General features: G+C 37.9%; 1 protein-coding gene across 1 annotated transcript; it reads right to left on the bottom strand.

The window, feature by feature from the left end:
* Window positions 1-40,592: 40,592 nt before the first annotated feature.
* On the bottom strand, window positions 40,593-70,157 carry LOC149842429 (auxin response factor 12-like). Its single transcript, XM_089999151.1, is given in 17 exon segments — window positions 40,593-41,140; window positions 42,012-42,192; window positions 42,478-42,668; window positions 42,751-43,008; window positions 43,011-43,130; window positions 43,132-43,745; window positions 62,876-63,023; window positions 64,890-64,965; window positions 65,157-65,279; window positions 65,367-65,531; window positions 65,601-65,691; window positions 65,943-66,027; window positions 66,135-66,290; window positions 66,396-66,452; window positions 66,531-66,629; window positions 66,800-66,912; window positions 69,185-70,157. Coding segments are annotated over 16 exon segments (2,466 nt in total). The 5' UTR covers window positions 69,228-70,157; the 3' UTR covers window positions 40,593-41,140; window positions 42,012-42,065.
* Window positions 70,158-72,089: the final 1,932 nt, after the last annotated feature.

Genomic DNA, 72,089 nt, shown 5'->3' with positions numbered 1-72,089 from the left:
AAGTAACAACCTATCCATCCATGGTGTTTTGGCTGCCGTTCATCGCATGGATGCGCTCTCTTAATTTGTTGGCTGCCCAGTATTCTTATCATCAGAAGGTCAAAAGGTTAGGAATGTCAATGCGTTTCAAGATTGGCAAGAAGGTCTCCATCATTTCCATCCATCACAACCATGATCTGACCTGCCAACCTTTTAACTGATTGCCTAGTTAGTTGCACAATCCTTAAGGCAAACCATCAACCTCAAATTTGGAGATCACATATTGTGGCTTGTCAAAAGTTTCTCACATTCCTGCAGGCCTTAGGGCTCCTTTTCTTCATGGGAGTCCTACCATATGAAAGTCACAACACGTGAGAAACCAGGGCCTGCAAGGGATCCCCCTTTTCCTACAAGAAAACGCTTCCTTAAAGGCAGTGGGAGTGTGATGGGTAGGGCTGTAACTAACCGAACAAAGGGTGTTTAAGCTCAGCTCATTTCTTGTGTCAAACCGAGCCGATCAATCGCTAGCTCGTTTATAAAAAAAATATATATTTTCAGTTGAAAATAATAGAATTTGGAGCCTAAACTTACTAAGCCAAGCTCAACTCACTCATTTACAAAAAACAAAATTCAAACTTGTAAGCAATAGGATTTGAACTCCAACTTATTGCTTGCAAGCCAAACACTTCAACCATATTCATTCTATGATATAAAATACATATGAAACATATTTATTATTAATTATAAACCTATACGATCCGAGCAGAGCCAAGCATTGGTTGTTCATGTTCGAGCATTCCGACCCTACATGAACCGAGGCATGAGCGGCTCATCTCAATTCCTGGACGGCTATAAATAGATTTTCATACAAAAACTTTGCAGTGGGTGTAAACACGTGTGGTCCCCATAATCCGTTACATGGGCAAAAAGTTTTCTCACTCTCCGTGCTTGTTACATGTCATCCCCAAGTAACCCACTTTCTATGGAAAGGGCGCCCTAGATGGAAAATGATTCCCAAGGAGTAAGCGTGTGACCCAATTTTTCTTTGAAGACGGGGGAACCCACATTTAATATGTGGGCACCACGCCCCCTTTTCACTTGTTGCCCAACTCTCCTCTGCAAAGATGATATATCAAGCTGAAGGCCCAGGATCGAATCCCTATGCCACATGGAGCGGCTGTTGTTCTGGTAGGGGTCCGCCTAACCCCAACTTGCCTTTCCATCCGTAGGCCTGCTCACTGCATGCGAAGCAGAAACCAGGCTCACTTTCACCCAAAAGAGGCTCACTTTCACCCCAAAGTGGGTCTCCTTCCTATGAGGGTGAAAGAAATGCCCAAAAGAAATTTCTTTACTCCTACTCACTTAAGCATGGGCCTCTTTTTTTAAGAAATTAAAGCATTGGATTTAGAAGTTAGAATTTGTTTTTTTTTTTGCACGAGTATGTCTGGTTTCACTTTGATGGTTGGACCTTTTTTTATGTAGAAGTTCTCTTGTTACTTCAAATAACTATGAGTGAGTTCAAAAGTTTTTTGTTTGTTTGTTTGTAATGTATTAGATGTGGAATTGTGTATCTATGTTTTCCAGCTTCGCGCTTAGGTCTATTTCCTTGTCTCATGTCATGTGTAGATTTAGTTTGAGTTGTTGAAGCTTGCAATGAAACACTAGGCAATTAGGCATTATAGTGCATCTATATGTTTTATTGATAAATTTAACGAAAAATAACCGTATTGTATGACAAAAATGATGCATTTTAAAAAAATGCCCCACAATTTACCAAATCCATCAAATGGACAATTATGCAGGTTCTCAATTTTTCCACGACCTTTTTATCTTACTCATGTATGAACCTCACAAATTTTGCAACCCCATGCAGATTTCCTCAATAATATGCAGAATAACCTTTGTTCTCAGATTTATATTTCAGTTATCTAGCATTGAAAACCCATATTTTTATAGTCGTTGGAAAGCTAAGACACAAATATCAAGTTTTTTGGTTTTGAGTCATAACTGAAAACTCCTCTAAGGTTATCATCTTTGATATCCAAAACAAAAACAAAAAACTATTCTGAAGAATGTTATAATCGAACAATCTATGTTTCAGAAGGCATTTCTTTCCAACCGTTTGTCAGATCAATGTGATCTTAATGACATTTGAAAGTTAATATCTTGATCCTCCTCTGTTATTTTTTTGGTTTCTCTGAATTCTCGACACAGGTAGCTAGAAAATAACATATAATCACCAGGATAGGCACAACCATGCCCTTTTATCTCTTGTTTTAGGAACATTCATGAGGGTGTATGTTAGTGCCTTTATGTCATTTTCTAGTGAATAAAATATAATTGTTTTTTTTTTGTCTAAAATTTTTATTTCTTTTTTTGTTTTTTAGGATTCTTCCATATTCTAAGTTAAAAATCAGAGACAAGATGAAGTACCATCGATGAAGTGTCATCCATGTGTGTTTCACCAAAAATGAAATGTCACACTTAATGCGGTAGTAATTTTACACACAAAAGAAATTTTGCATCACTGCATGCGAAACTTTATGAATTTTCGAAAACATTTCAAAAATTTTACAAACTTTCCAAGAATTTTGCAACCAATAATGCGAAACTCTTAATGAACTTCACAAGTAGTATCACAATTTTTGTACTATAGATGCAAAAATCATGAGAAATTTCACAATCGTCGTGATAAATTCAAAATTTCGCATGGAGGTTGCAAAATTTCCCATGAATTTTGCATAGGGGTTGCAAAATTTTATTTTCTTGCGAAATTTCTTATTCGCCTTCACTATTAACAGAAGATTCATCGAAAAAAAAATCGTTGGGGGGGGGGGGGTCGGGGTTTGCAAAAATAGGTCATCCAGATGCAAAAAAATGGTTGAAAAATAAAGCATCATTCTTTCACAAAGAGAAGTCGCTCATATACTGCATTCATTCTAATCAGTCACAAAATGAAGATTCTCATACATTGCATTCATTCTATTCTTTCGCAAAGTGAAGTCGCTCATAAATTGCATTTGTTCCATTCTTTGACAAAATGAAGTCACTCATATATTGCATTCATTCTATTCTTTTACATGAATGTTGTTTCTCATTGCCTCTTTGATGGGGGAGAAAAGAAAGTATATGCAGAGACACCTCCATCTCTTGGGCCTTAAGAATGTATATCATTGCATATTTGATAGAAAAAAATATAGTATATCATCGTTGATTCTACATTCTGTGTTGTTCTCATGATTTTTACTACCTCACCCATACCATGTGATCGAACAAACGTTGACTGTGAGATACATCAACTCTAAATCATCATCGTATAATACATCATTTTGGCTATCACAGTTTGTTAGAGTGAATGCCTTCTGCATCATCATCCTTCACGTCTCTTCGTCGATGAAATCTTGTTGATCTTCTCACCACCAATGCTTTTACCAGAAAAATTCACTGTCGATGAATTGTTGCCCATGATTTTACTGAAAAAACTCATTGCCGATAAAGTGCTACCTATGTATTTACTAGAAAAACTCATCGTCGATGAAGTGCTATCATGATTTCAGGGTTTACCAGTGTCAGTGAACTACTGCCGATGGGGAATTTTTGCAAAACCTGAATGTCGCCGAAAGATCGTTAGAAGGATAATGAACCATTGGTTGGGGACCATAAAAAACCTTAGGGTTGCAAAAATAGGACATCCATTTGCAAATAGGTGGTTGAAAAATGAAGCGTCATTTATATAAACATGAATTTCACAATACCAATGCCATACTCCTTGGGAATTTCATAATATAGGACTTTCTCAAGTTTTTAATAATTTTCTAATATATCATACGATAGTCCTTGGGAATTTCGCAAGGTAAAGGATTTTATTGGAATTTCACAATTTTAGAATCTGACTTGAAATGGTATCTATCAAGTCCAACATGATCTATATTAAAATTGATCTCCATACAAGCTTGAATAAAACCAGTATTTTGACCATAATCCAAATCTATATCCAAAATCATATATTTCAAATGCAAATAGATTCATATTACACATCTAGCATTTTACTTATCTGGATATAATCGTGTCGAATATAGACCCATACAAAACTATATGTCATTATTAGGTCCAAATATCTGGCTTGATACTATCCAGATTCAACATAAAACTTGGATCAAATCTAGAACTATATAATATATTTGACAATATATATATAGTTTTGTCTCTAGATCAAATCTGGAGTCATATCCTATATCTAAACATTATACTTATCTAGATCCAATCATAAATCTTGGATCAACTCTAGATCCATATCCCATATATAGTAATTTATACTTATTCGGATACATCATAAAATTGGATCACAACTAGACCCATATCCTATATCCGGGCATACAGACCCAACACTAGATCCGTTCAATAAGAGAATCCAATAGCATAACCTGGATCTAAACTCATTCAATTTGATATATACTCAATCAATTTGATCTTATTCTTGTTTTGATATATCCAAATCCATATAAATTTAACCATATCCATAATATTTTACTGGATCAAATCAAGGTTTGTGTCACCTTACTAGATTCGAATATCTAATCTAATACCGATCATATTCAATCTTGACCCAAACATTATATTTAATATATCTTACAATTAAACTTAATCTATATAAAAAAATTGGATCAATACAATCTATACTGGATCCAGACATTAACATGAACAAAATATTAATGCATATATAAAAATATATGCAGATACAATATTTTTGGATCCAAAAATATCAGGGTAGAGATATAAAGCAAATCATAACTGGTCCAAAAAATGTTACCGGATCCAACCAAGTTTATAAGAAGTTGCCTGAATAGCTTAACCCAATCCATATCCAAACCTGTTTGGATAACGCTATAGGAGGTATTTTGCTAATCAGAAGCACTTTTATGTAAAATTAGAAAAAGTCAAAAACAGTTTTAGGTAAAATCAATAATCTAGAACATAATATCCAGAAATCTTTGAGTTAAACAGAAAACTCTAGTGGTTTTCTGTAATTTCAAAAAAAATCAAGGTTGTTTTGAACAAACCAGAAAACACTTCCCTGTCTAAGGTATCAACCAGAAGACAGGCCTATTTCTGAAAATTCCAGAAATAGAGCCTCTATTCAGAAAAAATAATAAAGGCCTCAAAATGTAGAAAACATTTTATGAATCCACTAAATAAAGAATAACTGAACTAGTTCCTTAAAAGGAAATTAACGCAGATTTTTTTATTTACTTACTCCCGTAAAAAAGAGGAGCCTTAGGGTTTCCCCCTCTTACGAAAAACAAAGATCGGATGAACAAGAAAGGGGGCGGAAGTCGTGCCACCTTCGACGCAACCATCCCACGATAGAGGGGCCACCACCTCCCGACAGTCAGCCAGCCAGAGCTCTGTTGTGGTCCCCTGGTGTTGCCTTGCTCGTCTCCCAGGATGAGGCCTTCCTCCTCGGCCTCTTCGGCACTGAGAAGCTCAAGGACCTCATGATCAGTGCCACTGTCACAGGCGGCACTGCCTCTGTAATGTCTTCGGTCGACAAGAAGCCTCTAACAGGTCAGCATGATCTGCCTTGCCATCTCGGGAGCCACCAAAGATCCTCGCTCCATCGTTGCCCTCTTTTTTGAGGACCTCACCCTCTACTCCATTGTGCGATTCTAGGGTTTTCTTGGCGTCTCGGGGTGCTGAGTCATCATCTTGCTTTATGAGTGCTCTCTCACAAGCAAAAGCCCCCTCTTTTCTGGTGGTCTCCTGATTATCTAGGGTTTCTTCCACGAGATCAATGTTTGATCATTGCAAATCTTCGCGATCACATGCTAATTCGATGGGATCACGTTCCGCTAAGGTTTCTATGGCAGAATCGTACCCGATATAACTTCGATCTTGATCTTCTAGGGTTTGCTCGATCATGCCTTTGACACCGCATCTATCTCCATCCTCTGGCTCATCTAGGGTTTTACCGATGACATCTCGACGGGTACATGATTTCCCGTCAGCTCTGTCACCGTGAATCGCATAAGGTATCTCCTCCATGTCCACCTCTCATGACAAAATGACGTCCACCAACTTCTGCAACAAGATGACCTTCCAGATCATGGCTTTTCGGAGATCCCTCACTCTGGAGTCGACCCCGCAAACCGAGTCGAGTTGGAAGAGCAGAGACATCAGCAACTCCTTTATCCTTCGTCGCTCTTGGGATCTCGGAGGAGCCTCGTCGTCTCTGCCGTCAAGATGGTCTGCGTTAGCCAGTCCACCTTGGTCGCGACTCGAGCGATCTTCTTAATGTTCTTCCTCACTAAGAACCCCTTGAACACGCTCTATTTCCACGGTCGCGGTCGACCTCTCTCTCTCAGTGGCGATGAAGCAGACAAGGATGGAGACGACCTTCAACGACTTAGTTTTCGTGGAGCGTACCAAAACACCACAGGTCATCGATGAATAGTATTGAGGTGGCTGATGAACCGAAGATGGTGGCATAGCATGTCGATGATGGCGTTTGCTACCGTAAACTCGGCTATGAACCATGCGAGCTACGCATCCAAGGCCAGGTTTCAGCCAGCTCCAGCAAACTCCATCTTGTGGTGGTGGCAGCCGCAAGGGGTTTTCTTCTGATTTTTTTCTTTTTTGTGACCTCCTATCCAGAACCATCTGTTCGGTGGCTCTGTCAACACTGCCTCCTATAGCAAGCAAACTTGCTGCAGGGGTCTCCTCCTCCTCTGTCCCTGTCAGTAGGGATTGTCGGAGACCGACAACTATCTGACGGAGGGGTGCTCTGCTACCCTTATGCCGACAACAATGCCGACCTCTGGCAACTCCACCTTTCTCTACATCGATTGGCGACTCTAAGCGATGATTGACGAAGATGATTTATGCACACGAAACCTGGTTTTGATACCACTATAGGAATTAGGATAGTAGTGTGTACAATGAAGGTTAGGGGAGAAGAGAAAATTGTTGATATTAACGACCTGCTTCAGGGAGATCCTCGATATGATTATCAAATTCTTTGTATCGAGTTCTCTGTTATCCAGCTATAACTGACTCATTCAATTCTCAAACATGCTGAGAATTCAATGTGAAGTGGGCCCACCACTATTCTGAAGTGGGCCCACCACTATTCTGGTGGTTCATATCTCAGTGGCCCACTACTCAAGTTGGTCATTGGATTCTATGTGAGACTCATTGGGTACACTAGATCCGTACCGGGATCCAACACAAGTATAGATCTTAAACTTCAAGCTAAAAATGATGTACCCCTCTGCCGAGTGCTAGACCTGTGATGTGTTTGATAGAATCACTGCGTTACTTCAAGGAACTCTGCTATTGGTGGGCTGTCTCACTAAATCCATGGAGCCGTGCAAAAAATTGAGTATTAGTCCCTATAATTTTTGTGCCAAAAGCACAAATAGAGATTGCTATTTTATCCATGAATCCCATCACCACCATCTCCTACCCAACAATGGGGCCCACCATAAAGTATGGATGATGTCATCATTTTGGTGGCCATGATTGTGGCTGGCTGTTGGTCGAAAAAGCTAGAAATTGAGAATACCCGATCACCACGATGAATGGTGGAGATGTTAGAGCATTTCCCAATGTGATTTGGGAGATCACCTGATTTGCACTATGCTTAAATTGGTGGCCCAAACTGCTCATTAGGCTAAACTCTTATTCAGGTATCAAGAGTTTGGCACCTCTTTTGATGTCAAGTTGACATGCGCTGTTTGTTGCCAATACAGTTCTGTCCCCAACGTTCATGAAATTGGCATACATAGATCCCAAATTGGACAAATTTTTGGTATCAACAAATACAAATCCGGCCCAAATCTTAAATGCTTGCATCCTTAATGATTTCAGAGATCCAGGATTTTCATTGCCATCCAAACGCTTTTACAACTTATGAACGACAAAAACGCTTTTATAGAGATCTCTACCTTTTCCTCCTTAATAGTATACCTTTCTTTAGCTGGAAGACAGTAATTTGATCTTAAATCATGGATATGTTTTAACCCTTACTCGGAGGTTAGGAATAAGGCCTTGAAATGTAAACTTGACTAATGGCATTGTTTTTCTCAAAAAAAAAAAAGTAGTGGCATTTTGGAAGAATGGAACCTTGTTTTAATGTTGTGTAAATTACAAAAGGCTGCCCAAGGAGTACTCTTGCAAGAAGATAACAATTTGATACCAACGGGGTGTAGGTACGGCAATTTGATACCAACGGGTGCGAGGGACAAGCTCTCCATCCCCGCCCCTATCTCAAAATTTTGCCCTTCATCCCCACCTCTATCTCCGCATAGGTTTTGATTTTCACCTCCATCCCAAATTCATTTTCCGTTTCATGTCCTCCATCCTCGCCTCAAATGGAGCAGGTTGGGATGGATCCTTGTTTGTCCTTAATCCACTGCCATCCTTAGGCCACTGGGTTAGACTTGTTAGAAGAAGAGAAGAAGAAAAAAAAAATGATTCTTTAGAACTTAAAGCTAGAAAATGAATATATATAAAGGATTTAAATGTTATTTTGTAAAACATTAAGGGTATATTAGTAATTTTAATAATACATAGAAAGGAGATGCGTCTTTTAAGAGTCCCAAGTTTTTTTTCTCATTTTTGCAATATAGCAATCGGTGGGCCCCACGAGGCCTATTTTGGTTTCTCAGCCAAACCTACTCTGGCTTCAACTTCAATAAACAGAATACCAAGTGAAGTGGAAGCGAAGAAATGAGAGCACATTATTTTTGCATTAAAGAAACGCCTCCGTGAGCAAACATTCCCTCTCCTGCGATAGAAAAGCACATCACTCAACCACTCTTCTAGCTAAACTCTCATCTCTCTCAATTCCTTCATCCACTTGAGAAAACAAAAGGCTATTGCCCATTATGGAAAACAGAGTGGAGATTGACACACGAGCCCCCTTCCAATCGGTGAGGGAAGCCATAGTTCTCTTTGGAGAGAGAGTCTTAGTAGGAGAGATCTATGCCAACAAGATGGAGGTAAACTCTCTCTTTCTCTTTCTCTCTCTCTCTCTCTCTATATATATATATATATATATATATATATATATAAAATATAGTCAGAACCACGATTTTCATGAATTTTTTGTTCTTTTCTCTTGAATCTAATTTTACTGATGTCATCTGCAAGAACTGGCTCTTGAATCATCTAATTTTGATGTATAAACAAGATTTTTTTAAAGCTTTCATAAAAAATACACAATCCAATGGTTAGCAAATTTACCATGTCAATCACATCCACAAGGTTTTGCAAAAAAAAGTGTTAAAATATCCATATTTCTTGTTCTCATATTCTAGTGACTCTCTATCTATATGCATATGACCACATTATATACAGTGCCTCGCCACCCCCTCTTGGCATTTCTCCTTATGGGTGCATGGGTGTGGTGTCCATCTTGAGAAATATTGAGATGAATGGCAGAAGCATAGCTGCATGCTAAACATAACAAAAGCAATATATATATATATAAGTGTGGGTGTGCGTGGATTAATTTTGCACTTAAATCAGCAACCTCTCCCTCACTCAATCTGAAACCATAGATGTGTTCAAAATAGTTTGTGTATGGGAGCATATTTTTGTGAAGGAAATTCACAATCTTTTGAGTTGTAAAATTTTAGTACATTGTAAGCCAGTGCCTTCTTTTGCCCTAACACTTCATAATCACATGATCTAACATGCATGCTTACACACCCACACACACATATTTTGTGTGTAATTGCAAAATGTCGATAAATACAAGCGATCCTTAAAAAAGAATTATTTGGAGCCTGTTCAGTTGATCAGCCGTACCCAACTTCAGGCCAGCCAAAGTCACAAATATATCGTTAAGTACTCCTAAAAACAAAATATTTTCAATTTATCTTGAGATTTTGCTTGACGAAAAAAGCATGAGAAGGAAAGAGTATGATTTGACAGGATACTTTCAAAAACTACAGAAAGGAAGAAAATCAATGCAACTGCAGTAATATAAGGCCTATAATCTGTAGAGCGCGTGCGTAGACAGCCAGGCTCATGGTTTAATTTGACGGAAAATTCGTCCAGGTCCTGTTTGGTTTAAACCGTTGCTTGAATTTTTTTTAGCTATCCATTTTAAGAAGAATTTATTTTCTTTTTTCTTTTTAAATAATCCAAGGGAAAAACACCCCATCACAATTTCAATTCCACTCATCCTAGGGGTGGCAATCGGGTCGGGTTGGCGGGTTGGCGTGTCAGCATACCTCAACCCGAACCCGACCCGTTTATTAAACGGGTCGGCTGTGACAAACACGAACCCGACCCGTTTAATAAACGGGTAACCCGACACGACCCGCCAACCCATTTAATAAATGGGTTGGGTCGGGTAAACGGGTTTTCAGGTTGGCGGGTCGGGTTGGCGGGTTGACCCACCCGCCTAACCCGTTTATTAAACGGGTCAGCCGGGTTGGCGGGTTGGCATACCCCCAACCCGAACCCGACTTGTTTAATAAACAGGTTACGAGGGTCGACCCGTTTATTAAACGGGTTGGCTTAAGCCCAACCCGAACCCGCCTAAGAGGCGGGTTGGCGGGTCGTGTCAGAAATTGCCACCCCTAACTCATCCCCTATGCCATCACTAGAGGTGGGCACTGGGCCGGGGAGCCCGCCATGGGCCGGTATATTTGGCCGTGGCTCAGCCCACAGCTGGCCGACACGGGCCAGCCTGGTACAGCCTGTTATTATATATATAATATATAATATATATCATAATACATTATATATAATATAATACACTATAAATAATAAATAATATATATTATATAATAGGCCCGCCCCAGCCTGATTAGGCCCATGGGCTAACCGGCAGGCCGTAGGCTAGGGTTTTCCCAACGGGCAGGCTTTGGCCTGGCCCGTCATTGATGGGCCGGGCTGGGCCGGCTCGAAGCCCACCCCTAGTCATCAGTCATCCCCCATCTTCATACACCCCTTAAATTGTATGATCCAAGTTGTTTTGATCATATATGACCTTATAGATGGATTCAACATGAGAGATTTTATAAGAAACGGCCCTTGGATCATATCTATTTGATGAAAAAATATGATTTTTTTAATTTACAAAATTTTGGGTGTTGTCAACGGTTGATTTTTGAATCATCAAAAACTCATTCACATAAGTAGGATTTCCGATTCAACTGTCGACCGTCATTAAATGAATAATGATGTAGATTACATTTATGGAGTCGGATTTAATCAAAACAAGTTGCGTCAATGAAATCTGAAAGAGGGGTATGAAGATAGGGGATGTGAAACCAATTTCCCCTATCATTCACCGTACATTGGGCTGACCTCCCATTGGTAAGGTCCCTCCTGCCCACTGGAAAGCACACCCAGCTTCAACCTTGCAGTAAAGGATGCCATATGTGGGTTTTGAACTTTTGATGTCGTCTCAACTTGGTAACTATCACAAGTTGCCAATACCAGATGAGCTGAGCCCTTGTGGGCCTAAGATTTTAATATTGTCCTCTCACAATCTTCTTTTTTTCCCCTCTTCTACACACCTCATATTCTATGCTTCATTAATAGGGTAACGTGTCCATGAATCTAAACATTGCTTGAAAGTTCTTTTTAGCTGTTCATTTCACAAGCTAAGAGTTTAATATTGACTACCAAGGTTTCCTTTCTTTTTTTGGGCACACCATATTTTATACTTGACAATATACGGGTGAGTAATTTACAAAAAAACCCAGCTAACTTATCAGCCATTCACAAAATCCCCACTAACACTTTGGTTATTACAGTTAGCCACCCTCTGTTATAGGTTATTTCAAAGATCGTTTACTCACGAAAAGTGATTGAAGCCCCGTTATTGTTGATTTGTTTTTACAAAAGACCATAAGATGAAATAAGAGGCATTGTTTAATAAAAAAAAAAACTATTTTTTATCTTTGAAAACTAATGTTTCGGGTATTTGAAATGCATGCAGATAAAACAGGAACTGAAATGTAATGACTCAAATGTCAGGCGGTTTTTTGTAAATTACTCTATATTCATGAAATCTCTCATTTCTTAGTGTTGTGAAAATAGAAAATGGAAGGCTCTGTTTGAGAGCTTTACACTTCTTCTACCCAACGCAGTGTTTTGGCAACACCACTTCTGGTGTGATCCCAAACAGCAGAGAGCACGCTGGGAAACTGCAACACTCCTCCAGATCAAGGCTCCCAAACAAAGATTAAATGTAGTCCTTAACATGAATGGGATCCATCATCAAGGAAAGTACATCTAGTGTTTTCTTTGGGAGAAATTTGTTAGAAATTAAGTGAAAAGTGAGAAGCTTATCTGATCATGAACATGGTTTATGGTTAGCCAATAGCCGTAATATTTCTCACATTAGGACAAGAGATGATAATGGTTCCATTAGGTATAGGGGCATCTTCTGCATTATTTTGTGCCTATAGAGACTAGTGCCCTTCATCTTTAATATTTGTGAGGAACCATACACGAGGCAGATCAACCTGTTTTTTTATTAAAACTTACACATGAACTGAGTGGCGTCCATCTCATAAGATTAATGGTGTTGGTGGCATCATCTACGATTAAGGGAAAAAGTGAGGTTCACAGTACTAAGATTAACTTGAGCATGCCCCACCAAAAAAGATCATCTTGATCATGTATGTGTATGTGCATGTGTACCTGTGCAAATTCGTTTTTTCTTCTATACTCTTCTAAGAAGTTATGAAATGACAAGCCCCAAGGGGGGTTGGCATAGTGGGGTGGGGCCCTGGCCGCTAGACGGGTGGTCAAGGTTCAATTCCTATGGGCATCACTTCTCTGCACAAGCCTACGCCCAGCATAGGCCCTGGGGGTGAGGGTCCTAGCCTTGGATTTTTACGCCACCGTTAGGATGACCATAGGTATGACAGGCTGAGCCGACCAGGTCTTCATGCTGGGTGTGGTTTCTTCGGGTTATATATAAATCCAGAAAAAAGTACTTATGAAATGACAAAGAAGTAAAAAACCCTTATTTGTTGCAATTAGGAGTAAGTGCTACCATGTAAACCAAGACTAGGTTGTTCGAGCTCGAGCCAAGTTTGAACAGCCTTGTTCAAGCTTGACTGGGGTCAAACTCTAGTGAGCTCGACTGGGATCGCTCAAGCTGAGAAGCAAAAATAATGAAATGTGCCTTGAGCGGGTGACATCAAAGCATCAAACCGGCCATCTCCTTAAAAGCTGCCCAACTTTCTCTCTTTCGGGGTAGGTAGGATCAATGTTGTCAGAATCGTATCCAACCCTGAAAACGATTCATAAGAATCGGCCAATTTTGATTCTGAGCTGAATCGTACTGAATAGGCTAATTTTTAACCAGCAGATGAGAAGTGTCACAAAAAATATCAAAATAATATTAATCATTATTAAAAAATATTTTAAACTATTTTTTAAAAATATTTCAAAATAAGCCCAGTCAGCTTGTTTTAGTATTTCTGATAAGATATGAATCGGCCAATTCAGGCCGATTTGCAACACTGACACCAACTGATAGGACTTCTTTTTAGTGTTTTGTGTAAGAAAAGCTCTATATGACCATATTAGTGCATGCATTTAAAGAGCTTAATTGAGCCTGCTCGAGCTCATTAGAACTGGCCAGGCACAACTTATTTGCACAAACGAGCATGGACTTTGTGCTCGAGCTTGGCTCAGTTCTATACAAGAACGAGCCTGAGCTGAGCCGAGCAGGGATCATGCTCAGGTTAGCTCAACTCATTGTGCACCCCTAAATCTCCTGGCTGAGAGAGGCATGTCTTCATATTTGGAGTATCCACATGGCAATCCTAACCAAGCATATGCAATACTTTCTTCACAACAATCTTCCTTTTTTTTTTGTTCCATCACTTTCAGATGAAAGTGAATCCAAATGAAGGTGGAAATGGATCTTCAAAATTAGCTTCCATAGCAGCAGAGTTGGAGCAAACAAAGCAGAAGCTGAAGAAGTCTAGAGAAGAGAGCCAAGTTATGTCAGAGTGCTTGGGCTCTATAATGGAAGAACTGGAGGAAACAAAGCAGCAGCTGGAGAGTTTGAAGGCCAAAGGAGCAGCAGAAAGTTATCACCACCCACTAGAGGAGACAGAGATCACAGACATCGAATTTGTTGAGGAAACAAAGCAGGATGTTGCAGAGATTGAGCAGAGCAGGAAGAGATGTGTTAGATTTGCCAACCCACCTTCCCCTGCTCAAGTTGGGAGCTCAGGTGTTGAATATCTTCTTTCTGAGAGGAGTGAAGAGGTGCATGAGATGCAGTCGGCATTGAAGAATAAGAAGAAGAAGAAGAAGTCATTGATTCCGCTTATAGGAGGGATCTTCTCCAAAAAGAAAGGTTCAGAAAGAGCTGCTTTTCCAATTAATTAGATCACAAGACTTTGTTGGTATTTTTCTTTTCGATTTTATAATGGGTAACCTCAGGTGGAAATAACCGAGTTCATGAGTTGAGGTTCTTGTGGATGATAAGATCATGGTTTTGAGCAAGAACAAGATTGTGTTTTGTTTCTTTAAAAAAATAATCGACATCTTTAGCTATTGTAAACTCTCTATAAAAAGTTTTAAAAAATCTGTTGAAAAAATAATAAGAGAAAAGTGAGTATTCTGGTGCCATGGACGTAGGTGAACCACATTAATTGTCGTGTGTTTAGTGTGCTTGTGTGATTGAGATCATGGTATCAGAGCACTCATGCTAATAGTCTAGCCAATTCTATTCTGATAAATCACGAGTTCTTCATCCATGGATAACAGTCAGGGTATGAACTCCTCATCCTCTCTTCTTCAATTTCCCAACAATCTGTAGCATTTTTTGGCCATAAAATTAACTGCAGAAAATTATTGGAGTCTCAATTTACTCTCATCGTCATTTTGTATGAGTTGATGGGATTTGTTGACGGAAGCAAGCCAGCTCCACCAAAGACAAAGGAAAACTCTAATGAAGTTAATCCCAACTTTGTTGAATGGTTGATGTGTGACCAACTTTTGTTAAGTTGGATATTATCGTCCCTCAAAATTTGTTCACAACTAGATTATTGGCCTGGCCTCTTCAGCTGCTGCTTTGGAATGCGCTTAAGCAATCCTATGCTGCGCATTCCAGATCACGAATTATGCAACTCAAATCACAGTTTCAAGATTTAAAAAAATGTTCAAGTTCTATGGATGAATATATTCTCAAAAGAACAACCATTGCACATCAACTCACTATTGCTTCAAAACCCATTGAAGAAGATGATTTGATCCTCCAGATCCTCAAAGGGCTGCCAAATGAGTGCCTTGCTTTTAAAACCTCAATAGAAACTCATAGAGATCCAATTTTCCTAGTCGAAATGCATGGCCTACTCTTGATGCAAGAGGTAAATTTTAAAGACAATAATGACCAACCTGCTAATCATAGAAGTCTTGCTGCAAATATGGTTTTCAAGCAAGGTTTTAACAAACAAAACAATTGAGGCTGAGGAAGAAATCATTATTGGCCCAAGAATAGGATTTGTGATGGTCGACGGATCAATGAAGCAAATCAGGCCCAAGGAGAAAAACCGGTCTGCCAAATATGTGAAAAGACTGATCATGTTGCTCTTAACTGTTACTCTTATACAAGCCTTCCTAAACATTAAAAATTCAGCTCCTCAAGCCTATCATGTTGTGCAGTGCAATAGTCTCTCTCAAGTGTATGAAGATAATAATTGGTATCTTGATTATGGAGCCACACATCACATAACCAATGATATCAACAATCTCACCATTTACTCTGAGTACCAAGGATCATATGCTTTAAAAATTGAAGATGGATCAGGTTTGGACATTCTTAACATTGGCTCCTCTAGAATTAAAGATGGATTGCAGCTTAATGATGTTTTGCATGCATGTTCCAATAATTAGAATAAACTTGCTATCAGTTCAACATTTTACTAAGGATAATAATGTATATTTTGAGTTTCACCCAATTTTTTGTTGTATTAAGGATCATATAACATGAAAGATTATTTATCAAGGAACAAGTGAATAAGGACTTTACAAAATAAAGAAGGGTGTCAATAATAAAAAAAACCCATCATGGAGAGAAAGTATCATTGGATCACTGGCACAAGCATCTTGGACATCCAACTCTTAGAATCATTCATCATATGTTAGACACTTTTGATTTGACTTATGATAAATTTTTATTGAATAATGTGTGTGAGGCATGTCAAAAAGGAAAAAGTCATAATCTATCATTTGGCTATTTTCTAAATATGTTCAAAGTCCTCTTCAGATCATCCACTCTGATGTGTGGGGGGCAAGCCTAGTTGCAAGCACCAACGGCTTCATGTAGTATGTGATATTTGTTGATGCCTTTTCAAAATATATTTGGATTTATCTTATAAAAAACAAGTCGGTTGTGGGTCAAGCTTTTAAAATTTTTAAGACTTTTTTCTGAAAATGTTACTGGGCACAAGATTAAATTTTGTTATTCAAATTGGGGTGGTGAGTTCCAAAGTTTAAAGAGTTATTTTGTTGAAAAATGGGATAGGGCATAGAGTTTCATGCCCTCACACCCCCGAGCAAAATGGGGCTGCTGAACGACCTAACTGAATTCGGTAATGCCTCAACCGCCACCAATAGTAAATCATATATAGATCATAATGAAAATATCTACCAATCTTCACCCACTATTTCAAATATCTTGATTCACACTCATCAAATGACCATTCAACATCAAAATGAAACCTTGAAACTAAATCCTAAATATTAAGACTACAATACCTTTTTAGCCACCAAACACCCTATACCTAAAGCCCTCTTAGTAACTTTTCTCCAAAATATAGTGAACCTATTTCCTTTAAAGATGCCTTCAAAGATCAAAAGTGACGAGAGGCTATGAGGTTGGAGATTGATGCTCTTGCAAAAAATGAAGTGTAGAAGTTAGTTCTAGCTCAAGATGCAAAACATATAGTGGGTTGTAAATGGGTTTTCAAAATAAAAAGAAAGGCAAATGAAACCTTAGAATGTTACAAAGCCAAATTAGTGGCAAAGGGATACAATCAACAAGAGGGTTTTTTTCATCTTGAAATACATAGTTGTCCCACCCAGGGTTGACCAAGGAAGTCAACTTCATGATAGGATGTATCTGGTATTATTTGAATTGGTTTGGATGGCATTATTATGGTTTTATTTTAGAAATAAGATAGAATAGGCATCTTTTGGCTATGTTTGCTTTTGAAGGGCATTCTAGTTATTTTGGTTGGAGTAGCAACTGCAATTGCCTCCCAGCTCAGCCAACCCCAGCAGGTGAGACCTGTCAGGGTCAGCTGGACCCTTGCCATGTGGCAAGGTTGTCCTTTCTTTGTGGTTGGGCCAACTAGGTGGGGACCTAATTAACCCAACTAGTGGGTTAATTAAGAGTCTATAATTTTGGCTAGTTAGGATCTGGTTGGAACCCAACCAAATCTAGACCTTTTTAGATCCATTTTGCCTAGGTCCATACCCATGATGTGTGGGACCCTATAAGACCCCTTTCAATCATGGATTTCTCTTTTTTGCTATCTTGGCAAGCCCTCTATCTCTCTCTTTCTCATACTTTCCTTCCCCCTAAACTCATATTCTCCCTCCTTTGGTGGATGACCCACCTGTTCCACCACTAGCCCACGGTTGAGCTTCACCCTTGTTGGGGCCTTGGTGCAGCTAGAATGAGGTGTGGAGGTATCTCAGCCGTGTGAGGGCTTTGTCTTAGTATAGGTGATTCCCTAAGCTCGACTGTTGTGGTTGGGACAACACGAGTTTGAGTTTGCGTGAAGATGCATATAAAATATTGAGAGTGTTCGTGTTATTCTTTTTGTGGTCCTATTTATGTAAGAAATATCATTGCAATATGAGTGTTTGATTTTTCTTTTCGTAGGTAGTGAGCATGCTAGGACTACAAGGCATTTTGTTAGGATTTTTTTTTTTAAAAAGTATGTTTTGAATGTTTGATATGATTGGTAGAATCATTATATAAGTGATGTTTTTAGTTTTCGAAGTGTATTTCATATTGAAACACCTCTAGCTGTAATGGGGTTGAGTTTTGTTGGAGTTGGGTGCTTCAAACTCTGAGTTTTTAGAGTTTCAAAAGTGTGGGATCGAACTAAAATGCCTTAGGGGTCAACTCATGTGCATTCTCATGTTTTGGTTAGCCCAAGGGTCGAATCCTGCAGAACAGGGGTCAACTCCTCCATGCTTGCTTTGTATAGTGTTGTGAGATAAAAGAGTTGACTTCTAAAAAAGAGTCGACTCCTGTACCAAAAGAGTTGACTCCTTTATGTAGTGAGTTGACTTCTGAAGTGAAGAGTCAACTCTTGGAATAAGAGAGAACTTATTTATATTGTTTAAAGTGCAATTAGTAGTGGGTTGACTCCTGAGTTAAGATAGGCGACTCCTGTGCAATGTTTATGCCCAGTTTAGCTCAAATTCAACTCCTGTGCTTGGGAGAGTCGACTCTTAAGTAATTTTTTCAATAAATATGGTGGAATGCGTGCAATATTTGGACTATTTGGCTTGGGTTTTGGTAGAACTAAAACTGAAGCAACTATGCACTGGTTGGTTGGACCAGTGTTGCTATACTTTTTTATTTGTACTCATGTTTTCATGGTTTTTAAATTTAACCATGTGTTATTATCAAGTCTTTCCTCAAGTTATATTTTAAGAACAAAGAAATGTGCTTTTGTAGCTATTGGAAAAAGTGTATATGTAAATCTATATCACTTGCTATTGCATAAAGTATTCACAAATTGGTTTTCTGTAATTGTTCTATGAACTGAAATTCTTATAGCTCCTTCTTGTTTCCAAAGTGTTTACAATCAAATTTTTGTATATGGTGGATAAACAAAAATTTCTATAGCTTGTTCTATTGCAATGTATGTTTGAAAATCTGATTTAGTACCCAATATATGAATTAAAATTCTGTTTTAACTTGATGACTATTTTCAAGAGTGTTTTATCTGAAATCAAGAGTGTTGATTTTAAGAAAATCCATGCTTTAAAGAAAAAAAATCAAAAACTGAATATGCAACAACTTATACGGAAGAATATATGTTTGAGCATATTTCTTGGTTTTACATGATTCTAGTGGTGTTGATGTTTTGACTTTTGAGTAAAAGTTGACAATAAATTATATGTATTTGTTTTGAGAATGAAATCTATTTGAAAACCTGTTAGAGATAAATTCTCGGGTTGACATATGCATATATGCTAGTTTTAGTAGCTCAAGTACGTATCCATGTTATGTTGGCTTAAAGATTGTTTTATGCATCAAATTTCATGAAGCATGTATGTTGTGGTTGTTCATTTGTGACACTTTGAATGTTGGAATGGTGTTTGTTGGGGTAAACCACTAGTTAGTAGAATTTTTGCATCTCATAAATGGATTTTTGGGAGCTGCCCGATTCTACAAAAGGTATGAGTTGACCCCTGTTGAACAGGAGTCTACCTCTGCTATTTGTAGAAGGTTCGATAGACCTGAAGGTCGAACCTTACTTCTAGGTGTCGACTCCTCTCTCTGGACAAGATCAACCCATGTTTTTAAAATATGAGTCGACTCTTATTTCTAAAGAATTGACTCATTTCAAACAAGTGGACCCCCACTCTGACTCTTTGTTTTAGAAGAGTCAACTCTCTCTCGGAGAGTTGATCATATTCTCTGTTTGAGTAGACTCTTTTCAGAAGAGTTGATTGTTGCATTGTAGAGTTGACTCTCTATAGTGGGATAGTTGGCTCAATCTATGAAGAGTGTACCCCTTTAGCCTATGAGTCAATTCTTGAAACCAAAAGAGTTGACTCATAAGTGTGATATATGTTCTGATATGCCTATGAGTCAACTGTTGTGCTCAAAAGAGTGGACTCATGTGCTCCAGAATGCGATATATTGATATTTTCAGCTCAAGTAAAGGTTGTTAGCTTGGGATTCAAGTGAATCATCCCAAGAATAGGTTGATAGGAGAGACCTGATTTGTGTTGAAATGCATAAGTGTGCTAGCATACATGCATGGAAAGGTTGTACATGTGTAAGTTCATGCTCTTTTCCTTATAGTTTAGTTGATAAGAGTGGTTGTAAGTACATGACAGCATGACATTGTTGGTTTAAGCATGCATTGTCTTGTTTGGATCGTATTTGTAAAGGTTGCAATATGATGTTGTGGTGCTGATGTGGACACTACATATTTATATGCATAACATGATGTATATTGGGATACAAGACTGACCTCATACGTGCAATGATATTTGCATAAAAAGAATGCATATTGCTTAAATAAATTTACGTGTAGCTGGTTGGGCAAGGGACCAAGGTACTAGTGTGGATACCTAGATAACTTGCATTAATGCACATGAACTAAATTTTAAATAAGTTATACACATATTAAAGGTTACGCCCTGAAAGATGGAGTGACCTATAAATAGACTTGCTCGTTGAGCGAGTTAGTACCGACCCCATGGAGTGTCGAGTTGTCAGGTGAGCCTTTTTCAATGATGGTAGGTTTGGACCCCATCTTGGTCACTAAGAGTGGACCAATCCCCAACCATGATGGCTTAGGGGATGAGGACTTCTTATGGACGAGGCTAAGCTACATACGCTAGCGATAGTCACTACAACTTTTCCAAAGAAAGGAATTCTTAATGAAGGGTTATGGATTCTTGGTGCCAGTGTATCCATGTGCTCTTGGGGTTAATAAAATATTTAAATTGCCTATGTTTGAAAATGCACACCCATGTAGACCGGTGATCGTACAACATATGAGGCAGTGGTGCCCCTTGGGCATAATTAATTAAAATTAGAAGAAGTACTTGTATTTGCATCATATAGAGAGCAAAGAAAAACTTAAATAGAGAAAGTAATTAAAATATATTCCTGCATTTAAGATTGTGCATGTCTTGGTTTGTGTGACCTATTGATAGTGTTTTCCTCTATAGTTAGAAGTTGTGTTGAGTTTTTCCCACAAAGGGATGTTGGTACAACTTATAGTTGCACTTTGGACCTTTGGTAGGTCTTGTTTGCTTGTAGACCTTGCCGTGTTCGTTATTGCAGACACAAACATCACAGGGGATGACATATAAGAAGTTCATGGATATGGATCCTCCATAATTTACGGGTAATTCTAATATGAAGCAAGTTGAGTTCTGGATCAAGGAGATTGATAGCGTGTTTGAAGTTCTCTGTTTCTCGATGATCTGATCCATCAGTTTAGTCCTCACGGTCATACTAGATATATTAATCTTTCCCTGGTCTGATCCAAAAGGATTCTATTCGATAAGATCCTTGCAATTTGAACATCGTCTTAGGGATGTCCTCATCCCTAATTCTGAGCTGGTGATAGCTCGATCTAAAGTCGATCTTGGAAAACACCTTTAACACAATCATACAACTTAAAATTAAAATTGCTATCTTAACGATTCTTTTTTTCCTTAAGGAATAAACTCATAAGATCAAAATTAAAATTCTAAAAAGGAATTTACTTTAACCTTTTGTAGTTGATCAAATAAATCCTCGATCTGCTGCAAATGATATTCATTCTTAATCGTGACTTGGTTTAACATCCTGCAATCGTTAAAAAGCTGCATAGAACCATCCTTTTTGACAAACATAACTGGTGCTCCCCATGGTGACACACTCAATCAGATAAATCCTTTATCTATTAATTCTTGTAGTTACTTCTTGAGCTCCTCAAGTTCAGTTGGTGTCATCCCATATGGAGCTTTCAAGATTAGTGTAATCCCAAACACCAATTCGATAGTTAAATCGACTTTTCGCACAAGGGGTAGTTTAGGCAACTCATCAGAAAATACATCATTGAATTCTCTCACCATATTTAACTCCTCAAAAAGGATTATTTTGAGCTCAATTGAACAAACACTCACCATAAAGGCCTCATATCCACTCTCAACCATTCTTCCTTCCTAACCTCTTCTTATCATCACCCCTCTATCCGTCAAATTGTGGATATCCGAGCTTTTTCCATGGAGTCCTCTAACTATTAGTTCAGTCATCCTCCAGTAGGGTAGCAACCTCAATGGCCTTATCCAAGGTCTTTGGTCCATGCATGTAAATCTTTGTGTGCAGAGTCAGATTTAACTCACAGGCAAATTTCATGGCACATTCTTCGCCCATCATAGAAAGCTTAAACTTGAAAAATAACCAACCAAGTAGAAAGCTTAAACTTGGAAAATAAATTATTGCATGTATGTAGATCACCAATCAACACTCATTTTTGCCAAGATCTCAAAACTACATCTTTAGAAACACATTTTTACTCATAAACAAGAGATTTAATAAAACCAAATTTCTAGATCTATTAAACCCTTATACATATCATTTTTAACATCATTCATACATTTAAATGTGTAAACAAAACAATATAAACATGCAACAAAAACATTTTGCCTTAAACCAATAGAGACTACATGATTTTCCAAAATAAATTTTAATTAAAACTCAAACAGACATGGTTTTTGAAAAAAATGTATTTTTAAAAATACTTAAGCATAAGGTTTAACAAATCCATACATTTAAAACCTCCCTCATGCTAGTTCTATGGCTGATCCGATCAAGGATAGCCATAGTACTCACATATGCATACTCTATGCACCCAAAATCCCTTTTTGAGACTGTGAGATAGAGGTACCTACATTATAACGGTTCTCGGTTGCTTCACAAGCTTCTTCATCTTGTAGTAGCACCTCCAAGGAGATCCAATAGATGTCGTAAGTTGTGGACCAGTTATGGAAGAAGAGAAAGAGAGAAAAGAAAGAGATTTGAGGAGAGAGAGGATTAGGTGGGATGCCCCTCTTGGGCTCCCCCCTTTTGATGGGGTTTGGGTCTAGCTAAGGTGTCATGGGCTTGTCTTAGTAGCCCACACCAAGATGAAAAGAGGGTGGGTCGACCCCCTTTCTTAAACCTTTTCTCTTTTCAAAAATCTCTACACAAGTCTAATTTTCAAACTTGCTTCTTCTTTTTCAAAAGTTTCCTTTTTTTTCTTTATTTTGCTTTTCTTTTTCTTTTTCTTCTTTCTTAAATTTTCAAAGAGGCAGAGACGTCCCATGTGGGTCTCCCTTGTTGCCTCAGTTACCAAATAAATTCTAATTTTGACTAAAGGCTTCCTTACCAAAACCTTGAATCAAATTGTTAAGTTTTGAATTTACACTCATTTACTTTTCTACTTGTTATTTCAAGTGGATTTAGTTTTAGGAAACCAAATTCCAGCCAAGAGGTGTAGGCCCACCTAGAAAAATGTCCCACATAATTGGATAGAATTACCACATTAAAATTATTAATATGTTTTTATTAATTTTGATAAATTCTAAAATTTTCAATTTGGATCTTAGATCTATTTTAGGTTTTGGATTTCATACCTAATCCAAACCCAATTAGTTTTCAAACATAATTTGGATCTAAACCCACATACTAAATCCAAATTTAATTGAAATTAAATCCAAACCCAAATTCATGTTAAATTCTATTTAAATTTTAATTTAATGAAATTAACCCTCAAATAAGTTTGAATTCCATTTTAACTTTAGTTAAGATTCCAATTCACTTGGGATCAAATTTTGAATTAATATATACAATTAATTTTAACTCACATGCATATTTAAATAAATAAATATCCATATTTAGGACATAAAAATTATCTTTATTTAATTAAATAATTACCAAAAAAATTATGGGTATTACATAGATTGACCACTTGAGGATTGAATGCGAAAATCGATGGGTCGGTTTGGCCTTCGCATCGCTTGAAGACTATTTTTCTTCTCATCATGAAGTTTGAACACTTTATAGGCCTCTTTGGGACTCCTCGCTACTGCTGCAAGAACATCAATGCGTAGGTCCTCACGCCGCCTACCAACATATGACCTAAACAAGATCTCTTTGTCCAATTGGGGCAAGAGTGTGCAAAGATTCTTGAACTTTGCTTGGTATTTCATCCAAGTTGTCCCATTGCTTAAGATTCGTAAGCTCCACATGGTGGTTAACAAGCATTGTGAGCCCCAATCTTTTTATGATGTGCTCTACGAAGTCAATCCATGTAGGCTTTTAGTGTACGATGTCTAGCCACTCCTACCATCCAAGGGCACCACCCTTAAGACGTGTGATCGCTTCGGTAACCCATGCATCATGTGACACGTTATGATAGGTGAAGAAGTGCTTGAATTTGAACATCAACTCATGCATGTTCTCACCAAAAAATGGAGGAATTTTAAAATGCGGCTTTTTGGCTATACCTCATGCATATTCGTACGATGACTTCCCAAGGATTGAGCTATTCTGGTCCTCCATGCGGCCACCAATTAAGGGAAAGGTTCAGTTGGCAATCTGCCTCAGTGTGTTGAGCAAGGTGTCAATGCGATCAACTAAGGCTGCTAGAGCGCTCTCGATGTACTCCAAACAGTTGCTTTGCCCTGTGCTCTCTAGTTGTTGCCAAAAAAAGTTTAGCTTGTGTTTGCTTGATGATTGTCCAATCTTATTCGGCATGTTGGCAAACTTCATCTTTCTTGTTTACATGAGAGAGTTGAGATCTCATCATTAGATTGTGTTCTCTCTGATACCAAGTTGTTGTACCATCTAGATTTTTTGAGCTGAATGAACCAAAGATGGTCTCGATTGGGAGATCTAGAATCATAATTGACAAGTATGTCAATTTCAATCCCATAGACTCAAGCATATTGAACCTATTGGTCTTAGGCCTTGGGGTCAGTGCCCTTGCTGACATGGTGGAAAAGATGTCATAGGTTTATCGTTGTTGTGAATGAAGATAGACGATAGTACTAGGTCAATCAACTAGCTGGGTAGATGCAGTTTGGGTTCAATGAGTTGTTCGGTTAGAGGTCTAGGACCATAACTTGTAAACCTAGTCTAGAGGGTCCATGACTATCTTGGGATGTATGCAGAGGTCTTAGATAACATGTAAGGCTTTAAAGTGGGCTGGTGAGAATGAACGGTTCAAACTACACATTATTTCTTAATTAATAAGACTGCTTTGGGTTGGCTTAAGGAGTTTAGGCCAAGGGACTATCATCGAGGTTCAGCGAAGCTTCCTGGGGTTGGTGACAAAGGTTTAAGACAAGGTTTTGGGTCTGGACAAATGTTTTTCTGTAGGTGAGGAGAAGTTTCTCATGTTCTAAAGTGTTGTCACATGATCCACAATGAAGAAACATCGACCAACTCACTGGATGATTAAGACTGCACTTGCCTTGATGTCAAAGAGCTTGGGCTCTTCAGAGATGGTGACTTACTAGCCTTTGGCACTACAAAATTTTATACTATTAACTATAGCTGCCGAACATAGTTAAGGCTACAAAAGCCATAGTAAATAAGCTTTAACTATGGTCAACGACTGTAGTGGATAGTACTGTACCTAATAACATTAACTATGACTCGACCGTAGTAACTGATGAATATTAAGTATGACCAATGGTTGTAGTAAATGACAATAACCATAGCAAATAAGAATACTGACCCGGTAATGGCAAACTATTAAGTATGACTAAGGGTTATAGTTAATACCAGTAGTCACTGATGACTATTAATTATGGCCCATGGCTGTAGTTAATGGTAGTTTTTTTTAGCTATTCATATACCCCCTAAAAATATTGCCCTAATGTAGGGCAATGTGAAGAGGTTTTATATAATCATGATCTGAACATGTTTGATTATGAGAGCTATAACCATTTATTGCATCATTTGGATTATTCATGAAAAAATTCTCTTCAATGTGAATAAATAGAAAAACTGATGTGTTCACATATTCATTTGTGCCTTTTACATTATCATGCATGTCTCACTCAACTAATGCATGTATATTCATCTAGTGTGTACACATCATTCAGTTCATATTAGAAAGTTTTTCAAGGTGTGATGTGATATGTCCCACTTGTACTAATTCTCGGGGTACCATAAGCACAAAACAGTCAAGTAAAAAAGATAATATTAGAAGAACATGCATGCAATTTTAGGGAAAAAAATCCAAACTTTTTTATGTATATATTACAAGGTACCTAAATATTTTCCCTAAACTCAAAGAGTGTCAACGAATAAATTGAATTTCTCTTAATTTTACTTAGTTTTTCCACTAAAGTGAACCTTTAGAATTTTTAGGCATGCACTATTGACAAGAAATCCAAAATGATTGCAATTATAACATAGCTATTTGCTTGCCTTAGATACTCCTAAAGATTGCACTCTAACCCTCCTAACAACCTTAGTTTAGATTTTTTGAAAAGAAAAGTCTCAATTCATGGAATGTGCCTTATATGGAATCTTGAGACACATCTTGAAAAAGTATAAAAGAACAACTCTAAAACTTTTATACAGTTTACTTTAGCAAAATAACAAGAATTAACATCTGAACATGAAAAAGTTGATTAAGTGACCAAAAGCATCTTATCCTCTAAAGATACGAGTCAATGGATTTTTGCTTATACTAGCCATCCAACTATGATTAATTCACATCCATGTGAGAAAATGATTGGGATTCTCAGGACTCAGAATTTGATCATTCACATACAACTCACTCACTTAGGTGAGTCAACTCCGTAACTCAGGCGAGTCAAAAAAATTTATTTAATTTATTAAAAATCAATAATAAGTATGTAATTTATAATACAAAAATTTTAAAAACATATTAAGTGTGATTTATTTTATAAAGTAATTAACATAACTTCAAAAATTATATATATTAAATATAGTTTTATAATATTAAAAATGACATTTTCACTATTTGAAATTAAAAATAGTGTCTTATTTGAAAAATATCACAATGTACTTGTTAAAACATAAATATCACATTGTAATCACGATATTTTATATTCTAAACATAAAATTTTCAAAAAATATAGATAATTGCATGGGAGTTAATTAGATGCATTAAAAAAGTATATCATTTTTGGTAAAATACCTATTTCTTATCATTATTTCAGTATTTAATATTATCACTTAATTCATCATCTCTCTCTTTTGAATGCTAATAAATTCTCATCCACTAAGTACTAACACCAAATGCAACTTTGGAAACTAGAAATATTTTCAAATCTAGCTTTGAAAAATTGAAAGTTTTTAATTCTTTTAGTTAATGTTTTGAATTTTTAGCAAAACATGTGTTAATGCTTTTACCAAAACATGCTTTTAGTTAATGAAGGTTGAACATGGTAGCTAACACTCGGGCAAGTCAATGATAAACTCAGCCAAGTCTTAGCTGACTTGGCCGAGTCAGTCAAAATGTGAGTGGGCTGAGTTTGATCCTAACCGAGTTGTACTACTTTTTTTTGAACTGGGTTAGGCCCCGATCCGAGACAACTTGGGCGAGTGCCAACTATGGGTGAGATGTGGACTGATCTTAACCGTTGGTTGGACTGATAGGACTGAATGTACCTATATCATATGTCAGATGATGGGGTCTCTCCTGACAAATGAGCAAATGAAATAAAACGTTTATCTAAAAAGCCCATGTCACAATGAGATGCAGAATTAATTAAATACAAGGCAATTTTCACTGATAAGTATCCTGCCAAACATGTGCCACCTATCTGATTCGTTTAATGACTCTTACAACAGGACTTAAAACATGTCATAATATAAGATGTTGATCAAGGCATTGTTTTCAATCATTGGTCAATGTGCAATGATTTGCAATCAAACAAACAACATAGGGCGTTGTGTGCTCGACGTCTTGTTTATTTTAAAGTACAGGATCCATGGCTCCAATCATGCCACGTGTATGGTATAGATCAATTTCAAAACCTGAGAAATATGGTGTCCCCACAGTCACCGACCATGACATGCATCCCAAGAAAGAATATTAGGCAAATTACTGAGCCCTTTTCCATCTCATCAGTCCATTCTCAATTTTTTTGGCATAGGATGGCTTCCATCCTACGTTCAATGTTAGCCATCCAAAAAACCGCTAGGAGCTGAGTGTGGACTGCTCTTAACCGTTCAGATGCATCAGCTGGTTGGACGTCTCTGTATCCTATGTCAAAGGATGGGATCTTTTGTCATGGTCTTGATGCTCAATTTCACCCGGTTAGGTATCTCATCTCATTCAACTAGGATTAGTGCCTTTGATTTGCAATTCCTTCTCCATTTCTTTTTTTCTATTGATTTCCCTTTTTCTTTCTTGTTACTTGAAGGGTAAAAAATGCACCATAAATTGTTCATTGATTAATCATTCAGAACTAATTGAATCTCTTGCACTTTTGAACTATGGTCCCAAATGGGCTAAGCCAACCCAAACCAACCTACTGCTATCCGGTATGGTTGATCAATTAATCGAGAAAGGGGTGATTGAGCTTTACTACATTTGTTGTTCACTAGCTCACTGCGACTAACTTCAAAAAAAAAAAACTGGTCCTGGGGTCCTTAGGGCAATCTCCTATTTATATGACTACTACAAGTCAAGATCAGAGGGGAGCAATTTGGAGGAGTCTACCCATGTTCTCGCGTCCTAGTTTTAGTATCCATGCTACAAGGTTTTAGATGGATAAGAAGAGCATAATAGCAAATACTGCTTATATTTTGAAAATATCACAAATTGAAAGCGACATTTTCAACAACCAATATCATAAATTTAATGCAATATTTTCAACAATCACTGTTCTAATACTGTGTTTTTTTACATGTCAATATCGTGCTTAAAAGTAGCAAAATTTTGTATTACTTATATGTTTACTACATAATTATAGGTATTTTATATTTTTTTTGTACCGATATTTATGAGATATTCTTGAGAAATCCACATTTTTTTTAAAATATCACAAGATTTTCTTGAGAACAAGATTGGTGACTATAGAAAAGAGGGATGAAGGATCCCCGTGCATGGGTTGAGCACACTGGCTAGCAGGGTGTGTGTTGAAACTAGGGTTGCACAAGGAGCTCGGGCTCGACTCGATTAAGCTCGGCTCAGACTCATCCGGTAAGTAAACAAGCCGAGCTTGAACAAAAGCTCAGGCTCGTTAAACATAAACGAGCCAATCTTGATCAAGCTTTAAAACTAAGTTGGCTTCACCCAAGTGGTTAGGGTGTTAAATGTGTTATTCTGTGAGGGTCATGATCAATTCCTGTGGTTTACACTCTTGTTTCATTTTTTTACTACAAATCAACTTGGCTCGAGCTGAGATGAGTCAGGCCTGAACTTGAGCCAAGCCGAGTTCGTAACCAAGGTGTTTAAGCTTGGCTCATACCTTTTTTTAAACGAGCTGAGCATTTTGAGCCTAAGCTCGGCTCGAGCCCAGATCGTGTGCACCTCTAGTTGAAATGCCCAAGAAGGATGGCAGATCAAACCTCATTGTTTCCGGCATGTACTCTACCGTTTTCTTCAGTCAGTCCCTGTAAGGCATGGGGTTCAGCGACTACTTGGGAGAAGCAGAGCCAAAAATCCAAATATGGGTGCCCACAAATGTGTGTATGTGTTTGTGGATATATATATATATATATATATATATATATATATATATATATATATATATATATAAGGATTATGGTTTATCATTGTTTACTCAATAAAAAACATATTTTTTTATTAAGCGTCTTGATGCTAGATGTGTATTTTAAAGAGGTAAAAAAATCACCTAAAATTTTGATGATAAAAATTTTACTTTTTACATCAAATTAATTCAAAACAAAGCTTGCTTCTTAATAAATAAGCAATGATAATCACATCTAGCAGTTTAGATCTAACATAAACACCTAAAATTTTGATTTTTAAAGGATCATATATATAGGTTATATTTGATGCCTTTACGGACACCAAATTACATGAAATTATATGAAATTATTGAGGTAAAAGTCAGAGGTTCAAGCTTTGTCAACTCAATCTGATCACATAGATGTGTTCAGGAAGGTTTGTTTGCTAAGGATCAAACCTTGGATCAAATTGTTTTGATAAAAAAATATGATTTTTTAAGTCATAAAATTTTAGTGTATTGCAGACCATTCATTTTTTAAGCCCTTAAAAAACCAGCTTGTGTCGGGATCATATGATTAAAAACTCATTTCCCACTAAACAAACATTTTAGATCACATCCATAAGATTTAATTTACATAAAAAAATGTAAAATTTTCAACTCAATAGTTTCATATAATTTGATGCCTTCAAATACACCACATATATATATATATATATATATATATATATATAGTCACTAGAATACAAGAACTAATATGTGAACCATAATTTCTATGAATTTTTTATTCTTTTCTCTTGAATCTAACCGTACTGATGTGATCTGCATGCTTGGTTTCACAAGAACACACTCTTGAATCATCTGATTTTAATGCATAAATGAGACTTTTTTAAGGCTTTAAAATCAATGGCTCATATATTCTTCATAAATATTCAAGCATTCAAAAATCATATTTTTTCATAAAAAATAAATGATCCAACCGTTGATTACTAGCAAATTCATCATGCCAAGCACATCTACATGGTTGGATTTGCAAAAAAAAAGGGTTAAAAATGCCCATATTTTGAGTTCTCATATTTTGGTTCTTATATTTCAGTTCTCAAATTCTAATGATTATATATATATATATATATATATATATATATATATATATATATATATATATATATATATATATATATATATATATATATATATATATATGAGTAATCCGCTCTTTAGCCCCCTTTTTTGTTAGGTTGCCCGTTCAAAAATCATAGTTTTAAGTATTTTTCTCATGTCTAATACCATAGATGTGATCTATAGGTTTTGTTTATTGGGAACCAGCTTTTGGATCACGAGAATCTGACTTGTATAAAGGTTTATCCAGTGATCTAAAATCAATGGCCATGAACAGTTTTTCTTGGCTCATAAAAACATATTTTTTCATCAAAAAAACATGATCCAAGAGTCGATTCCCACTAAATCGAGCATGCTAAAAACATCTAATGGTTCAGATCTATCATAAAACACTTAAAACCTATGGGGTAGAATGTGAAATGGGGCCTAATATGTTCATCTCTCTCTCTCTCTCTCTCTCTCTCTCTCTCTCTCTCTCTCTCTCTCTCTCTCTCTCTCCACACACACACACACACATATATATATATAGAATATGAGAACTAACGTGTGAACCACCATTTTCATAGATTTTTTTGTTCTTTTCTCTTGAATCTAACCGTAGTGATGTGATCTACATGATTGGCTCTTGAATCTTTGGATTTTGATGCATAAACAATATTTTTTTAAGGCTTTAAAACCAGTGGCTCATAATTTTTATAAATATTCAAACATTTAAAAATCACATTTTCATCAAAAATACACTATCCAATTGTTTATTCATAGCAAATTCACCATGCCAAGCACATCTAGATTGTTGGATTTGCAAAAAGAAAGTGCTAAAAATAACCATATTTCTAGTTCTCATATTCTAGTGACTCTCTCTCTCTCTCTAAGAGACAGGGTTGGGAGGGTGCCCAGCATTCGGTTAAGGTAGGGACTGCACACCTTGACCCAAACTCTCTTATTGAAGAATTCAGGGTCAGGGCTGCCCCACATGTGGCTCCGTTATGCTACTCGGGGTTTACATTGTGGGAAGGCAGACCCATTAAATGACCCATGATATTTTTTTCTAACCATTGAGGTTTGAGCTATATATTTCTTTTCTCCAATTGGGATATCTTAGTAAATAGACACTGTCCCCCACAAGTAGGGATGGCAGTGGACCGGGGGAAAGCGGGGCCCCGCCCCGCCTCGCCCCGTTTGGACCGGGGATGAAGGGTATGAAACGGGGATGGAGGCGGGGGTGGAGGATAAAATCCATCCCCGCCGCGGAGGCGGGGCGGGGGTGGACGTGCACTTTTCCCCGCCCCGCCCCGTCCCGGCCACGATCCCCGCCTAATCCCCGCCCCGACCACTTTTCCCCGCAATATCCCCGCCCCGCCCCGCCTCATCCCCGTTTGGACCGGGGATGAAGGGTATGAAACGGGGGTGGAGGATAAAATCCATCCCCGCCGCGGAGGCGGGGCGGGGGTGGAGGATAAATTTTTGAGGCGGGGCGGGGGTGGAAACCTTGTCCCCCGCCCCACTGCCATCCCTACCCACAAGCGGTTGATTTTGAAGTCGGTTGGCTGATATTTTTGAACTTAAAAAACCGGTAAGGACCAAGGTAGGGAATAAATAAAAAAAAGGCTATGCACATGTGCCCATGTGAACCTTCCCCCTTCAATTGTCATTATAAATATACCAATCTTGCAATTGCCAAAAAACCAGAGTTCAAAGGATGGATTGCGGGGATGGGGAAGACTGCGGTAAGGAGAAGGGTAGAGGAAAGAGTGTGGGAAGGAGAAGGAAAAGGAAAAGCTTGAAGGCTAGCTTGTGCTTGTGCATGGAAAGGTGAACGGAGACCACGAGAAAGAGGATTTTTGGGGGCCTCTTTCTGCAAAGAAAGAGCAGAAAGAGGCTCCTTTGTTTGCGTTGCTACTGTGAACCCTGCAGAAATGAATGGGACGGCCATGCATCATAGTCACAAATAATGTTTTGGGAAAAATCTTGGCGTGGGAATATCTCGGGAAATTTTAGAAAACTTTGTTTTTCTCAGAAAATTCCTGGGAAAATCTCGGTATATTATAAATTAGTTTAAAACATAGAAAATTGTTGTAGGTTAGAGTTTTAAAATCAGAAAATATTTATTTAGTACTGAGTAGGAAAATACTAGTAATAGCAAGTTGGGCTAAAAAAATTTGAGAAAATAATTGGAAAAAGGATTGTATTGTAGGGCTAATTTGACCCGATTCTCTAGAAATCTTGCAATTTTTTATATTTTTTTGATGTCCAAAATCATAAATATCTAACATTATTAGGATCTTTTTACCCTTCACAACTACGAATTTAGGCCTTTTTGAGATAAAATTACACCACCCATTGGCTATCTCCAACACCCAATTAAATCTAGAATCACAGTCTTTTTATGAGAAATTAAACCTCACAAAGATCACATAAATTTATTTGCGAAATTTTGGTGAAACTGAAACCACCAAAGTCACAAATATCCTATTTGTTTTGCATATAATAAATTATTTCACTTAAATATATGTACCAAACACCTATCACAAATATCATACAGTTTCACATATACTTCTTAAAATCGCATATAGCTTACTTAATATATGTGGGAAACACTTACCGCTAATTTCACAAATAACTTACTTTTTTGCATATATTGCACTCTCTCTCATGAAGTTATTTGTGAATATCCAGATATCGCAAATATCGTACTTAAATATTTATGAAACTATGTTAAATATGTGATATTTCTTATTTTTTTACGAATTTCTTGAATCATACTTGCTCGCATATACGTTCTAAAATCTCATGACGTATATTTGCAAAAATCCAACTAATCGACAACAAAAATATGACAGTTTTGCAAAATTGTTTCTCCATGTATAGACAAGTCAATATGATTAACATAGAACTAAATACAATTGGTTTGCACGAAATAACTTGAGTTTAACAATTACAAAGTTGAATTCAATACATAGGCTTCATTACAAAGTTATAGTCAAAGTTTAACTTGATCAATCTAATTACAAATCTAAGTTTAACTTAATCAATTACAAAGGTGCATAATTGTCAATAATTCAACTAGCTGGACATACTCTTTTGGCACCTCTCTAACTAATGTCTCCACTTTTTCATTATCTTTCGCACAATTGTAAGTCATTTCCTTCATTTTCTTGTAGAACTTGATCATATGATTCATTATATCTGTGACATCTTGCTGAAAATAACTCTTTATTAGCAAACTAACTACAAGAAGCATCTCAAACTAGTGAACAACTGACATATCAACGCATACTTGTGTGAAATTCAAACTCTAGTTTCTGCCCAAGTACTGCATATATTGTATGATAAATATAACACAGTCATATTTGTAAAACAAAGAAATACCTAGTGAAAAACATATACATGTACAAAATAAGTTAACAACAAATGCAAAGTAATTATTCATTCTCTTATTAAGGAATACCCTCCATCCGCTGCATCGTCCAATCTTTGTAACGGTCAAACCCAAATTGTACTAAAAAAATGAATCTGCCACACATATGCATGAAAAGGAGATGACAAACATACACAAAAAAGCAGATAATAAACATACACAAAAAAACACATTATTGAGTAAGTTATGTTAGTATACTATTTGTTTGAGGTTTTTATCTGCTAAATATATGTTTGTCGTAGAACTATACAACTTGAAGTCCTTTTTCTTCATGTCCATTTCTTAAAGAACCCAATGCGTGTTGCCCCAGTTGAAAGGAATTAAGAGCTGCAGCATTAATTTAATGTAATGTTATTGTCCACGTGAAAATTTATTTGTAAGTATGCAAAGTTGTGTAAAAACATACCTTATCAGCATCAAGAAAATAATACGGCAAGTCATTGCTCTTCAAGCAGTAAGTTACCCAACCACATTGTCCTTTAGTTATGACCATTTGCTTAAATGAGGTTTACCAGTTAGTTTTTATTAATCGGTATTAAAACAATATATTGCTTTTATAACTCACAGAAAAATACGGGGCAAGGTAAAGGGTCTTCGGCAAGTTGTCACTTTTTTATAAGCCACTTGAATTCTTTATATAAATCTTGCTAGATGCTACATAGTAAATTCAGTTTGATAACAGAAGAACAAATAAATTAAGTGCAAACGTAACAAAAAAAATAAACAAATTAATGTGCAAAACTAACACTTAAGTCACTTGCCAAGAGAGTTTTTTTGTCAAACTCATGCTCTTTCGGCTTTAAGATATTGTTTTATACAACTTTTTCTTTCTCATTAACTCATTTTTAATGATAAAATAAATTATATATGATTAATATCAAATATACAAACATGATTCAAGATATTGCTTATACCTCATGCACGACCGGTTGTTCCTTGCACTTAGAAACATAGGGTCCTTTGAATTCCTTTATTTTATAAAAATGTGTACGGTCATACATTTTGAACTACCTAGATATACATATGAAAAAATAATTAATTAAAAAACACTGGATATAGATATAAAGAATTAATTAATTAAAAACCACTAGATATATACATAAAGAAGCAATTAATTAAAAAACATTGGATATGCATACAAAAAAATCATTCATTAAACAACACTAAATATATATACATATTGTTATTCATGGTGTTGCCCGTTGTGGCCAACCTCACCACATACACTACACTTATATGGCAGAACATCCTTGTGTTTTGTTCTCTATTTATTAACTTTAAGTCGTCTTGCTTTGTGAATCAATTTTGGTGGATAGACAACTATAAGAGTAGGTAGAGTGATGTGTAAGGCATTATTCGGCATTAAGAAGAATGGATATTGATTATATGCAGCTCGATACGATTCAATTTTGGATCACTTGTCACAGTAATCTTTTGGTAGGTTGCCCTCTTACAAAATGCATGTGATCGCATGTTCGCATGGAATCCCGCTAACCTGTTACTCTTCACAAGAGCACAAATGCTTCTAAACATCAACACTATAACTATGAGATTGGCCATGGGTTTCGTACTGTTGTCAGAGGCAATACATTACTTGCACACGTATTTGTTGTACATTTTTCTTCAGTTCCTCTAGTTTTTCTTTGACCTTCAGTACCACAATGCCTGTTATATGTTGCCCCACAATCTTTATTTTTTCAAAAAGTTTCATCAACATGAGATGAAGTTTTCAATAAGTGGAATTAGGAGCTTGTCACATATGGCGATAATTGTACGCATATGTTGCTTGAGTTGTATTTTACCAAAGTGTATTGAGTGGTGAACCAAATTTCTTTGAAAAGTTCTTTGTCGAATATTTTATGCAAAATCCAACATGACATGTAGAGCATGTGTGGGGACAACATACTTTAAACCTGGATGGTTATCTGAGATAATTTCCAATACTCGTTTCTCTCTAAACTCATCAAAGTGTATAAATTTGTGTTTTAATACATCTAAAAACTATGCCCATAAATCTTTGGACTCCAGATCAGTCATTTCAAATGCTACAAAAAATATTTCACTATAAGTATCAATATTATGGACCCACAACAATATATCTGTGTATCTTCTTTTTAGGAATATGTCATCTACCATAAGAATTGGAGGGCATCCTTTTAAAAATCCATCGATGCTTGGCCTGAAGGATAAGAACATGTACTTAAATCGATCTTCCTGATCGGTCTTAATATACCGTAGCAATCCTCAGTTTGCATTTATCAAATGATCTAAATATGTGGGAAGTATCTTAAAGAATTGTTTAAATAAACCATATAATACAACCTTAGTGTGTTCTCATCCATGTCATATTTGTTTGTAAGTAACATTCACACCTTCCTCATGATGGATGTCATTCATGATTTATCTTAAAGTTATCTTTGTAATATCATGCATGTGTTTGGGAATATTTGAAATCCAGTTGAAAAGCACTTTCTCCACTACGATGTTGCCCAGTGATCCACCATATGTTTGCTCGCTATCATGCATCTTCATTTGAAAGAAATCTTCTTGATGTACCTTTGTGCAATGGATCTTCTAGGGGTAATCAATTGTCATATGAGCGTTCTTTTTCATGCATACGATAGTGACTCTATTATTGCAACTCTTTAAGAATTTTACTTTATAGTTATTCTTGATCACATGATCTTTCAAAAAATCATGGCAGTGCTGAAGATCATTAAACCTTTTGCCCAAAGCAATTTTTTGATCATTTGAGTGCGTTGATAACCATTAGAATTATTCACAATCATTAAGCTTTTTATTACGTAATTGTTTTTATAAATCAGTTCTCTCCCCTTCAATGATTTTCAATTGCTCTTCATTGTATGAAAACTCATTAAATGAGAACCAAGGGTTTACATTCTCCAATTCCATTTGTGCATCATTTTCACCCTATCCTATCAATATGGTATACTCATTATCATTGAAATCATCTGATTCTACAGTATCAACATGATCGTTGATATTACTAATTGATTGTTCGGTTTCATTTACTTTCATGCATGCATCAGTCCTGCATTTTCAACATTCAAGATTAACCATCAAAATATTGCATTCATCATCGTATATACATCTTAACCATAAATTACATCAAAATTATAACTTATACCTAGCATTGTTATATGCTTGAAAACACATGTCATTCAAATTATAAAAATCATTGACATTGGTTCACCTATGCAGTTCTACATCATTTGCTATGATCTGTTGATCAATTACAACATCAATATCATTCACTATTTGACATAGTTGTATAATCGGTAAGGACTCTAATCGATAGATGGTGCCTGAAATAATATACATTCTCCACTAGATTCATATACTTTAATTGATCAACTGCACCTTTATTAACTTTGCATACTTTCAAGTAAACATCACTACTAAATAACAATGATTCTATATCATCGTCATCATATTCAACATCTATCTACATTTCTTGTTTGTTTGGAAAATAACTATACCGAAAGGTCAAACCCGCATATCCAGTTTAATGAGACATCAAAACCGCAAATTCTTTAAAGGTAATATTTTTTTAGACTACTATTGATTTCCAATTAGTATAATTTGACCTACGGTAGTGTACTTTAGCCCTTTTAGACACAATCATTGACTGCCTATGATAAATATTATAGTGTATTTTAGCACTTTTAATGTTTGTGCATAATGAACCCTAACCCCATTACACCAATACAAAAACAACAAATATTAACTAAAAGACAAGCAAACAATCATAAATCATCTACAACAATATATATTTCTATAAAAAAATCATAAACATAGTAAACTCTAAACAAAAGTTGATCACAAGGATGATACCACAACCTTCTAAAAAATATGCAAGTATATATTGTATGAAACTCACCTTTTGAAACTATAAATGAGAAAGTCAATGACAATGATGATATTGTGACCTCCTCGGATTGTAGGAATCGCTGCAAGGGTTTTATAAAGAAGCTCTTTACAAATACAAACGAGAAGAAGAAATCCTAGAACAAAAATGAGTATATATATGATTCGACAAAATTACAACTATTAAAAACATCACATATAATAAAAAAAATTCAAATATCTAAGTAATACGATTTTGTTGGTTCCCTTTAAGTGGAGTTTTGCACATAAAGTTATGTGATTTCAGGATATATGTGAAATTATGTTATTTATGAGATATGTTTCATAAAAAAATTTATTATATGTGATTTTGGTGGTTTTAGTTTCACTAAGATTTCACAAATAAATTTATGCGAGTTTGTGAGGTCTAAATTCACATAAAAAAACCTGTGATTCTGAATTTAAGTGGGTGTCAAACATATTCGATAGGTGGTATAATTTTTTAGCAAAAATACATAAATTCATAGTTGTGAAAGGTAAAAGTGTCCTAACGATATCGAATATTTGTGATTTTAGGGACTCACATCAAATTTGCCTTACAATATGGTCATTTTTCAAAAAAAATGTCCCATATCGATTAGGATGAGGAGAGACCCTCCCATGTTTATTTAGCACATTTTTTATTGTGCATCGTGCAGAACACACATTTTGTCAAATGCTATATGTGGGGAACATGCGTTTGCCACATTCTAGGAATGGCGAAACATTGTTCCACCCCCACCCCAGAACAATGTTCCCAACGTTAAGAAAAAAACAAACAAACAAAAAGAAAAGTTGGGCAAAGGGAGTATACCCCCACCCTCTCTCTCTCTCTCTCTCTCTCTCTCTCTCTCTCTCTCTCTCATTAGGGTTTGAATTAGAGATTTTTCAATTAGGGTTTGAATTAGGACTTTTCGAATTAGGGCTTATTGGTTTAGGGTTTGAATTAGGGCTTTTATTTTATTTTAATTTTATGGTTTGTATTAAATTAAAAATAAGAAATTTCTTTGGTTAGGACTTTGAATTAAATTTCTTTAATTGGTGATTTTTATATTAAATTTGATTAGGGGTTTTATTTGATTTGACTAGGGTTTTTTATTTGATTTTCTTTTATTAGGGTTTGAGTTACTGCTTTTTATATTTAATTTTATAGTTTTTTTATTTTAATGTTTATTTTGGTTTTTTTGTGTATTTTATTTATTTTTAAATAAGAAAATTATGATTTCCTATTTGAGTCAAAACAAACGTTGGACCACGAACAGTTGTTACAGAACAGTTATGTCTGTTCTGTTCTATTATTCTATCAGTTCTCTTCTCTTTCCTGTTTTTACATTCGAGGGTGCAAAAGTATTGGCACAATTCACGTGGGCCTTTTTCCTTTTTGAGTATTGAGAAGCTGAGAATGTGCAAGAGTTGCAGGGTACTGCACCTCTTTCCAAAAGCTTGAAAGTGAATAAAGGTATATAACAGACCCTTAAAATTTTTGTCTACTCTTGTTCATTATGTTTAAATCACAATAAATGGGCGATAATACAGTGAGATATTAAAATCTTACGTGATTTTGAAAATCTCGTAATAATATCGGGATAAATACTTTATGAATATATCACAAAAATATCACAAAAATCTGGGTGATATTTGTGACTGTTCAAGAGGGTGCGCTTTTATGCATAAAGCTTCGGGCTTTTGAGTCTCTGAGGCTGGAGCATAAAGTGTTTATATTGCATTTTTTTCGATAAAGCATGATAAAAACACGAGAAATTAAACTTAAGTGGTATTTTGAAAATATTTGGTATAATGTGGAAGAAATATTGCTTACATTTTTTTGCAAAAAATTTAAAAAAAACAGCGATATTTGTGCCTATGCCATGCATTTTACAGAACACAAATGTATCCTCAACATTGTGCACAAACAGGTCTAGAATGTTGCCTATAAATTTTTGCTCATCCCATTATTTCTAAATATGATAATGCAGGCGGCTGGTCTTTGCCACAAGAAGCTTGGATCAATATCAATTTGTAGAGCATATACAAAATCAGGTGGCAAATTGGACACAGTTTGTGGCCATCACGGATGGTACTTGTTCGCTGGGTGGATACCAGGAGATGATGTTTGATAAAGAGAATGGAGTACGCAGGCATTGACCCGACTCTGTTGGGAATATGCCAATGGTGCTGCTAAACAAGCCGAGCAAACCAAACACAGACTATCCAGGCAAGGCTCGTTTACAGCCAGTGATATTACTCGGCTTGGCCCTCGTATGAGCCCGATCTGTCTCATATAAATAAATGTATCATTTTTATGATAATGCAACCCCAAACCTCTTGCTTGCAGTTCTATCCAGCCAACAATATGATGCAACCAACCCAACTCGCCAAACTCATTTAACGAGTCCAAACCAGCTCTATACAAGCCAAACCTAGCTAGACCACGAGCAGCTTGATTCATTTAATTGTCAAGTCAGGCCATAAGGTTTAGAAACAGGCAACGGCCGCATCAAAAACACAATAAAATGGCGAGTGAGACAGCCAAAGGTTTTCCTAGCATTTGGTGAGCCATAAAAAAGCATATTAACCTAGAATCTCTTTTCATGACATGCACAATCTACTGGAAGTCGAGCATATAACAGCCATGACTTGGCATCGGGCAGATATGCAAGAGATGGCAGTCGCTGATCGAACTAAACCATCAGTCGATCATACTAAAAATAGAACAAATACCAACCTAACTAGGAAGGGCAAAAGAGAAGTCACTTTGAGATTTGATCACCAACTACCGCATTGAATCAAATAGAATGGAAGCCACTTCACCTGTCAAATAGTAACTTTGGCTCAACGAAGCAATTTCGCATACAGTCTGCCACAAGTCACATAACTCAAATTACATGAATCAAGAACTAATGGAGGCCCACCTTACACCGACTTGTCTAAATTCCTCTGGAGCCTGGAGTGGCACACATTTTGACCGCAAGAGCATGCACCCACACCCCCAAAGAAAAGCACAGGCTTCATTGATTCATGTGACTCCAAGTTGGGCTGTCTACACCTGATACGATCTCCCTTTGGTCTGGACCATAGGTGATCCGGACATGGACATTTCAAAGTCATAACATACTAAAATAGAATCATCATAATATAAATACACATTACTGCACCTATTGTCAACCATCAAAGTTGAGTATATCATATGCTGCACAATGCACAAGTATAACCATCAAAGTTGAGTAATCCAAACTCCTGATTTTCACCTTAACTACTAAATATTACATATATGTGTAAGCTTCCAGAAACGGAGAGACATTAGTACTCCTGCAAAAGGAAAAAAACAAATACTCGGTAAGAAACAATGTTTAGACATATGGGCTACACTTGACTGGTTAAGCACAGCCATACAGGTGAAGCCTGACTGTGCCCAACATTTGTCCGAGTCCCTGGTCCTTACCCAAGCCATGCATCTTTTGGCAATTTGTTGTGATTTTCAATCAATACATATTATAAGTAAATGCAGGTAGCCAAGTAGTATTTACATGGTTTGGTTTCAAATCATGACCCTGGCCAGGTGCTGCAGAACAAAACTCTACCTTGCCCCTTTTCTCAAGAGGTGGTATTAGTATACGAGCATTAGATGGGTACGGTTCACCCAAATCCAGCCTGTTTTAACTTTTAAGCCATTTATCCAATGATTTCAAGGGCATGATATAATCAAATAAAGCCATGTCACTTGGCCTACAACTGGAACATTCTATGATTTATGATTGATCTCAGTACCAAGCGACACCAAGCTTAACTGGTACCAGCTTGGGAGGATCTACCAGATTCCATAATAACACCAACCTATGTCACCTGGGTACAGGTGCGGGTAAGGGTACGGAGCGTAAGACACGGCAATTCCAAAACATATGGGTACAGGGACACGGCTAAATATATACTGAAAAATATATAGTATATATCTAAACTATACTGAAAATATATATTATATATTGAAAATATAATATATAAAAATATATAATAGAGGGCATGGCAAATGCTGTGTCCAGGTACCAGTACCCATGTCGACACGGGTATGGCACCCAAGGTGCCGTGTTGCAGTAACATAGACACCAACAGAACTGCAAAACTGTGCACCAAAGTTCAGAGTTTGCTAATGAAAACTAAAGCATTTCTACATACGTGCATATACCATTGTTTTACACCAAGTTGGGTACTCTGATGAGCCAGTAGAAGATCGTGGAGGTCAGATCCCAAGAGGCCTGCTGGTGTTATATTCCTTGTAGCTCTCGCTACTATGGTTCTGAGCACCCATCTTCTGCACGTCCTGCGGCGACAGAATCTTGATGTACCACACATTATTCACAAATGCCCTACATACAATCAAACAACCATATTAACCTTGGTTGTAATTTGTGAACAATGACATGTAAAATGTCTGAGCACAAAAGGAGAAACCACAGCAATTTATGGCAACGGACTGGGGAATCAGATGCTCTGTAACAACTCAATAACCCTAGCAACCAACCATGATGGGGTCAAGTTGATTGAACAGGGACATCACTTTAACTGTAACCAAGAGCAGCTCAAGTTGCCTGATCACAACTCTCAGGTCCAGAGAGAGAGAGAAAGAGAGGGTAGGGCAGATAGAAACATACTCCCAAGGGTCGTCTCCCATGAGAAGCACATCGTTCTCACGGTCAACAAATACAAGCTGCCAGCCTGATCTTTTAGGGTCTTCCAGCAGACCCTCTAGCCCAAACATTTGACTGAGCTCATTGCGTAGCTCATGGTAGCTGCTGATCTGAGCAATGTCCAGTGACCGCCCAACGCAGCCAGATTTGTAAACCTGCATGCCACCCAGGAGATGAATAGTCAAAATTCAGGTATAAGTCCTCAATTTTATTAAATATGGGTGTCCATATCCTCACCTTCACAAAAGTTTGATTAGGTGGATCAAGTTGCTCTGAATTTTGGAGCAAACCTGGTGAATCCCCTAAGCAATCATAGCCACCTGGTAGAGGATTCTGGAAACCTGAATTAGTAAACTGCATTGCTGCCATGTCAGTTTGGCCTCCGACTGCTGCAAGATTGGAAACTGCATTAGGGAGGATTAGCGACTGTGTATCAATATTGACACCAAACAAGACATTCTGGTTCTGGGAGTCTGCAGTGCAATTTTCGGACTCCACCTCAATTTCTCTTCCAGGAAATGGAGGGAGTGAAACGAAGTGTCTAAAAGATTCAACTTGTGGCAATGGACTTTTGGATACCCAGGATTGCTGTTGTGGCTCAACAATGTCAGAATGATTGGCTCTCATATTGTTCAAAAGATGAGCACTTTCTTCAGCAGACAAAGGGCTCAATAAACTTTGAATGCAAGCAGGAGTTAAAGATGGGAACGCACTGCTTGAATCTGCAAACAGAGGCCTTTGACCTAGAGCAGTTGAGAAGGATAATTGTGGCTGCCGATTACTTGGAACCTGAAATGATTCATTATGGTTTTGCAACTGTTGCTGTTCATTGAATGGTTGAAGCAATTGCTGATGGAGCAGGTGATTTCGAGCCTGGTCATCAAAAATCGCATTTGCTGGCAGATTGAGGTGGCTCTGCAGAGGTTGTGTCTGTGGAATGATTTGCCGCGGTGTCAGAAGGCTGAGTCTGCTTGAAAATTGCGGCTGGGATTGGATGGAATTCTGAAAGTGCAGCAATGATTGCTTGATGGAATCATCACTTCTCATTTCTGGCCACGATGCACTTGCCACAGATTGAAACTTGTCCTGCTCAGTACCTAGTGGTGATAGATCAAGCCTTTGTTGCATCCAAGGGTTAAAACCCAGACCCCTGTAATTCAAGGACTGAAAGCCTTGATCAACAGTAACCCCCCTTGCCCACATAAAGGCATTCCCATCATCCTCTCTGTGATCTGCAAGCATTGAAACGACCCTTTTTGTTCAAATATAATAATTTGCATAACATTTATTTATTCTTTTCACCATCTTTTTTTTTGTTGTTATTCTATAGAAGACAAATAGGCTATGCTTTAGAATAACCACATTCACACTTCCTCAAAAAACAACGTAATTAAATCTGTCTGCACTGACAATTCTCATCACATCTAAAGCTGCATTAACTTGCACATCAGCATTTTCATGACAGCAAGCTTTCATTATTAACAGTTTCTGTAGTTTGTGATTGTTTGCAACAGTGCAAATTTTAGGCCATACTTTGCACTAAAAATGCATCAACTGCACGCAGATCTCATAAATGAAGTAAAGATATTTTTGCATAAGAAAGTTTCAGGTGAAAGATCCAGGAGAGTCATGATATTTTCTCAGCATTGAGGATGATAGATCTGAAGAGAAAACTAAATTATCTCAAACAAAATATGCAATTTACATAAGAGTTTCAACATGATAAATTTAAGCTGGCAGATACACCTGCACTGAATAGAAGGCTGGCAAAGAATGAAGTTGAATTGTTACAAGAGCTAGAAAAATTCAGAAGCATGCAGGGGTACTTCAACATATTACGAGGGCGGATATATCATAAGTTGTTGATCAAATATGTCAGTTATGCATGCACCTATGACAGTGCACACGGAAGCTCTAAAATCTTGTCATATGTAAAGAGCACCATCAGACAGGCACTCATTTATTATAAGAAGGATCCACAGAAGATGTGAAATCAGTCATGCATACACTAGTGCAGACTGGGTAGATCCTAACATTAGAAAATCTGTTTCAGGTTTTTGCATTTTTCTTGCAGAAATCTAGTCTGATGAAACAGAAAACAGGTAACTGTGGGTAGATTGAGTACTGAAGCTGAACATATAGGCCCTGTTTTGATCTATTTTTATTTAATATTTACTTATATAAATTTTAGTACATTTTATAAAGAAGAATCTTGCCTTAAATTTTAATTAAGTGAATGTTTGGTTGGATCACCAATTGTTTAAGTTAATGAAGAAGAAAAGAAGATTAGTGGGTAGTGGTGATGATGGTGATGGTAGACGGTGGTGATGGTGGTGGTGAGTAGTGGTAATGGTGATAATGGCAGTAATGGTTATAGTGGATGGAGGTGGTGGCAATGGTGATAATGGTGGTGGTGGTAATGGTGGTAACGGTAACAGTAGTGATGGTGATGGTGGTAATGGACCTAATGGTGGCGATGGCAATGGTGATGGATGGTGGTGGTAATAATAGTGATGGTAATGATAGTAGTGGCAATGGTAGTGTTAAAGAGTATTATATCTGGATCTAATATCTAGGTTCAGATCCAGCACCGAGAAGGTTCAAGAAGATCACACTCAACAAGAAGTCCTCTCCATCAAGGAATCCAACAAGTCCAAGAAAGGCATGCATGACCAAGAATGTGTCAAAGAAGAAACTATGGAACTCTCACATAAGGAAGGTCTCTCACATAATGCCCCAATGGGACTCTCCAATAGACTCACATAAGGAAGGTCACTCACATATGGAAATGTCCTACTGGAAGTCTCCAAAAAATGTGATTTCTTGTAAATCATTGTTCTTGGCCGCTTGTATGTTATATATATATATATATATATATATATATATATATATATATGGAGATTAACCTCACCAAGAGAAAATGTTGGGGTGAAGGGCCATGGACGTAGGATTATTCAGGTCTGAACCACACTAAAAATCGTGTTCAGTATGTGATTGTGTTCGTGCTACACTCATACTTTAGTACTCGTTTATGGTATCAAAGCACACCTCTAGGCATCATGTCTTTGTCAACATCATCAATCACAACCTCAAAGATAAGTTCCATTCTTCTTGCTCCAACTACTTTACAATGTTTCTTGAATACAAAGTTGTCCACAGACAACTATTTGTTTTGGGAATCTCAATTTATCCAATGGTTAATCTTTTATGATCTGCATGGATTCATTGATGGATCAAAACCATGCCCAGTCAAATTCAACATGCAATATGAAAAACAAATACTTGATCCTGAGTTCATTAAGTGGCAACACCAAGACCCGCTGCTTTTCAACTGGCTAATCTTCTCTTTATCTGAACTTGTTCATACACAGGTCGTTGGCTTGAAAACCTCATATGAGGTCTTTGAAGCCTTGAAAGAAACCTATGTTGTCCACTCTCGATCCCGAGTATTGAGCAAGTAAACCTAACTATCTTAGATGAAGACTTTGTCATGCTTATTTTATAGGCTCTTCCCCATGAGCATGCAACCTTCTGAATCTCTATGTCTATTTGATCTGACCCCATCTCCATCAACCATCATCACAGCCTGCTTTTATCAGAGGAAGCCCACACAGCCGATTCCAGTACGATCAGTTATAATGTTGCTCCAGAAGTCAACCTCAACCAAAGGTTCAACAACAATTTCAATAACTTTGATCGCAGACGTGGCAGAAACTTCCAACAGGGACGTCGATTTAGGGATCGTGGTCATGGGTGCCAAGGTGAGCATAACACTCCAAGAGTTACATGTCAATATTGTGAAAAAACAAATCACACGGCCGGCCAGTGTTGTTTATTTTAGAGAGAAATGTCTTTTGAGTCGTCACCCATGACATACCATGCATTTGCCTCCAATTACTCAAATGAAGGCTGGTTTCTAGATTCAGGTGCATCTCATCATATGACATCAGACATGAACTCCCTATCCTTCAACTTTGACTATCAAGGTAATGATATAGTTAAAATCAATAACGAGAAAGATTTGCCTATCTCTCGCATTGGTCATTCTATTATTTTTAATGTTGGGTCCAACTTTGTTTTACGAGATATATTACATGTTCCTCAACGTAGGAAGCAACTTCTATCTGATCAGAGATTCACTCAAGATAATAATGCTATTTTTGAGTTTCACATGTCTCACTATTGTGTTAAGGAATCGATAATGGGGAGAGAAATACTTCGAGGAACGACCAAAAATGGATTGTACCACGTCCAACATAATCATAATAAAGAAGCTTATGTTGGCGAGCAAACGACCACTTCACAATGGCATTGTCGTTTGGGACACCAAGGGCTAAGAATCGTTCAACAAGTTATTTCTAAATTTAGTTTGCCTTTTATTAATCATATTGACTCTAAAGTTTGTGATGGTTGTCAAAAAGGGAAACACCATAAACTTTTCTTCTCTAGTAGTATGCATGAGAATGTTAAACCATTATATTTGTTTTTGTAGATGTGTGTCTGGTACTCAAGGTTTTAGATATTATCTCTATTTTGTGGATGTTTTCTCTCTGTCACGGGCTAAAAGCGAAGGCCCCCGTGACATGCCCTGGTATACCCCAACACCAAAACGGACTTTCAAGCGCATAGCGAAAATCAAGCCGAATATTGCTCGTCAATTGCGAGGGTGCAATGGCACAAGCACGCGCACACACAATCACATAAAGAGAGCAGAGAGGCAAGAGAGCAGAGAAGAAGGCAAGAAAGAAGAGACTTCTATTAGCAAGTTAACGAGTATAGAAGGACCCCGAAATCACCTTTCAACCGAGGATTCTTAGGCCAAAAGTCATTTCATGCACTAAAAGGAAGCAAAAGAGGTAAGAGGTAACTATATCAAGAAACAAAAGTAAAAAGCTTGACAGTCCGGAACACACTCTCCCGCTTAAGTTGGCACCGTCATCGACAACAATCATAAGTTGGTGGTGTTTCCACATGTTGACTTCTTTCTCTCAAGTAGCTTCACTCTCTGGTAGACCTTTCCACTCCACAAGGTACTTCTTAACCTCATCAAGATAATTGTTGAAGTGGTTAAGGATGACTTCTGGTTCTTTGCCTAAGATGATGGTTGTTGAAGGCGTGTGTTGCGGGATCAGAGCAAGCTGAGATATGCTCCATTGTGAATCTCCTTCATCTTCGTGGAATGACTTCAGGTTGGACACATGAAAGGCTGGATGCACCTGAAAGTCTACTGGCAAATCCAACCTATAAGCCAAGTTCCTAGCGCGCTTCATGATGGTGAAGGGGCAATCATATTTGTGAATGAGTCCTCGGTGGTGATCCCGAAAGATAGCAGTGCACTCGGGGTAGAGTTTCACCAACACCTTCTCTCCAACGCTGAACTCAACAGGCCGACGCTTCTCATCCGCCCATTTCTTCGTGTGTTTTGCTGCCTTGTTCAGATACACCTTCACCATCTTAGCCTGGTCCTGCAAGTTTCTGACAAACTGGTATGTGTATGGCATTTTTCCACGTCCACGTGCAGCAAGAGAGTGAGGAGTTTACGATTGTTGTCCCGCTCCAACTTCATACAGACTATGGCCGGATGACTCACTCTTCTGGACATTGTAGCAGAAGTCGGCAACATCAAGCAAGTCCACCTAATCTCTCTGGTTAGCACTCACAAAGTGTCGAAGATACTCCTTCAGTATGCCATTAATTCGCTTTGTCTGCCCATCAGTCTGGGATGAAAGCTGGTGTTGAAATGTAAATTTGTCTCCAGCAATCGAAATACCTCACGCCAAAACTTTCCAGCGAAGCGAGCATCTCAATCACCGAGAATGCTCTCTGGGATTCTCCAATACTTCACCACATTTTGCACGAACAACTTTGCAATGTGGTAGGGGCAGGCACGAAGATAGCACACTTTGAGAACTTGTCTACAACCACAAATTGAACTACAACCATGTGCCTTCAACAGACTAACAATGAAGTTCATGGTGATGCACTCCCACAGACAGCTAGACATAGGCAATGGCTCCAACAATCCTTCTGGTCTCTAGTTTATAGCTTTGTTTTGTTGACAAATCAAGCAGGTTTGCACATACGCATCTACGTTGTCTCGCATCTACGACCAATAATATGCATGCTCCAACAATGCCAACATCCTCTGCTGCCCTGGGTGGTCAGCCCAGCGTGTGCCATGGCACTCCTGTATCAAGCGCCTAAGCAGAATACCCTACCATGGGATATACATACGATCCCCAGTGGTGTGGAGCAGATCATCTTCAAACCAGAATCTTTGGGTCTTTCTTTCCTATGCTAACATGATAATCTGTTGTGCCATTCTTTAATCCTTCTCGAACTTGCTCGAGAAGAACACTCATCGATTGGCTGGTGCTTCTTTCCCTTCATGCAGCACTGCAAGTTCCGTCTTCCGACTTAGGGCATCTGCAACGACATTGGTCCTGCCAGATCAAGGACCATGTCAAATTCCGCAAAGAATTCCTACAAACGAGCTTGCTTTAAACTCAGCTTCTCCCAAGTTTGAAAATAACTTGTCGTCACGTTGTTAGTGCGCACAACAAACTACGACCCCAGAAGATAGTGCCTCCATAGGCAGAGGCAAAGCACGATAGCTAACATTTCTCGCTTGTGCACAGTGTAACATCGCTCAGTATCCTTCACCTTGCGGCTCTCAGAGGCAATGAGATGTCCTTGCAATAACACCCCTCCAATTGCAAAGTCAGATGCACCGGTCTACACTTTAAACAACTTATGACAGTTAGGCAACTTCAGCACAAGCTCCTCAGTCAACACATACTTCAGCTTCTCAAAAGCTTCTTGGTAAAAATCAAACCACACCCATGGTCTATCCTTCTTCAACAGATCAATAAGGCAACAATCAAAGAATATCCCTGAATGAATCACCGATAATAATTGGCAAGCCCCAAGAAAGAACACACCTCTAGGACTTTGGCAGGTGGGCCCCACTTTTGAATTGCCCTGACCTTCTGGTGATCCATCCTCATCATGCCTCTTCCCATAATGTACCCAAGAAAATGCACTTCTTTTTGACCGAATAGGAAATTCTCCCACTTCTCGTACAACTCGTTATCCTTCATAGTCTAGAACACAAATTGAAGGTGTTGAACATGCTCCTCCATAGAATTGTTGTGCAACACTATGTCGTCTAGGTAAACTACGACGAACTTGTCAAGGTGCGGATAAAATATATTATTCATTAGTGTAGAGAAAGTTGCAAGCACGTTCGTCAAGCCGAATGGCATAACAAGAAACTCAAATGCCCCATACCGTGTCACGCAGGTGGTCTTGGCTTCATCCCCTTCGGTAATTCTTATTTGCTAATAGCCTAATCGCAGATCCAACTTCAAGAAAACACAAGGTTTACCCAACTGATCAAACAAGTCCACGATCAAAAGAAGCAAATACTTGTTCTTTACCGTTAATTTGTTCAATGCCTGGTAATCCACACACAAGTACTTCGACCCATCATGCTTCGCCTGGAATAGCACATGCACTCTAAAGGATGCCTTGGACAGTCGAATGATCCTGGCTTCCAACATGTCATCTAATTGTTTTCGCAACTCCACTAACTCAGCAGTCGCTATGCAGTATTGTGCCATAGCAGATGGCCACGCAACCTGGCACCAGCTCAATCTCATGATCTACCTCGCTTCACGAAGGTAGCTTCCTCGACAACTCAGCGGGCATAACATGACCAAACTCCTTCAATATTGGAGCTTAGGCCATTGGGATGTTAGCAACCTACCCTCTTCATAAATCTCATGGATCGTCACGAGGAAGGTCCTGTCCCCTCTGTTGAGACCCTTCTTGAACTGGAGCGTGGACACTAAGTGCTCTCAAGGCTTCACCGCAGGCAATGCAACAATCGTGTAAGGTTGTTTCTCGTCCTCAAAAGTGACAACATTCAGATGAGGCATCATCATAGCCTTGTTGCTTCGAAGGAACTTTATCCCTAGAATGACCCTGAAATTATCCATTAGCACTACAAAAAATGTGGCCCTTCCATACCAACTCAGGATTCTCACCGTTGCATCACGGACAACCCCATAAATAGGCTTGGCTTTGGAGTTGACTAACTTCATCTGTCTCTCTTTCTTTTCCCATTGTAACCCCAATTGCTTTGCCTCTTCAAGAGAAACGAAGTTGTGTGTGGCGCCCGTGTCAACCAATCCCTTGGTGAGTTACCCATTCAGAATGACTTCCAAGTACATCAACAATTTGCTCATAGGCGGTCCAACAGCAGGTGTCACCTTCACCATGTTCATCTGCATAGCTCCAACAATCGAATATTCTGTGGCGACACGCCCACCTTCAGCTTGAACGATGTTTGCGGCTCTAGGCTCATGGTTATCTCTGTTCCCTGTACCATGATTTATGTTGGGACAACGATTTTCCCAATGATCACTATGGCAGATGTAACAATTTCAACAATCATAATTTCGCCCTGCCGGCCACAATTTTATTGGTTATCACCCAGATGGTTTCCATTACCAGCATTGTTCCCTAGGTCATTCCTTTGATTATCCGTCCTATTGTTGTTAGGATCATTCTCAATTTGTCTTTCCTAGGATGTCGTATTGTGCCTATCAATCCCAGCGAGCTTCTCAGTAGCAGCAAAAGTTTGAGGGTCTTGTCGATTGAGCTTTGTAGTTGCCCACCCGTGCAGTCCATGCATGAAGTGGAACAACTGGTCAGCGTTACCCATGTTTTTGATGTCTAGCATCAGTGAGGTGAATGCTTTAACATACTCATGAATTGACTCAGTCTGCTTCAGGGCCAACATCATGTTGCGGGCAATTCTACTCTCATTCTTGGGCAAAAAGAAGTCGTGCAGTTCCTTCTTGAGACCCACCCACAAATTTACAACAGGACACCCATGCTCAATATCTCCCTTTCAGCATCTGCACCAAAGCATAGCATCATCCGTAAGGTACATCATTGCGATGCGCAAGGAATATGTACCTTTCATCATACCTCCAGCCTTGAGGTACTGGTTCATCAAGTAAATAAAGTTCTCGAGATCTCTCGAGTTCCAAGTGCCTTTGTACTTTGCAGGCTCAGACAACTTGATACATGGCCTATCCACATATGCCGCTACTCCATCAATTGGGGCATTCCTCAACTGTCGCTCCAAACGGGTCATTCTTCCGTCGAACAACATCAAATAAGCAGTATTAGTGGCACGATCATTGAACTTGGTGTTAAGACTCCCAATAATCTTTGTATCTCGTGGCAAAATCTTTCACTCCCTCATCAAATAAGCAGAGACTTCTATTAACCATTAGATGCACTAAAAGAAAGCAAATATTCACAGCCCTAGATTTGTTCCATAAGATTTTTGGGATTGGCGATCGGATTTCATGTTCACACACAAGAACAAAATGGATCAGCTTAGCGGAACCATCGACACATTGTCAAAACCGATCTCTCCCTTATGGCTCACACCTATGTTCCGACCCAGTTTTAGCCCTATGCCTTCTCTACAGAAGTATACTTGATTAACCATCTACCTACCCCCAACCTTCGCCACCAGTCTCCCATGAAAAATCTTTTTGACCAAAACCCAATTACACTTTTGTAAAAAAATTTGAATGCATGTGTTACCCGTACCTTAAACCTCACCGGGCACATAAGTTAGATTTCAAGTCTTCTCGTCGTATTTTCCTTGGCTACAGTCCTAATCACCATGGATATCTATGACTAAATCCCTCTAACCAAAAAGTCATCGTCTCTCGTCATGTTATTTTTTATGAAAGCTATTTTCCTTTCCAAACTAATTGGATGCCACCCTCAACGTGTAATATCGCGTATTTTTACACTTAATTAAATTTGATTTTTGTCAAAAATTTGGCTGTCTAGGAGGAAAATTGTTTGAGGCTCGATTTTTAGACTGATGTCTTTGAGTTTGGGCTTGACCCAGGTCTCATCGATTAGGTCGAGGCGAGCCAATCAAAGGGTAAGAAAGAGTTTTAAATTCGACTTTTAAATTCAAGCAAAATTCGGGTTATTTTCAGGTGAAATTTGAAATTTGATAGTAGTGTAATATGTCATTGGATTCATCTCGAAATGCCGAGCACAACGGTATGTTACTTTCCTAAATTCGAGTTCCGATTGGCCCGAAAATCGCTTTTTCAAAAATTGAGACTGGATCGGGTTGGATTCGATGCATATGATCCGAATTATTATAGATCTTGATCCATTTTTGTTTTGAGTATGGGTTTGGATTTTGGATCCAGATCCAAATCCAAGCCCAACGTTTTTCTAACTTTTAATTCAATAAAAAGCTTTAATTTGGAGTTTAATAAGGTTAAGAAGCCTTCTGGGTTATTTTGGGAGCCTTTAGATAATTTTTAATTAATTAATATTTAATAAATAAATAAATAAATAAATTATGTTAATTCTGAATTTTTATTTTAGGGCTGAGTAGGACTTCTTAAAAGAGTCTTTATTCTTACTTAAGAAGTATTAAGAAAGAGTTTTAAAAGAGTTGGGAAGTTTTAGAAAAAAAATCAACAAAGGAAAAAAATTTAAAACAAGTTTGGAAACTTGGGAGAGTTCTCATATTGGGAACTCTCTAGCCCTTTTAGAAAGGGCTGGAGGGGCGGGGGGGGGGGGGGGGGGGGCGTCACCCCCCTCTCACTCTCTTTATATCAAAAAAAAGAGGGAAGAAGAAAGAGAGGAAGGAAGAAGGAGAAGGAAAAGAGAAGAAGAAAAGAAGAAGGGTTCACCTTCTTCTCCAATCGTCCAACGCCCTTTTCATCTCAATCTTGAATTTCAAAAAAAAAAAAAAAGGTACGGGTCTCCTCTTTTGAATCCAAGTGAGAAATAGAATACTGATTCGATTCTATGCAATATTTTGTTTGGAAAATCTGTAGAGTATGTGTTTCTTAAAGATCACATGGAGGATGATCCATGGATCGTCCTCCATGGCTGTATTTTGTATATTTTACCCTTTTTATGAAATAAAAATTATGTACCTGTATAACAGAATTTTTATTCATGGTGGGAGGGGTTCTTTTAGGAACCCCTTTAGTAGATATCGATTTCCAATGGTGGATTTTGATATGGGCGGTGTAAATGCATGCAAATATGAGTTGAAATCATATTGTATGCATGTATTTTACAGAGAATCGTATATGTAATGGTGTATTTATGGAAGACACTGAATAAATATGCATCGTTGAATTATTGTCATATGTGAATGTGATCATATTAAATTTGCGTGTTTGGGCCAATAATCCATAGATGCATGCATGTACACATCTGATTGATGCACTCATGTTTTTCATCCAGATTGGTATGCATAGTTCATGCATAGTTTTAAATTTGAAGCAATCAGGCCATTAGAGGACCCATAAGAATTTTTTTGGGACCTCATAGTCTGGCCGAGCCGGGGCCAGACCTGTCACTGTTTTGACAGGTCTGCCAGGCCTGGCAGGGCCTGCCGAGCCACAGGGCTCAGCCGAGTAGCTCGACTGAGCCGGCCCAGGTCAAAACAACACGGAAAAAAGAAAAAAAATAGTTTTTTATTTAGGCCCCAGACAACTGACAGTTGGCTGTGTGCAGGCCCACTTCAAGTGTTGGCCGGCCTGTCGGGCTTGGCTGAACTGGGTTCAGCTGGCCTGGCTTGCCAGGCCAGACGACTTTGCTGAACCCAGCCGAGTGGGGCTCGGCCCGGGCAGCTTTCAAAAAAAAAGGGGGACGCATAACAGAAGTGATTTTTTTTCTGTATCACTTGGGCCCCAGCAAACTCCTTGTCAGCTGGGCAGCTGGCCCAGAACGGGCTCAATCAGCTGGTTGGCTGGGCTGAGGTCGAGTCCCAGCCGACTGGGTCGGCTGGGCTCAGTTTGGACAGATTTGCACAAAAAAAAACTATGTTGTGATTTAATTTTCCATATGTAATACTCAAAATTGGGATCAATTGTATGCGTGTAAAGGTATAAAAAAGAAAGTCGGTATGCTTGCACAGTAATACATCATGCTTAATTAAAGGGTTATGTCAGAGTTGCTGCACATACATGTGCATATGTGAAGTTTATAGTTGTTGCATTTAAATGATGGCATGAGCATTCCTATGTTTTAATTAAAATGATTTATTAATGAAAGCATGCATTGACAGGTAAGTGCAAACTTGATGAAAATATGCATTGACAGTCATGTGCAAACCTAATGAAAACATGCATATACAGGTAAATGCATATTCAAAAAAAAACATTTCATTGACAGTTATGCATACACTTGATGAAATTATGCATATTCAAAACGGAAGCATTCATTGACAAGTATAAATGTGCCTTAATGTGAATATGTGTATGCAATGCAAGTATGTAATTGACATGAGTATGCGTAACGAAGGAAAGTGTGCAGTTGATTTAAAGAATGAGCAATAAATGAAAGCTTGCATTTGTCACTAGCATATGAAATGAAATAAGGCATGCTTATGAATATTTTTGTGCCATGTGCATAGCTAAAGAGTTGCGTATATGAATGTGCATTTGGAAGGCATATAATTTATCTTATATATGGCATGTTGTTTCGGTTTTTGCATATGGTGCATCTATGATCGAAATGGATCATCGTGAGCCTGGTGGGCCTTGAGCTTTGGTTTGCCCCCTCTTTATCTGTTTTAAATGCATCGCAAAAGCACATTAACGTTATTGCACTGTATTGCACTGTTCTATGCTTTTTTGAGGGTGGTGGTCCCGTGATGGTTCTCGCAGAAAAATATGCAAGTTTTTGCCTTTGTTTGCATGTTGAATTGCAAATTAAAGAAATGGGATAATAATAATCAAATAAAAAATAAAAGAACAGTGTAATATACGTTTTGAGATCTCTCGTCGAAAGAACAAGAATCTTAAAGTTTCGGTTTTTTAGGATCACGAGGATACAAAAACTTCGTGTGCTTTATTGATTACCCATGAACCCGATATTGAAGTTCTTTCTCCTGACCACGGTTTTAGAGAGTTTCCGTCACTTTGCCTAGGGGTGGTGTGCAGACACAGCTGTTGTTTTGGTATACCAATAAAAGTAGCACTTGTAGATGGATGGTCCTTGATGTCCCCGACATTAGATGGATAATCTAATGTTCTGAAGATTGTTTTGGTCGAGGGCTAAGTTGGAAATCCAGTAATAAAATTCAAACTGTGTGTTAAGCTACCCTGAGAACCTAACTTGACATCGAGATTTTACCCGTTTGGTATATCCGCGAGCAATGGTAATTAAAAGATAAACTTAAATTATGTGCATTTAATAGAGACATGTATATGAAAAGAAAATTTTAATAAGAGGAAATAATTTACTCATGCATTACACTGAAGCCATGCATTGTCCTGTTATGCATTAGATCATGCATGTTTACCTATTCCCTTAACTGTTAAATGTTGTTGAATACATAATGTTGTTCCCTCATGCTTAATATTTATTCTGTATTGCATGAATGCTTAATTGAATTATGAATTTATCATAATTGTATCCCTCTAAGTTATTGCATGAATTTTTATCGGTATTCTTTATACTCATTCGGTTCATTAGAAGGATTTGTATGCAGAATTCCTCGAATTTCTGACACCCTACTTCTGTGTTTTTTCGCAACCGCAGGAGATCAGTGAGGTGACTCGCTTCTGAGAGAGCTACGAGTGTTACACGTTTGTTAGTCAGCTTCACAAATGGACAGCGTGACTATTTTTCTTTACTTTTCCTTTAGATTTAATTGTTCATGCACTCTAATTCTTTTTATGCAATTGTCTCGAGACTACTATTTCTTACTTAATTAATAAAATTTTGATTTGTTATGGTATGGATAATAAATGTAAGATCCATTGTGGTTGGTTGGTTATCCAATGGAGAGTGGAACTGTAAAGACCCCGGGTCTCTGAAAATGTTTCCGCAATGGTTTAAAAAAAAAATCTGTATTTTCAAGGGGTATGAGTTAAGGTCGTTACACAACGGACCCCACACCTATAGCCCCCCCCCCCCCTTTTACCCATTATCGTCCCACCTGTCTGTCCAGAGTCCACCGATAATACCCATCCTTCTAGTACATCACCCATATCCTCCGCCTCTTCTAGTTACCCTGACCCTCTATTTGTCGTGGGGTCCAACCTCTCACCCACACCTATCATACCTGACCCTACTCCTCAAACTCATTACATGGTTACCCATGAGTAGGATGACACGCTTAAGCCCTGGCTTTTTCAAGCAACCAAGCACCCCTTACTCATTGCCCTTCTCACTGAATTGTTCACCAACATAGAACCCACTGCCTTTAAACAAACTCAAGCCCAGTCGCATTGGTGTGATGCTATGCAGACTGAGTTCTCTGCACTGTTTAAGAATGAGACTTGGACGCTTGTCCCTCCTAATCCATCCCAGAACTTGATTGGATGTAACTAGATCTATCATATTAAAAGGCAGGTTGATGGCTCCCTTGAGCAGTATAAAGCCCGTCTTGTAGCCAAGAGCTTTTATCATGAAGAGAGCATTGATTATTTTGAAACTTTTAGCCTTGTCATCAAAACTCCTACTATTCTCGGTCAATGTTGGCATGTTCACCAACTGGACATTCACGATTCCTTTCTCCATGGTTCTATTAATGAGGATGTTTATATAGAACAACCACCAGGATTTCGAGATTACTGCTTACATCACCATGTGTGTAAGCTCTAACGAGCTCTCTATGCCCTCAAACAAGCACCTCAGGTGGGGTACCAACATCTAAGCAACGCCCTTGTGTGCAATGGTTTTATTGAATCTCAGACAGATACCTCTCTCTTTATTTTATGCAAACCTAATTTAATTGTTTATATCCTAATATATGTTGATGACATTTTCGTTACAAGCAGCTCTACTACTTTTGTTCGGTCCTTAATTCCATGCCTAAGTCAAGAGTCTGGATTTAAAGGACCTTGGGCCTCTACATTATTTTGTAGGCATTGAAGTCACTCACAACATAAATGGCCTTCTCTCACAGTGCAAATATGTTTTGGACATCCATGTTTGGGGCCAAAACGATCGGTACCCTTATGTCTCCTTTTGCATGGTTAACATCAGACGACCCATCATTTCATGATCTCACTCTCTATCACAGTGTGGTGGGTGCACTGCAATATGTGACTTTTACTCATCCTGACCTTGTCTTCTCGGTAAGCCAATACATGCATCAACCATCAGTTGGAATGCAGTGAAACGAATTCTGCGATATCTCAAGGATACTGTTTATTATGGCCTTCTAATCAGACCGTCCACCTCTGTCTCTCTGTTTTTTTCGACGCTGATTGGGTTGGTTCCCCTATTGATAGAAAATCCACTTCTAGATACATCGTGTTTCTTGGTCCCAACATCATCTCGTGGAGCTCAAAGAAGCAACATGTGGTTGCCTGTTCCAGCAAAGAGGCCTAATACAAAGCAGTTGCAAATGCAGTGGCTGAAATTTCCTGGGTTCATGCCCAGTTTCATAAACTTGGCATTCCGATCTACTCACTGCCTACTCTCTTGTGCGACAATGTTTCTGCCACCTACCTAGCTGTGAACCCCCATTCTTCACAGTCGTAGCAAACACATTGAAATTGACATTCACTTCATTCGGGTCCACGTTGCCTAAGGCTGACTCAGGGGGTCGCACATTCCTTCATCAAATCAAATTGTAGATGTCCTCATCAAAGCACTTTCAGTGCTGCAGTTTCAATTTTTACAATCCAAACTCGACGTCTGTCCCAGACCGTTGCGTTTGTGGGAGGATGTTAGAGTGTCATATCTGGATCCAATATCCAGGTCCATATCCGGTACCGATAAGATTGAAGTAGATCACACTCAACAAGAAGTCCTCTCCATCTAGGAATCCAAGGAGTCCAAGAAAGGAATCCAAGACCAAGATTGTGTCAAGGAAGAAACTATGGGACTCTCACATAAAGAAGCATCCCAATGGGACTCTCCAAAAACATGATTTCTTATAGATCATTGTTCTTGGCCACCAGTATGTTATATATATACATTAATGGAGATTTACCCTTACCAAGAAAAAACATTGAGGTGAAGGATCGTGGACGTAGGATCATTCAGATCCGAACCACACTAAAAGTCGTGTTCAGTGCATGATTGTGTTTGTGCTACACTCATACTTTAGTTCTCGTTTAGGTAGTGGATGTGGTGGTAATGGTGATGGTGGTGATGGCAATGGTGATGATGATGGTGTTAATGGTGAGTGATGATGGTGGTAGTGGTGATGGGTGATAATGGAGAAGTGGTGGATGGGGATAATGGGGTAGAATAGAAGAAAAAAACAAAAAAAAGGTCTCCCCTTATTTTTGAAAAAAGGGGTGAAATTTATAAAAAAATTAAGAAAATAAAAGTAAAAGATCCAAACACCAAAACTTGCTATTTAAAATAAGTATAAATAGCAATGAGCAATTTAAAAAGTGATCCAAACAGGAGGATAGCTCTTGTTAGTTTCATTTCTGAAATAATATTAGATATGATATGAGGCTTAATGAATATATTGGAAATGAAAATACATTACTTCATTGAATATTGCAATAATAGAAGCACACAAGCATTAGCATCAAATCTTGTATTGCATGACAGCTTAAAGCATTTCCAAATTGATCATCACTTAGAGAGAATTGAATCAGAAGAAGTGAAAGTCTAATTTTCGAAGTCAGAATGTCAAATAGCAGATATTTTCATCAAAGTGTTGTCAAGGGCAAGACATCATTATCTGAAAAGCACCAATCCCAGGCTCAAGCATATGAACGGCCCCAGCTTGATTAAGCAAGTGGGCTTGATTAAGATCATTAAGCCCAATTAAGCTCAATATATCTGTACAGAGCTTTACTCTGTTGCACAAAAGCAAAATATAAGTCCTACTTTAGCAATAACATGTTCTTCCACTACATAAGATGTGGCAACTGGAATGTGGTTCCCTCAAAAGCATAGAACAAGTTTTTTTTTAATAACTGCAAATGGCTTGGCTCAAGGGGGCCTCACTCAAGCCTGCTCAAGTTTGACCCAGCGGAGATTGAGCTTACAGTTTTTTTAAGCAAGTGGAGCTCAACCAGCCCAGGCTCAGCATGTATGCAGCCCTAGATAGAATGGGTTTTAAGCCATTCAAGTTAAAACAATAGCACTTTTGTAACATTAATCATCTGTATATAATCAGGAGATGCCCATTATGGAATTTTGTAAAATCAAATGTGTGGATTGTTTGTGAGTAATCCTAATGAAGATGAGTAAAATACATATTATTGGGTTCTCCCTCACCAATCAAGAAGATAGAACTCTCTCTCTCTCTCTCTCTCTCTCTCTCTCTCTCTCTCTCTCTCTCTCTCTCTCTCTCTCTCTCTCTCTCTCTCTCTCTCTCTGCTTCTACCTAATTTCTATGGTTGTGTGTTTGAACCAGGTTTACAGAGTGTATTTATGTGAATGACTAATAACACCTTCATTTCAACTCCCTACAGCTTCCATCGAAATGTTTGGAGTAAAGGCTATGTCTCATCCTCCATCAGCACCAACATCCATTTAGCAAACTAACTGCAGTATATTCCTAGACAGTCAAGAGCTCCACTCACCTCAAAACCCAAGCACTGTGTCCAATGGCTGGTTTGCACCTTTAACCTCAACCCTCACTATTATAACCTCTTCTTGTTGTCTGGCCAACATAGAAGGTAAAGACAGGTAAGACACCTTCAAGCACGAACAAAGTGTCCACCAACAAGTCCAAAGTGCACAAGCACAAATGCCACTAAGGGCACAATCACAAATGCTACAAAGAGCACAATCACAACAGTCACCAAGGGCACACAAAGAATATATAAAAAATAATATTTTTATTAAAACACAATATGCAAGAAGCATATCTTTACAAAGGGGGAAGACCCTTATTTATATAATACACAAGAGGGAGAGAAGAGAGGGCTAAAGAAGCCAAAGGAATGAGAGAGAGGGACCTCCTAACGGCTAGATTTCTAGCCGTTGGATCTAGTCCAACTGGTACAGCTAGGAATCTATCTGTTGGGACCTTAGTCAACTTAGGTTGACCAAGTCCAACAAAAAAGGAAAAAGAAAAGAAAGAAAAGAAAAATGCATAAAATATATATTTATATGTATGTACATAAATACATATACATAGATATACATACATATATAGTTTTTTATATATACATTTTAACAATAACCCCTTCTTGTTGTCTGGCCAATATAGAAGGTCAAGGAGACTAGTTCTATCTACCTAACACCCTCCACATTTGCCAAAATGTGCTAATTGCCCAACAAGCCAGCAAAACGCCCCTCATCCACCATAAGGCTCTTGCAATATCTTCCCAACTCAACAATAGCCTCACCAATCTTGCCATCCTCCCTTTAATCACGACGAAACCTCTAACTAGTCAGCCCACAACAAGCAGAACCCAAATGTGTCATCCACCCCCCTTTCCTCATCACCAGCTAATTGCATTAGGCCATGAAACAACACTCCCAACCAAGCCTTTCATAAAACCTTTGCTTGGAATAGCACAACCCCCATTCCCAATTATAATAAACTAAAAGCTAGATAATAATATCCCTCATTCAACGAAAAAAAATCACCCAATTGGACCAACCAATTAAGGATTGTATAGATTTAAATGTCATGTGGGGCATAGCAACTCCAGTGTGAAATTATGTATACATCGCATTCCTTCTGATATATATATATATATATATATATATATATATATATATATATATATATATATATATACACACACACACACATTATATGATATTTTTTATAATATATTTAATATATAAGCTTATTAATATATGTATAACCATATTTTTATATATACTAAAACTTTGTATGTGATTGTGCCCCTGAACCCGATATAGTGGTTCACCTCTTGGCCACGGATTTAGAGAGATTTCAGCCACTTTGCCTAGGGGTAGTGTTGTTGACTCAGTTGTAGTTTTGGTATACCAAGAAAGTGGTGTTAATGGTTGAAAATTTCTAATGTTCCGATGGAAAGTGAGGATTACAGATATCGGTCGAGGAACAAGTGTGGAACCCAGTAATAAAATACAAATTGCGTGTTAAGTTACAATTGAGAACCTAACTTGAACTACGAGAATTTGTGCTTGTTTTGAGTATTCGCGAGTTTAAGGAAAAGTGAAAATTAAATTTGTATGCATTTAATAGTGACATGCATGCAAAAGCAACTCTGATAAATAACTTAATAAGTTATTCATGCATGTGCATTAAATCATGTATATTTTATTATTCATCATTAGTTCATGCATTTATGCATATTTGGCTTTGCATAATACTTGTTTCTGCATGCTATTTGATTGAATGCTTGGATGGTAAAGTAGTTGTGGTAAGTTATTGCTTCTAATATTCCTCGAAAATTTATGCATGAATTTGTTTATGTTATTTTCTTTACTGTTTGGATTTTTAGAAGAATTTTGTATGAGGACTTCGATTTTTACCCGTTTTCTTAAAACTGTTTTTCAGGCACATATGCTCAGTGATGTCCTAAACTAACTGGCTGGAGACTACGAGAGTTATGACTGATGTTCTGAGTTCTGACAGGATGGCTTGATTAGACATAGTCGATTTTTATGTTCTTGGACCCTTTTCGACTTTTTGATAAATTAATAAAGTTTGATTTATTTCTTTAGTTGATTCAATGCTCAGTTTGGTTTGTAGTTTGGTATATTAAATTTGTAATGCCCCGGATCCTTGGGTGAGTTTACATAATTGTTTTAAAAAAATCACTATTTTTACGAGGGTTAGTTGAGGTCGTTAAAATAGTTGTCATGGAAAGTTCTTTGTCAAGTCTTGTTATATGTCTCAAATGGAACTTTTGGTGCAATCACTCCTTAGGATGGATAAATGGAGTGCTAGATCACATCCCACAACAAGATTAGCAGGGTGGTTATTATCCATAGATTATATTCCTACCACTCAATAGAAAGCTAGAGATTGGAGGGAGAATGAGGTGAGTGGTAAAGCAGTCCTTTGCCTTAACTACCTATCATTGGCTGGAGCTAAGTAAACAGATATTGAGTGATGCCTCTTATGTTATAATGCATCAAAGGCAAGGCAACAAACACATAAAATCCCAAAGACTCAGCATGCATTTGCAAACAGCCAAAATATTGAGTGTGTTCTTGTAAATAAGTACATAATACCAAAAGCCATCCCACTAAGCTAGAGGAGCACAAAAAACAATGTACTTTACCAGATTACTTCAAGCCATCCCACTAAGCTAAAGCAGAGCACAACAAACCAAGACACTTTACCAGATCACTTCAAGCAAATCAGAGGCAATGATCATGCAAAAAATGTAATGATAAAACATGCAAGTACCATTAAGAGATGGCATTTCAGGAAGCCAAGGGCGCTTAAGTCTGAGAGGAAACAATGATGGGTACATGGGAAATGTTGTCAAGGGCTCAATTTCCCATAATGAAACTCTAGGCTGCCGCACACCTGCAGTAGACTCATCCCATCCAACCTGCCATTTGAAATATAAACAAGCAATGTCAGGCTTAAGTAAAACCTCTTTTTGAGTTAACTTCCCATAATGAAACTCTAGATAGCATTAATTTCAAGCCAAGCCATTCACTAAAGGAAAAAAATCAAGTAGATATGATTTGAACAATTCACCTCGTTTCAAAGGAAGAGATCGCCACCACTACAATGAAGTTTTTCTTGGAATCAAAATATTCATATACACAGGCATATATTTTATATATATATTAATAAAATACCAAACAGGCTAACCAAGCTCTTAATTAGCCTGACTCAGGCACAAGCTTGTTTAACTAAAGCACTAGATTGAGCTCAAGCTCAGGTTATTTATTAAATAAGAGGGATCAAGTTGACTTTCAGTGAACCAAGTTTGAGCTTCTCATGAGAAATTGAACTCATAGCCCACCCTTGTTATCGACCTTTCTCTCATTGATTAAGTTAAAGATGGTTCTTACATCATTGCTACAAACTTATAACCAATTTGCCACATCTTTGGTAATGGCTGCTACAAACTTCATAACCAATTTGGCACATGACATGCTGCCATAGTCACCGATATGGCCAATATTTTGAAAATATTGTGATATTATCAGCAATTTAAGGTAAGCCGACAATATCGTCAAAATATTGTGATATTTTCAATATACTGCTAGAAATCAAAATATTGTGGTATTAATATTATCATGATATTTTTGTGACATTTTTGAAAAAAAAACTTATTTTTATATATTTTAAGCCTGGTTTGTATTTTTTATTTCTTTTTCATTTGGGAAACTTCTCAAACCTATTTCCTTATATTTTCACAAGAAAAATTATACAAAACCTATTATTTTCTTATATTATTATTTTTATATTTTTTATACTTTTAAATTTTTAAAACTCCCAAGATTTTTCCAAGAAAAACCCTCAGCACGAAATTACCTTGAACAATATAGGTGACTATGCCTGCTGCCCATTATTGTTCCAGCTAAACTTGAAATATCTGCAAATCCTCCAACTACTCATCACAAGAGATGGTGTCGCAAAGATGTTCAAAAATGAATCAAGATGATTTCAGCTTTTGATCTTGCTTTATATGATAGTTTGAGGAACATGACATCAAAGAAACCATGAAACTTAACTTCAATAGCCCCCAATAATATCAAGCAATGGAAGGATATCACAATTATCAAGGAAAATATAAAGAAGAATATAGTATTTTTTTAACAATCAACAGCATCAATTGGGATAATCATGGTTCCTTTAGTTAGTCATGATGGTTCATATTCCCTTCATAGACTTCCTCCAATACAGGAAGCCCAAGCCCTAGATAAAAAAAAATATTTTTTCAACATTGCAAACCACTTGCCCCCAATATTACAGCAATGTTCATATAAGTTTCTTGAGGTCAAGCAATGTTGCTCTCACGTTAATCAGGAGAAGGCATATTCCCCATATAGTCAATGCTAACTCGAAAAACTAAGTCAAAAATTGGGAAATCAAAATTAGGCTTTTGAAGAATCATTTAGAGGGCTTCATAGAGAAGATTAGGATGTGAAATATTCATACAAGGGATGACAGACATAACAATTGCATTGATGAAACATGTTGAAAGAGGACACAAAAAAGATAGGGAGCCCGAAAGTCCAAATTTGTCTGCATTCCTCATAGAGCTTAATTTCAATGAACAATGTTGACGATATTGTGCTCATTTGAAGTTTAATAAAAATAACCCACAATTCAGGGAAATTGCTCAATGAATGCCCAATTCCATAACTAGTGCAACATTACAAAGACTACATGTAGTGTGTGCATAGACATACATATGCATGCATATTCAAGATGAGCTAAAAGACTTGGGATCAGACACCTTGACAGATCGCCAATGTGAATTTGGCCAACGAACTGGATCCCAATCAGAAATGCTGGTAATTGTACCCATGTACCTAGATCAAGCATGATGAACAAGGAATCAGTTTTGCAAAGAAAATAAAATATTTGGAAAAGGATATATAAACAGAACACCAATGAAAGTTTAGCAGTTAAAGCAATGAAATATGTCTTCCAATATGGACAATATTATCACTACCAAATGTCAAAAATATGCTTGGTTAAGCTGCACATCAACTAACACTACCTCCGGACACTTGATTCCTCTGTCTCAAATAGCATCCGAAACCGCATTCCCACCGATACACGAGTGTGAAAGACAGCTTTAATATACTTGGCTAATGGTATGACAAATTCAGATGGGCTTGCCCTGTCAAAGATGAATTCAGACTAAGTGATAGTAGATAACTTCAAAGAAAATAATCCATATCATATAATCCAACAAAGCAGTTGCCACCTTGGGTTGTAAAAAACGGTGAAACGGCTGTTCGTTGCAGCTGCATGAGCAGCAGCAGCAAGAAGCCCTATATGCATGCTATCACTTGATAAAACAGAAGAAGGCATGACAGTTTGTGGTCGTGCAGCTCTTCGGATCCCCAAGAGAAGTTGATTTTTTTCATTCCTGAAAAAGCACAAGGTTTAACCTAGGACATGATTTCTACATGAAGAGCAAAAACAATGTGAAGCATACCATATAAAAATAACAGAATCACCAGCAACAAGTCTTTTAGCACTCACAAACACACTCCAACCTGTTGTTAGAAGATGCCGCTTAGGCTGTCCTGCATGGTGATTGCAAAGTGAGTTTGGCAATGGATTTCAAACACAGTACAGCTGTATTAATTTGGCAATGATGATAGTTTTGACCAATAGTCTTTACTAAAAAAACAGCATGCTGAACAACAACAGCAACAAATGTAGAAGCACACGTAACTCCATCAAGGTGATACATCTTTTAAGCACGTAATGGAAAAGGCAGTGCAATATCCAGCCAAAATCAAAGGCAGCCGCAATTCATATAATGTTGTAATACCTCGAAAAATGTGCTTAAATTTCCATTCAACATCATGAAGATCCCTTGCAATAAGCTCCTGGGCTGGTGGTTGCAGAGAAAAATCCTGCAAGCAAATCCAAAAAACTTGTAAGTTCCCCATAACTTAACAATTCATTCCATATAGAAACATCTAGCCATTCCATATAATAGGACCAGAGAAGTAAAGCATACCAATGGAGGGAAAACCTTTTCAGCTGCACGTCGAGGGACTGAAAATCCTCCATGGGTGCTAGTATCACTGGCTGTCAAAGTCTTGCAGAAATAATTGGTTGGCTGTTTGCTAGGAACTCCCATTTCAGAAGGTAGATATGCATCCTTCTGCTCTTGCTGCAAGAAAGAGAAGTACACGTAAACAAATTGATGTAATCCTAACATCAACGAAACTCATATGTGAGTTACAAGCAAATATTGCAATGAAGGCATGAGTGTTACTGGACTTAGAGGTTGCAAGGTCATTTGTGCATAGACTTCATCAGTTTCTACATCTGCCTGAAATTTCACAGGCAATCAGTTGTAATGACCCATCTTGCGGGAACTAGAAACCAGTCAAAAGAACAGAGAACTCACATGCATGGTGACATCATGAAGCTGACAAATAAGTTGTGGAGGCAGGCTGGGATAATTAGGAACATGATCCGTCACTTCCTTGTTAGTTGATATAGCAATCTGAAAGCAGAACGTATCACAACAACACCAATCATAAGGAAATTAAAGTTACCCATGTAGAGGATGAAATACTTATGATTCATTATCCTGAGAGTAAATTCAGCTAAGTTAAGCATTAAACACGAACCAGCAAATGAATAAAACATCAGCATCAAACAGTTAACCATAACCTGCTCGCTGTGACCCTGAGGGAAGTACACGACTCGGCTCCCTACTGCAGGTAAGCAGACAAGAGGTCCAGCACATGCATGCCAAAGCTCTGAATTCAAACATTTCTTTTCACCTGTACATCCAGAAAAGATTCACATTGTAAAACTGCAAAAGAGAAATGGTAAATATGCATTAACAGCTATTTATCTAGATATAATACCATACAACTAGTTCCAGAGAAGTTAAAGAGGAAAACCAGAACATGAAATTTGTTTCAAACCAAATGAAAGCCACCTATCAGAAATTTAATCCATCAAAAAATGTTCTCAAGAAGGAATCCCAGTTGATTTAGTTGATTGCAAGATTCACACATACAGTGACCCAGATAACTAACACCAGACTATTTCCAGTGCCTAAGATGGGGATGAGAGTAACTAAAACAGGAAGTTTCACTGAGATAGCGGAAACATTCATTATAAGTAAAATCAATAGTACTTCACAAACTCTTAATTAGATTATAATAATATTGAAAAGCATAATGCAAGAGTTCAAAGAAAAGTGTACAGTCGAGGTGACTTTTGAAACCATTCTCATAAACATGTTCAATTGCCCAAAATGAACTTCTTCCAGGGCAAAAGGACTATGTGAACCGTACCCAGTTTAAGCCTAATGGTGACATCAACATTTAAAGATCGAAAACAAGCTGCACAACTGACTAAAGCCAGAGAAACAAAATCAGTGCTACATACCTCACCCTATTTCCCAACAACCGAGATATCATTGATCAGTGACAACCAATGAACCACTGAAATATCCTTATATTTAAGCCAGAAACAACCTTAAGAAAAACAAGATATATTAAGCAAACCATCACTTTACAATCAGCCATGAGTCAAAGCATATCTAGCAGACTAGGGTGCAAACCGTTGCATTAGATCATTTTGGCAACAAAAGGGCAAAATATCTTTGGAAAAGCAAAAGGCCAATTCAGTTGGTAACTAGGGCATCCGTAGGAAGAGCATTGAAACAGTCCACAAAAGTATTATCAGTATCAGTAAGATGAACAGGCTATTGAGGGTTGAAATTTGGTGTGCCAAATCAAATAGATGGTGTAGCTTCTTTTTCTTTTTTTTTAGGAAAACTAGGGGACATAGCATATACCCATAGGAATTCCAACAGAAGATCCAATCATGGATACGTGCACCTCTAGTCCACACATCTCAAATACAAGTTTAAGATCCGAACAATCAAACACACACTCATCATTCCAACTATCACATTCAAACTGGCATACCTTTCTTATGAAACATGTGTAATCCACGTGCCTGTTTATCTGTTATCTCACATGGATAGCTTTTATGTGCTTTGCACATTAGTTCCCGGAATATAGTGGGTTTCACCCCCCCAGAATACGTTTTTTATATCACTTCAAAAGGAACACGTTACTGTCATGGGCATGTAGGCCCCTGCTATATCTATCATGACCTTAGGAAGTGAATCCTCATCTTATCCGTCATGTATCTATCTGGGCCTCACCGACCATGGAAAAATGATACCGTGCTTCACACTGCAGCAATTCATTTTGGTATGTAGGCCACCCCAGGAGAAAAACTGAAGAAAATTTACTCGACGAATAAGCAGAAAACCAATACCAACAATTCCCACCATCTCCATATTGGCAACCCCAAATCACCAACCGTGATTTTTAGCACCGGAATCCTCTCTCATTCAGGAACCTTAACAGGCAGGCACCAAAGCAATATCAACAAGTATTCACGCTTCCACAATTCATAAAAAAGTTATCGTCGTGGATCGCCTGTTCAGTGGGGCCTAATGAATGCCAGGGTCAGACAGACGATGTTGGGGATCAAGACCCCAAAATCGGCATCATTCTAGCATGTTGACCAATTACAATGTATTTGTTACGCGATACCTTGTCACCCTGCTTTTATGTCCCTGTTTTATCCTACAATAACGAATTCCAGCCCTTTCACAAAAGAAAAGGAAGGAAAAACTATCATTTATCTCTGTTTCCGTAGAGTTTTTTTTTCACATTAAAGATTAATTTCCACAATACATAAAGAAAGAATGAACTTGGTTAAGTGCTTTAGGAAGCAAAAGAGGAGGGGTAAAGAAGAAATTCAATATTACAAGATGTCATTTTACAAATAATTACTCGTGGATTCGTTGATGGTGCACTTTTTTTCTGGCAGGAACAAATTATGATAGAATACGCCTTCGTTCTCTTAACCAAAGGAGATCCATTCATGGAGAATGGAGAAATTTTCAAAATATATGAAACAAAAATAGCGAGGTTTTCCGGGAAATTGAAGTGAAAATTTGTAGCAAAAGATACAAAAGGAAGAAAAACGGCCGCTTTTTCGTCCGAATTGCAATGAAAATACCTTCAGGTGACGGGTGACTTATGCCAGAGGTCGAAAGCTTCATTTTCGCAAGAAAAACTCATGAACCACCAGGACCTCCACTCTGAATCAAGCCCAGCAGGTCCCAAACTCTCCGGCTTCCCAGTTTTCACGCGCTCAAGTCGCAAATCTCATAAAATTAGCCAGCATTCCCAGATTCTACAGAACGAGCTCCCTATTCGTAAAAATCGTACCACAAACGCTCCTCAAATCGCAATTTCCGCCCCTAAAACCAAGAAATCGAACCCTCCAAATCAGCGGAAGCACACAGAAACTTGATCCCTGATCTCCGGCGTTCACAGTGTATACCTCTCGAGAAATCACACCAGAAAATGTGCTATAACGAAAGAGAACTCTCCAAAGATCACGATCTCCGCCGCCGATGCTCGGAAATTCGAAACTCTAGCTGGAAATCGGCATCAAATATCAAGAGATAGCAGTAAAAGCAGCACTGCGAACCGATTCACCGCCGGGTCCCCTCGTAATCCGCCCTCAGCCGAACCTCCCTCTCATAATTCAAAGAGAAATAGACGGCGACGACGAAGAAGGAGAAGAAAGACAAAATCTTAAACCCTAGAGAAGAAGGAAGCTTCCAGCGGAAGGAAGCGACGCTCCGGTCAGGCGAGATCCAAACGAGAACTCGTCCGGAAACACGAACTCCGCCGCGAATCTTCGGACGATACTCCCCTCCCTCATCATCGCTTTCGAAGCTCCAAAAAGCCACTCAGATTCACCAGAAACTTCATACGAAAAGCGGAAAGCAAGGGTCCAAAAGAAAACGAGCAAGAGAGCTGGCTCCCTCTTTTTCTCTCTGGTTCATCGTTGAATTCCAGGAGGAAGAGGAAAAGAAGGAATTTACTCCATTTCTCTCTTTCTCTCTCTGGGAGCCAAAAATATTTAAAAAAAAAATTACAAAAAAGAATTTTTTTTCCCTCCTTCCTTCTCTCTCTCTCTCTCTCTCCTGTACGCTCCGTCCTTTTATACTGCACTCTGAAGCGAGAGAGATAGAAGAGTGCGTGAGTGCAGTGTCAGCAAACTCCTCTGGGACCGTCCGATGAAACAAGTACATATGGAACTCCGACCGTCCATCTCGATGGCGGGTAGATGTACGGCGGATGTGAGGGAGCACGTGACTGCGTGGGCCCTGCACCGTCGGTCTTTGTCAGAGTACGGACTGGGGTTTCCCAATCCTATCGGTGTTTAACTGCCCGGAATAATCTGTGGGGTGGCCCTAACTTCAGGATTAAGGGCCCCTTAATGATGATTAGCGCGCCCCGAGCCGTGGCCCCCACGATGGAGCCGTGTGAGGGGACGCGTGTCGGGTTACGATTGATGACGACGATGGTGTCGGCTCGGCTCCCTGTCAGAAGGGCTGAGATGATCGGCTCGGCTCGGCTTGGCAGTTTCAGATGGACGGTTATAGACCAACTCTTGTTTGGCAATCGAATGACTCAGATGGACCGATTTTGTTTGTAAAACTGGCCTCATAATCACGCGATTGCGTTTTCCCAAACGGGAATTATAGAGTTTAAAATCTACCCTAATTTTCTGGGAAGAGAAATATCTGGAAATAAATTATAATGTTTATATTGAAGAGAATATAAAGAAATTATCAGAGTGCATGAAAATTATAAGCGTACAAAATTTATAAGACACCGAAAAGCGTAAAAGGTAAAAAGGTAAAATCTTGGCATTTAAAAAAGTTGACAGAAGATAGTGATACCGCTTTTTATTTTGCCGGTGTACCCGCTCTTGAAAATAACAAAGATAAATCGCAAATTTTTCAAAAAATATTATTCATGTCGTGCAGGACTAACTGGTCTTTAAACAACATATCTTCGTATTTTCATTTTTTTCGAAGGACAAATCTGGGACCTGTTTATTAAAAGCATACAAAATAGATTACAAAATTACAAAGAGGGGGCTCATGCCATGCCATACAATATCTTTATCAGTGGTATCTTCCTATTTTCCTTTTGAAAATAGAGCATGCTTTTTTTTTATTTAACGTGAAAATTTTGGTCTAACATGGAGAAACCGCTGGTATCGTTTGGACCATAGTTACCATGAAATGAAATGAATAAGAGAAGCGATGCGTGAAGCTGAAGCAGAGGAGTATTAAAAACTAGTATGAAGGGAGAAGCTAATATGGTTGTTAAGCAATTATAAGAGTGCATGAAAAAAAAAAACATATACAAAGCACCATAAAGCATATGAGAAAGCAAATAAAAAAATCACGTGAACATAAATGTAAAACAATATAAAACCATCATGCAAACTTATTGTTTTAAATTACAGCAAGCTTATAATATGAAAAACATATGAAATAAGAAGGAAGTCACACTAAGAGGAAACTTTAAGAAGGCAAAAGAGGATAGATTTGGGAAACTAAGATGAAGCGGGTTTCTCATATATTCAAATCGGGTTTTTCAAAGCTTCCCTCCTTTTGAGGACATGACGAGTTTTTCCCTTTCAAAGTGAGCTTCTTAATAAATGAGTTTTCCCATGTAGCAAGAAGCTTCTAGTAACTATGGTTCGGACATCTCATACAGGTCAGATGTGTCATGTTGACTATGAAACAGAGTTTGTGTCCCCAATGTAAAACTCTACGAGTACTTCCCCTGCCCATCGAAGTTGGTTTTCAATTTGGCTTAGGCCTTGTGACAAAGGACCATAGTTAACGGAAGCACATCCTTAAAAGAGAAAGTGTGCTTTTAAACTGGAATGTGTGGGGGAAAACTCGCTTTCTATTTTAGAGGAAGCAAGTTTCCCACTTGCTTCTTGAATCGCTTTCCTCTTGCATCTCTTTTGTTTTCCACTTATGTTTCCTCACTTTTCACCTGTTTTTTTTTTTTTTTTTGCTTTCTCCTTGTTTTATGTTTTCCAG

This window comes from Nuphar pumila, chromosome 3 (genome assembly GCF_984573655.1).
Source record: "Nuphar pumila chromosome 3, dmNupPumi1.hap1.1, whole genome shotgun sequence".
NCBI lineage: Eukaryota > Viridiplantae > Streptophyta > Magnoliopsida > Nymphaeales > Nymphaeaceae > Nuphar > Nuphar pumila.
The sequence above is the reverse complement of the archived record's forward strand: the minus strand, read 5'-3'. Positions and strand labels throughout refer to the sequence as shown.